We start from the raw sequence: 60948 nt of genomic DNA on the forward strand, positions 1-60948 counted from the left end.
ACATCATTTCCTCACCATGTACACACACGCTCACACACATGTACACACGCACACATTTTCTCACCATCCACACACACATGCTCTTTCTCCACACACACCTACTCACATTCTACACGCACACATTTCCCCTCCATGCACACGCATGCATTCTCTCTCTACACACACAGACACATACCTTCTACACACACATACATTTCCCTGCCGCACACACACATACGTTCTAGCTCTCCACACACACACACACACAATATTTTACAGACATACATCATTTCCCCGCCGTGTACACACATTCACACACACCCCTTCTACACACCCACACATTTCCTCACTGTGCATACATGCGATCTCTCTCTCCACACATGCCCACACATTTCCCTGCTGTCCACACACGTATGCTTCCCGTCCAAACACGCCTGCACACACTCTATCTCCCCACACACCCACACACTTCCATTGCCGTGTGCAGACACAGTCTCTGTCCCCACACACACCTACGTATTTCCTCACCATATGCACACAACCACACACCATCGACACATGCACACACGTTTCCCCGCTGTGCACACACACATTTTCTCTCTCAGCACACACACACACACACACACACACACACACATTCTACAGATGTACATCATTTCTCTGTCATACACACACACATACACACACACATCTCCCTGCAACACACACACACACACACACACACACACACACATACTTTCTCCCTTCAACACACATGTGCCCACACATTCTACAGACATACATCGTTTCCCCACCATACAAACACACACATTCCTTCCACACACACCCACACATTTTCCCGCTGTAAACACACACCTACATATATTCTACACACACACAGACACACACGTGTTTCCCCTTCACACACAGCTATGCACAGTCTACATACGCACACATTTCTCCACCGTATGCACACATGAGCACACACACACACACTTTCTCTCCCTGATACATGCACCCGCACGCACACACATCCTACAGACATGCATCGTTTCCCCGCCACTCACACACATTCTCTCCACACGCCCCCACACATTTCCCCATTGTACACACACACATTTCCTCCCCACACACACACTTTCTCTCCCCCCCAACAGGCACACACACACATTCTACACGCATACATATTTCCCCTCCATACACACCTACACACATTCTACACACACACCCATTTCCCCACCGGACACACACGCACGCACACACACCCCTTCCCCGCCCTGCAAACACACACAATCTCTCTCTCCCCCACAGCACACACGCACACACACACACACACACACACAGAGTCTGCGGTATTTCTGTCAATCTCACGGAGCTCCAATGAGACTGTGAGAAACGTGAAAACCTACGTGATCACATCTGACAGCTCCTGGCAGCTGGGCAGCGGAGGCCTGCAAAGCATCTCTCTCTCCCCCGATCCGAGATTGAATTTGGGCTGAAACACAGGGCTCATTGAAGCAGCAATTAAAGGGCCTTATAGACTGCAGGAGAACGGAATGATTAATGCAAAGAGTCTTGTTTAATGGGGATATTAAGTAAACTGCTGGTTAAAATGCTCATATATCACCCTCGGGCCCCTAGTTGGCTTCCTGTTCCGACGGCATGTGGCATTTTCAGGAGGAATTACGTTCCTTGAGCACGGCCGTTGCAAACGCAATAAATCAACCCCGTGGATTTTAGCTAATTTTGATGGAGACTAAATTGAATCCATAGCACAGGAGAGGGCGCGCAATTAAAGTTCATTACGACTTCCGAGATGCAGGAAGAAGGATTCCGAGGACGGACACCACCCTGCCCCTCCCGGCCAGCAGCCCTCACACGCGGCTCCCGCTCGGGACCCGTGAGAGAAGAGGGGACCTGCTCATGCCGTGGACTCACAGCACGCTGCGGACTCACAGCGCGCCACGGACTCACAGCACGCCAGCCTTCCGTGCGTCTCAACCCCGGGGCGCCTGCGTGCACCACTGCAGAGAGAACTGCGGCTGAAGAGGGCAAGAGAAAGCTGCATGTCCAGTTACGGGCTCCGCTGTGCCACAGGTCGCATCCTGACTCCCAGGACCTCAAAACGTGGCTGTGTTTGGAGACGAGGTGCTTTAAGAGGAGGTCGGGTCAGCGGAAGGGCTTACCCGGAGGCTCAGTGGTACAGACTGCCTGCGATGCGGGCGACATGGAGCCCGATCCCTGGGTGGGGAAGGTCCCCTGGAGGAGACAATGGCAGCCCACTCCAGTGCTCTTGCCTGGAGAATCCCATGGACAGAGGAGTCTGGCGGGCTACAGTCCATGGGGTCGCAAAAGGGCCGGACACAAGTGAGCAGCCAGCACTTTCACTTTTTCAAAATGAGGTCGTTAGGCCGGGTCCTGATCCCTTAGGCCTGGGGTCCGTATAAGAAGAGATCAGGACACAGACACACACTCAGGGATGAGGACTCAGGGAGGAGACGGCCGTCTACACGCCTAGGAGCGAGGCCGCGGGAAGGAACCAGCCCTGCGCACACCTGGAGGTCTCAGGCTGCAGCCTCCAGGACTGAGAGGAATAAATGTGTGCTGTTTAAGCTGTCCCGTCTGTGATATCTGCCCGGGCCAATCAGGAATCCCTCTTACCAATAGTGACAAATTTACATGTTGAATCCCTAATCCTCAGGAGCCCAGAATGCGGCTCTGTTTGGAGATGAGGGTCTTTCAAGAGAGGATGAAGGTGAAATGAGGTCACCGGGGTAGGTCTTCAGCCCACAGGGCTGGGGTCTTTATGAAAAGAGGTGAGACACAGACACATCCAGAGGGACGATGGGCGTCTACACGCCCAGGAGAGAGGCCTTGGGAGCAACCAGTCCTGCCCACACCTGGACCTCAGACTTCAACCTCCAGGACCAGGAGATAAGCAGTGCCTGATGCTTAAGCCACCCTTGTCTATGTTACTCATTATAGCATCTCCAGCTGACTGATACATATGCCTGAGCATGATAACATTTCTAAAGACTTTCAAACTCTTTACAAATCCCGATTCACACTCAAAACATGGATCCACAGACGTTTTACTTCCAAGCGCCCTAGACATTAGCAATGCTCTGCTGCTCTAAGCCCTCTGTCTCTGAGAATGCGTGTGTCTGTGCTAAGTCGCTTCAGTCATGTCTGACTGTTTGTGATCCCATGGACTGCAGCTCACCAGGCTTCCCTGTCCTCTGCCATCTCCCGGAGCTTGCTCAAAGTCATGTCCGTCGCATTGGTGATGCTGTCCAACCATCTTATCCTCTGTCTTCCCCTTCTCCTCCTACCTTCAATCTTTCCCCAAATCAGAGGCTTTTCCAATGAGTCAGTACTTTGCATCAGGTGGCCAGAGTATTGGAGCTTAGGCTTCAGCATCAGTGCTTCCAATGAATGTTCAGGACTGATTTCCTTTATGATTGACCCTTATCAGTCATTAGATTCTCCTAAATATATAACTTCCAAAGCCCCCAAACACCATTTCCTGTATCTTGTCACTTCTCCACAAATTTATCACCGTTTGTTTAAATGGCATGCAAACCCCAAGTTCAGGCTTCCTTGGGGTTAGAAACCTTTTCAAGAAGTCCTTATGTGCATCTAAAACAAACCTTTTCTCTAGTTAATCTTTTTTGTCAGTGTAATTCACAGGCCCCAGGTCAGAACAAAAGAGGGTACAGGAAAGTTTTTTTGCCCGTCCGCTGCAGTTGGTTTGAGTGAATGATGTGTCCATCAGTCCATCTTTTTCTTTTTCTGACCTCACAAAGTGGCATGAGGGAGTCATAGTTCCCTGACCAGGGATCAAGCCCATGCCCAAGGTAGTGGAAGCATGGAGTGCTAACCGCTGGAGCACCAGGCAAGCCCCAGGAGCTTCCTCGGTTACACAGGTGAGAAGAGCATCTTTGGGGGTGATGCAGGTGAGAAGAGCATCTTTGGTTGCTCAGAACAAGCCCAGCCACACCTGGGCTTATGCTAATGAGGCGGCTCTGGGAGATGCAGGCGGGCTGCCGGCAGAACCAACCACGCGGTTAGAGGGTTGGCCATTTTCGTCCACCCCCAGCCTCCACGGAGGGCAGAGGGGCCGCGGATTGAGTTGCTACCGACAGCCAGGGGTTTACTCAGTCTGACCTGACGGAAGCTCCTCGGAAACTGTCAGTGAAGGGGTCCGGAGAGCTTCGAGGGTCGGGAAGCCCGCCCACACCCCCAGACTCCACGGAGACAGAAGCTCCTGCCCCGGGGAGCCTCCCGGGCCTCGCGCTTCCTCTCTTCCTCTGGCTGTTTGCCCCTTGAAGATAAGCAGTCAGTCAAGGGTTCCCTAAGTTCTATGAGGAGCGGGTCGTGGGGACCCTGTGGTTGCTCCCTATTGGAACTTCAGCATCGGCATCAGCATCAGTCCTTCCGATGAATATTTAGGGTTGACTTACTTTAGGAAATGGCAACCCACTCCAGTATTCTTGCCTGGAGAATCCCATGGATGGAGGAGCCTGGTAGGCTACAGTCCACAGGGTCGCAAAGAGTCGGACACGACTGAGCGACTTCACTTTCACTTTAGGAATGACTGGTTTGAACTCCTTGCTGTCCGAGGGACTCTTGAGAGCCGTTTCCACCACCACCGTTCGAAAGAATCATTTCACGGTGGGTCAGTGTTTCACTGGCCTGCGCTGGTGTCACCTGGAGTTGGCTCAGCCTCAAGGCTGCCAGTTTGGGTCTTCTGGTTGGCACGTGAGCTCGGCTTCCTGCAGACAGAGCTGAGCGCCTGCTGTGTGCACGACGCCCTCGTGGTTCCCGGAACAGCAGGAAATAGAGAGAGAGGTTTTCTTCCCCGGGTGAGGAAGCCACTGTGGGGAGATGCTGGGTGCCTCGGTCACCTGCGAGTCACCCCAGACCACAGGCAGAGTCCAGACCCCTTACTGGACTCTCCTCTCCTGGGGACAGGGGGTCTCCAACATCCAGGGTCTGAGGTGCAGCCGCTGTCATAATAACAGTGACCGACTGCACGATAAATGTAATGCGCTTCAGTCATCCTGACACCATCCCCCCACGCCCGCTCCGTGGAGGCATTATCTTCCATGAAGCCAAGCCCTGGTGTCCAAAAGGTTGGGGGCCGCTGCCTTTTAAGGATAGAGTCTCCCTGCATTGCCGTGAGAGCCTGTGAGAACAGGGTGGTCCTGATGCTGTGTGTGTGTGTGTGTGTGTGTGTGTGTGTATAGGTCTGTATCTCCATTTCTCAAGCATCTGTGTGTCTACACTGACATGCCTGGAGCAGATAATTCTTCTCATTTGCTCCTAGAAGAGAACGTATTTACGGTTGTTAATGACTGAACTGTAGCGTTCCACACTGAACGCAGCTGGAGATCCAGCACGTAAGGAACACCACTTTCGAGGCCGACCTCGCCCGTTGCTGACGTCTCTGGCAGGCACCGAGGTTCCACGCGGGGTCCGCTAAACAGGCAGGCCAGGTGCCCTAGGAGCGGCGTGCTTCCCACCCACAGGGGAGGGCGGTGACTGAAATGTAAAGATTCTATTCACTCGCCTCTGCCTCTCAGTCTTTTTACAGCCTCCTGGTTCCAAGGCAACTCCGGGCAGGGTGAGCGTCTGAATGGACAGGAAATGCCTGGAGGATCAGGATGCAGGAATCGGGGACCAGGAGATTCAGGCGACCTCACGGCTCTGTGTTCAGAGCGTGCTAGGAGAGGATTCCCCACTTCAGGTTCCGCCGCGCACCTCCGTTACTGTTATTGCTCAGTCGTGTCCGACTCTGTGCGACCCCGTGGACCGCAGCACGCCAGGCCTCCCTGTCCATCACCGACTCCCGGAGCTTGCTCAAACTCATGTCCATCGAGTCGGTGGTGCCAACCAACCATCTCATCCTCTGTCGTCCCCTTTTCCTCCTGCCTTCAATCTTTCCCAGCACCAGGGTCTTTCCCAATGATCTGTAATTAACACCTCGCACCCTGAGCTCCCTGACCTCAGCATCTTTTCCTGGAGAACCCCAGCCCCCGACACGTACAACCAGCAGCTTTCTGTCTGTCCCATCTTCCCTGCCCTCCTGTTCCCTCTGCCCCAATTTGTTCACCTGTATTTTTAATTATGACTTTTACCGATCTGTTCCATCATATCTCCTGCATGTAGGTCAGCGTAAATTGTTTTTAAAATAATGGGGATGTACATTTTAAAGGAGAAACAGTTTGCCGGGACTGTTGGTACCTCAAAGGATCCCGTGTTTCATCTTCCTGCGGTGGGAATAAGCGCTCCCTGATTAATTTGCTTTAAAAAAAAAATCTGGGACTTGATCGCCAATGCTTTCTCATGATGAGACTCACCTACAGCGCCTACTGGGAAAAGAAGCATTTTTTATTTTATTTTCCCGGAAGCTCTGCTGGAAAGATGAAGGCAGTTCTGAGAATTCCACAACGACGTTTCTTCTCTGATCCTCCGACCGCCTGACAGAAGCCGCCTCCCACTGGTCACAGGTCTGGGTGGCCCCGGAAACGCCTTATTGCTTTGAGAGGTGGGTTTAGAACTCCTGGGTGAGGGACTTCCCTGGCGGTCCAGGGGTCAGGACTTTGCTTTCCAACGCAAGGGGTTGTGGCTTCGATCCACATGCCTCCTGACCAAAATCACCAAAGCATAAAGCAGAAAGGATACTGTAACAAATTCAGTAAAGACTTCATTTCCTTTTTGCTGTTTTTTATTGAATTTATTTATTTTAATTGGAGGATAATTGCATTACAATATGGTGATGCTTTCTGTCATATATCAACATAAATCAGCCAGAGGTGTACGTGTGCCCCCCGCCAATCTTGAATCCCCCTGCCACTCACTCCCCACCCCATCCCTCTAGGCGGTCCCAGAGCAGTGGCTCTGGGTGCCCTGCTTCATGCGTTGAAGTCACACTCATCATCTGTTTTACCTGTGGTCCTGTCTCTGTTCCAAAGCTATTCTCTCAAAGCATCCCAGAGAAGTCCTTGGAAATAGAGCTCAGCATCAGAGCACGGAAACACACTCGTCTTTCAAGCAAACCTTGATCCCGTCTTTCCAGGACCTTTGTTTGGGATGTGGGAGATTCTAAAAACCGAGTCCAGAGAAGAGGCAACGTTTTACGGATTTTTCCCCAATCGCTAGGGAAAAGTTCCCATTTCAGGCAGTCCTAACCAGCTGGGAGGGGCTTCCCTGATAGCTCAGGGGTAAAGAATCTGACTGCCAAGGCAGGGGTTGCGGTTTAGAGGTGGGCGCGATCCCTGGGTCAGGATGGTCCCCTGGAGAAGGGAATGGCGACCAACTCCAGTGTTCTTGCCCGGAGAATCCCATGGCCAGAGGAGCCTGGAGGGGCTATAGTCCATGGGGTTGCGAAAGAGTTGGACACGACTGAAGCGACTTTGCACACACACATGCAACCAGCCCAGAGACCTTCCCCAGGGAGTCTGGCTGTCCGAATTAACATGGACAGGGGCGAAAGCAATGAGCGAGAGGGATCCTGTCCCACCCCTTGTTCCTACAGGGTGGTTCACGCGGGGTGACGACAGGACCCCTGAGATGAGTAAAGAGACTGGCTCCATGGGGTCACACTTGTCACATCTCATAACACTGGTGGTTTGCAGACAGCTGCACTTTATTAAACAGGACGGCAGCGTGGGGGCAGGGGGAGGCAGGCTCGTTGCATCCACGACCTAGGATGCACAGCCTAGGATGCGGGCCCCGGGGTCCGTGTGCAGAGGACGACACAGAGGGTTGCTGACGTGCGTGCCTCTATGTCGCCACTGCCGCCGCTTTTGCTGTGGTCGTGGCGGCGCTGGTTCTCATCGCCGCCCTGCTGCCAACAGTGGTGGTCGTCTCTGCTGCTGCCCTCGTTGCCATGTTCACGGGGGTTTCTGCTCCTTCTGCTGCGGCCACAAGTGAGCAGGGTCCGTCAGAGCTGCAGCGTGTCTGGGCTCGGCAGGGAGCCCAGATGGCTGGGGGCAGGCGGGGCACCCACCGTGGCCGTCTCCCCAGATTTAGGGAGAAACTGACTTTCCGAGAGGCACCGTGTGCTGGGTAAATGGTATCCCCTCCACACACATCCTGACCACCAGAACCTCTGGGTAAGACCTTGTCCAAAATAAGATCCTTGCAGGTGCCATGAAGTGAAGGGTCTGAGATGAAGCCTTCCTGGATGGGGGTGGCCCTACACCCAATGACAGGTCCTTATAAGACGCAGAAGAGGAGAGACAGGGACACAGAGGAGAAGCCCCGCGGAGACAGACGGGAGGGAGGCGGCCACCAGCCCAGGGACGGACGCCTGGAGCCCCCAGAAGCTGGACGAGGCGGGGAGGACCCTCCCCTGGAGCCTGTGCAGGGAGCTCAGCCCTGGGACACCTTGACCTCAGACGTCTGGTCCCCAGGACTTCGGGAGGATGGATTTGCATACTTCAATAACCAAGTTTGCAGTACTTGGTTGACGCAGACACAAGGCACTCTTACTGAGGGGTGCCCAGGAGCCCCTATCCAAGTGGTCACTGTCATGCCCGGCCAAAGGAGTCTTTTCCTTTTGCAAAGTGTGGGCTTTCCACATGGGTTTCCATGACCAGGGTGAAAGCCCACTGCCACTTCTGTCATTGTAGCACAGAAGCAGTCATGCTGATGTTCAGTCGCTCAGTCGTGTCTGACTCTTTGCGATCCCATGGGCTGCAGCATGCCAGGCCTCCCTGTCCATCACCAACTCCCGGAGCTTGTTCAAACTCATGTGCATTGAGTCAGTGATGCCATCCAACCATCTCATCCTCTGTCACCCTCTTCTCCTGTCCTCAGTCTTTCCCAGCATCAGGGTCTTTTCCAATGAGTCAACTCTTTGAATCAGGTGGCCAATGTATTGGAGCTTCAGCTTCAGCATCAGGCCTCCCAGTGAATATTCAGGGTTGATTTCCTTTAGGATTGATTGACTGATCTCCTTGCAGTCCAAGGGACTCTCAACAGCACCACAGTTCAAAAGCATCAATTCTTCAGCACTCGGCCTTCTTCATGGTCCAACTCTCATATCCATACATGACTACTGGGAAAACTATACTTTTGACTAGACAGACCTTTGTTGGCAGAAAAAACCACAGTCATAAAGCATACATTAATGTGCATCCATAAAATTTTACCCTAAATTTTGAATTGTGTTTGATTTTCAGGGGTCAGAAGATGCTTTTATTTAGATTTGTGATCAGCCATTGAAAGATGTGAAACCCACATTATGTGACTGCATGGATATTAAACACTCAGTGTAGTATGATGTAGTAAAGATGGGAAGTAGGTTAGCACTGTTCAGGGCTGTGGTTGTGGAGCGTAGGAGGTGGCAGTTAAAGGGTACAGATTTCTCTTGGAGACGCTGAAGCTGACTGCCATGATGGTTGCACAGCTCTGTAAATGATATCTCAGTAAACCTGCTTCAAAGCACATAGAACCATTCTTAGCCCTCGGGTGGGCCGTACCAAGGCAGGTGATGGGGCATCTTAGCAGCCCTGCTGCAGGATATGGGAGGTGTTCTCAGAGTTGCCGTCATGGCCTGTAGTGGCATTTGTTGCCAACTGTGAACATCCCTGAGCTTGAGCCACAAACAGCAGACCTTGGGTGTTGTCAGAAAGAGGACAGCGGATTCCATCTCACTGGAGAAGGTCCCTCAGAAGAAAATTTGCAGTCGGTGTGATGTTTTGGTCCATCTTTAGCACTTCCACAGCAGTTTTGCATTTTCACCACAGCCCACCACATAACCCTGCAATTTAATATCATTTTATTATATCACTCATTTTCCATTTACTGTTTCTACATATTTCTAATGGCCATTTATACCTCCTGTAGCATCAGGCATCATAAATGAGGAAGTGGGGCTTTTGTAAGGAAAATGCCTGAGATGTAGTTTTGAGATATAGCACTACGAAAATAAAATAAAACAATAATCATGATCAATGAGGCTTCCTAGGTGGCGCTACTGGTAAAGAATCCACCTGCCAAAGTAGGAGACGTGGGTTCAGTCCCTGGGCTGGGAAGATCCCCTGGAGAAGGAAATGGCAACCCACTCCAGTGTTCTTGCCTAGAGAATCCCATGGACAGAGGAGCCTGGTGGGCTGCCGTCCATGGGGTCACAGAGAGTCGGACATGACTGAGCGACATAGCACGCACACACACATGACCGGCGAGGACCAGGAGACCCCCCCTGTCCCCACCCACCTGCCAGCACTCCATGAACCCAGAGGAGAAGCAGACGGTACCCCCAAACAAGTGCTGGCCCTGAAAGCACCTGGCCCACGGCAGAATTGCCAGGCCACTCACGGTGATTAACCTCGGGCATGTTCTCGGGGTGCAGATGGTGTGCGGACCAGCACAGGGGCTGTCTGGGGTGGCCCCGGCACGGGCGTCTGACCTCCACGCTGCTGGGCGGCAGCCTCCAGCGCCGTAAACCATGGGTGACGCTCCCCGTAAGTCATCTCCTCCTCCCGGAAAGGAATTAAAAGCGCAGGTACAAAAATAAACATTTCCTGCCACACAGGCACTCACTTTTGACAGGCACATCCCCTCAAGCTAAGAGGGGGAGAGGGCACCGGGGCCGGGCTGAGCTGGGTGAGGGGAGTTTGTCATCTGTCGGCAGAGGGGCTCTGCAGTGTCCTTCGGGTGGGGTGTCTTGAGGATGGGCAGCTGGCACACACAGGCTCACGTGTGTGCAGACGCCTGCTGTCACACACAGGCACACAGGCACACACAGATACAGTCATACACAAACAGAGACACACAGTCACACACACAGACATACATGCACACAGGCACACACACACGGTCATACACACACAGGCACACGCAGACACACAGTCCTATACAAATAGACACACACAGGCACACAGTCATCCACACGGACAGACATGAAAACACAGGCACATACATACACACAGGCACACACACACGGTCATACACACACAGGCACATGCAAAGTCAAAGTCATATACACACACAGACATACAGTTATATACACGCACAGATATATATACACAGGTATACACAGACACACCATTATATACACACACAGAGATATACAGACAAGTAGGCTCACTGTCATATATACACACAGACATATGGAGACACACAGGCACACACAGGCATATAGACACAGAGACCAACGCAGACACATATGCTCAAAGACACACACAGACATATACAGATCCATAGACACACTGTCATATATACACACAGACATATACAAACACACAGGCATACACAGACATATATACACACAGACATATGGAGACACACAGGCACACACAGACATATATACACACAGGAATATGCAGACACACAGGCACACACAGGCATATAGACACACAGACATATGCAGACACATATGCTCAAAGACACACACAGACATCTACAGATCCATAGACACACTGCCATATATACACACAGACGTATACAAACACACGGGCACACACAGACATATATACACACAGACATATACAGACACATGGGCACACACAGGCATATATACACAGAGACATACACAGACACATATGCTCAAAGACACACACAGACATATGCAGACACATGAGCACACAGTTGTATACAAACACATGGGCACACACAGTCATATACACACACAGACATATGCAGACACATGGGCACACTGTCATATACACACACAGTCATATACACACAGACATATGCAGACTCATGGGCACACACACAGTCATACACACAGACATACCAGCAAAGACAGACACATGCACATACACGCACATGGACAAAGATACATAGACACACATGCGCACAGGCAGAGACAGACACACATATACACACACAGAAAGACCCAGACAGACATGCACAGAGACACACACATTCATACGCACAAACACACACACATACGCACCTACAGATGACACTCATGTACGAGACACAGACACACAGAGGCACACACAGACACAGGTACAGACTCACACACACACATACAGGCACGCACAGACACACGCATGCAGAAACGTACACAGATCACACACGCACACAGAGACGCACACACGGTCGGGCGCACACGGGCACGCAGAAGCACACTTGCAGAGAGCCGCGTACACTCATATACGCAGACACACTCTGCACACACAGGTGCAGGAGCCCAGATACAGAGACACACCCAGATGCACGCACACACTGGGCCCGGCGGGAGCGGTGAGGCCGCCCTGTTCTGCAAACACCTGCCACAAAGTTTGTGGGGAAGGGATATGAGTGACGTGTGGGGGTAGGGGGTGCGGTGAGCACGACACGGAGCCTTCACCATCCGCGGAGCTGCCCGCCAGCCCCACCGCCGTCACTCAAGGGAATGAGGGAGCTCGCAGCCCGACTTCCACCCCCAGGAAATGAGTGTCAGGGGAACGAGGGACGCGCCGGGCCCCGGGCCCCGGGCGGCTGCGGGAGGAGGCACTCAGGGCAGGGAGCAGGGAGGCGGGGGGTGGGGTGCCCACGCCAGGGCCGAGCCCCGAGCCGCCCCCCACCACCGCCTCCCCCAAGCCTGGGCGTGCGGGTCCATCCCCGGCATAATGTGTCAGAACGTGGCCGGCTCTCCTGACAGCCCTGGCTGACTCGGGCATTAAATCATCGCCCTGAGGGGTGCTCACCGTGGCAATTTCTGCTGCTGCTTCTGTCATCTCCTCCCACACAGTACCTATCACTTTTGACATGATTGGATCAAAATTAGTCAGTACATTTAGATGTAAATTAGAGACATCCAAGAATAATGATGCGCGCCGAGGCTCAGCCCCGTGTAATTGACACGGCAACAGCTTCCTTCTCCAGCGCCGCCTCGCCCGGCCTTATTAAACACCCTGATAGCAAAAGTCGCGTATCAAAAAAAGTCAGAAAACTTTTTTGAGGGGCATATTTAACTAAAGCCTTAAATCCCAAATAATTCTGTAATGTTAGCTCACCCTGTACTTAGGACTACCAAACGGCTCATCCCTGCACGCACAGAGACATGACCGGCCCGTCTTGCAGCGGGGGTCCCAGCCCCCAGGCCTGGTGCCCGGCGCAAAGCGGGGCCGGTCGCTCCCTCTCTTGCCCACACGAAAGGTCGCCTGGAAATCTCCTCTCGGGGCGGGCAGGGACACCGGCTCCCCGGGGTCCCCGTGCAGGGGCCAGCGAGGACGGAGCTGACGGGATGTTTGCCACTGGGATGTCATCAGAGCCAGCTGGACGCCTCCACGGGACCCAGCAGCAGCGTGTCCAGCCCCAGGTCCTGCTGGAATTAGCACTCGGCCACGCCAGAAGCACCACGGGCCGGGCGGCAACTTCCCCAAACAGCCTAGGGCTCTCTGCACCATCCATCCCCAACAGGCGTCTGAGAGGAGCGCCAGGGGTGAACTGGGCTCCCCACGGTCCCATCCATGGGAGACAGGCCTGGCGCCAGGCAAGATCCGTGTGAACCCTAGTCCTGGGCCACAAAGGGACCCCGAGAGGCTCCACCTCCAGCAGGCTGTCCAAAGGTCTGGGGTGCCAGAAGCATGTTAATAACAACTCAATGCAAGAACTAAGTGATTGTACTTTGCCTGTAACTGGGCAGCGAGAGAGAAAGATGATGGATAGACAGACAGACATACACACAGACAAGCACAAATGACAGATAAATGATAGACAGATAGATTGGTGTAATATGTGGACAGGCTGATGGATGGTGGGCAGGCGGATGGGTCAATGAATATGATACACAAATAGGTAATAGGTAGATACAGAGACAGAGAGATAGGTGGATGGGTCAATGAATATGACAGATATCTGCGCCTGGGGCTGATTCATGTCGATGTATGGCAAAGACCACCTCAATATCGTAGTCATCCTCTGATTAAAATAAATTAATTTAGAAAATGATAAATACAGAGCTAGAGATAGGCAGTAGACAGATGACATATAAATATAGATAATAGATGATAGATTGATACAGAGATAAATAGATAATAGGTAGATAATAGATGATTGGTAGAGATGAATCACAGGCAGATAGATGACAGATAGATACACAGGTAGATGGGTATAATAGTGGATGGAGGGTGGGCAGGCAGATGGGTCAATGAATATGCTAGGTAGGAGGGAACAGGTAGATACAGAGATAGAGATAGTAGACAGATGACACATAGATAGATGATCAATACATCGATGTTAATAGATACAGAGATAGATGCAGACAGATAGATAATAGAGGACAGAGAGGAAGAAATGAATAGATTGATGGATGGATCGACCTGTGATAGAGAGATGGATAAGAAATAGGTGATTAATAGATAGATATAGATATACATGGGCTTCGCCGGTGGCTCAGCTGGTAACGAATCCGCCTGCAGTGTGGGAGACCTGGTTCGATCCCTGGGTTGGGAAGATCCCCTGGAGAAGGGAAAGGCTACCCACTCCAATATTCTGGCCTGGAGAATCCCATGGACTGTATAGTCCACGGGGTTGCAAAGAGTTGGACATGACTGACCGACTGTCACTCCCTGGGCTTCCCAGGTGGCGCTAGTGGTAAAGAACCCACCTGCCAATGCAGGAGACGTAAGAGATGCTGGTTTGATCCCTGGGTCAGGAAGATCCCCTGGAGGAGGGCATGGCAACCCACTCCAGTACTCTTAACCTGGAGAATCCCATGGACAGAGGAGCCTGACAGGCTACGGTCCACGGGGGTCACAAAAAGCTGGACACGACTGAACAACTTAGCACGCACGCACAGATAAACAGAAGTATGTAGATGGATACATAGGTAGGTAACAAAGATAGGAGATGGATAAACGGCTGACACGTGATTGATAAATTGATGACGCATAGACATATGATAGATGTATGTAGACATACATAGACATTGCATGCATGCCATGTTGCTTCAGTCGTGTCTGATTACCTGCGACCCCATGGACTGTAGCCTGCCAGGCTCCTCTGTCCAGGGGATTCTCCAGGCAAGAATACTGGAGTGGGTTGCCATTTACTTCTCCAGGGGATCTTCCCGACCCAGAAATCAAACCCACTTCTCTTATGTCTCCTGTGTCGGCAGGCGGGTTCTCTACCACTGAACCACCTGGGAAGCCCATACATAGACATCCATGAGGATGAATTATGGGGATCCAAACACACGGGTTTACATATTTCATCAGAAGCTCTTGATAAAACTGGCATGCGGGTCCAGCGGGGAAAGGAGTCCTGGGTTTTGTGGAAGCAGGGAACCGTGCAATCTGAAAAAAGTCACCTGCAGACAGACCACCCTGCCCCCGTGGACACACCAGGGGAAACGAAAGGACACTCACGCCGAGCCTGTTTCAGCCTCACCACGGGGTCGGCCAGGTGGGACTCAGACGGGGTGATCAGTGCTTATTTAGCCTGTCGCCTGTGTTTGCAGCAGCCTCCTGATGTGAGGAATTGTAACCAAACCCTGCACGTCCGGCCGGGTGCCCGGCAGCCCACGTCGTGGGTACCACTTGGGGGAAAAGAAGCCACTGTGAGTGACAGCTGGACCTGTCTCCAGGCCAGGGTCCCTGGGACCAGGTGCAGGCCGCCCCCCACCAATTGCCGGCAACTTGGGCGGCACGGAAAACCCGCGTGTGTCCTGACACCCCCTTCCCAGGAGGCAAGAACATAAGCAAATTAGCAGTGTTTTCAGTGGAGCGATGCCAGGCGTTCTGCAGTAGCAGACGGACCCCGCCGCCGTCCGGCTTGTCAAGCGAAACGAAGGATTCCTGAAATCAAGCAAGGCCTGTCGGGGGTGCGGGGGGTGGGGTGGGGCACCCTTCTAACTTCTGGACCCCGGAACGTCAGTCACCCTGTTTGCTCCTGCCCCACCCCCTTCCGGCTCAAAGCCCCAGCGTATTCCTAATGAATGGGGCGCTTGGCTCTAGCCAGCTGCCACCAACGTCAGAGAGAGAGCTTGCCGTCTCAGGAAGGAACCAGAAAGATGTCCCCATGGGTGGAACCCAGAGAGGCCCCAACGGCACGCATTTCCAGGAAGAGCAGAGCCGCAAATGCGATGGGGGATGCACCCCTGTGTGGCAATAATGCAGTCTTTATGAACTTCGAAATCAGAGTCGCCTAGATTTTTTTTTTTTCCTCAAAATGCAATGAGACGACTTCCCTGGTGGTCCAGTGGTTAAGAATCCACCTGCCGATGCAGGGGACACACGTTTGATCCTAATTAATGATATACTGCACATAATTATGGGCTTCCCTGGTGACTCAGGAGTAAGGAATTTGCCTGCAATGCGTGACACATAGGTTCGATCCCTGGGTTGCGAAGATTCCCTGGAGAAGGGAAGGGCAGCTCACTCCAGTATTCTGGCCTGGAGAATCCCATGGACGGAGGAGCCTGGGCGGGCTACAGTCCATGGGTCGCAGAGAGTCAGACACGACTGAGTGACTAACAGTGCTATACATAAATATACATATTATATAATTTATAATCTATTCAGCTCCAGTCGTGTCCGACTCTGCGACCCCACGGACTGCAGCATGCCAGGCTTCCCCGCAAACCCATCACCACTGAGTCAGTGATGCCATCCAGCCATCTCATCCTCTGTCGTCCCCTTCTCCTCCTGCCCCGAGTCCCTCCCAGCATCAGGGTCTTTTCCAATGAATCAACTCTTCACATTGAGGTGGCCAAAGTATTGGAGTTTCAGCTTCAGCATCAGTCCTTCCAATGAACACCCAGGACTGATCTCCTATAGGATGGACTGGTTGGATCTCCTTGCAGTTCAAGGGACTCTCAAAAGTCTTCTCCAACACCACAGTTCAAAGGCATCAATTCTTCAGCACTCAGCTTTTTTATGGTCCAGCTCTCACATCCATACATGACTACTGGAAAAACCATAGCCTTGACTAGATGGACCTTTGTTGGCAAAGTAATTATTATATTTATCTATTAAAGTTATATAATTATGATAGAGTATTGTAATATACGACATTAATTACATTAATAAAAAGTTGTGATGCGATCCACATTGACAATTAATTCATTGATATTCATACAAAACTTAAAACAACGATTTCTCCACCCTATCTTTCTAAAAGTGTATTTTTCATCTCCTTTCCCCAGCAAACTCCCTCCTTTGAGATATTCTCAAACACATGATCTGGGAGAAGGAGAGGGTGGGAGGAGTTGAGAGAGCATCACTGACATCTATACACGACCATGAGTGGAACAGACAGCTAGCGGGAAGCTGCCGTATAACCCAGGGAGCTCGGCTCAGCGCCCTGTGATGACCTGGGGGTGGATGGGGGTGGGAGGGAGGCTCAAGCCGGGGGAGATGTATGCATGCATATAGCTGATTCCCGTTTCTGTATAGCAGAAACTAACAACACTGCAAAGCAATTATCCTCCAGTTAAAAATAAAGCTTTAAAACAATGAAAAAAACACAGAGTTTGACGGGGTGGGTGGTGTGTGTCTTCACCGCGTCTGAGTGGTTTTCAGCTCCGATTCCTGGTTCCAAGCAGAAATGCTGGTCCCAGGCATCCCCACCACAAACAGCACCATTGGGCCACAGAGGGGGACGGCCAGGGCCTCCTGCGTGGCAGGCGTGACAAAGGAAATAATCTTCTGATGTCTCTCAGCCGAGGAGAAGCGAAGGTAAGCGCCGGACTTGGAGAGACAGACACGCCGTCTCGTTCCCACCCACAGACCCCTCGTCACACATGTCCTCGCTCACCCACCTGGACACGGGGCGGCCTCTTAGAGGTGCTGAGACGAGAGAGACCGGCTGGCTGCTTTGGCCACAGACCAGATCCGTCATGTTTTGGACCCCTGGTGCCTAATCTATAAAATGACCTGGATGGGTAGATGATAGATGGATAGATATGGATGCGTAGATGGATGAAAAGATTGATGGATAGATGGATGGAACTTTGGCCAGATGGGTGGAGGGAGTTGATGGATGGATGGACAGATGGGCAGAGGCATGGATAGATTATAGATAGAAGATAGATGATAGGTAGATATTAGACAGATGGATAGAGAGATAATAGATATGATGGATGGATGGATGGATGGATGGATGGATGGGTGGATTTGATGGATGGATGGATGGATACATAGATAAATAAACAGATACATAGACAGATAGGTAGATGGATAGATAGATGGATGGATGGGTACATACATAGATAGATGGAAAGATAGATTATAGATATGAAGGATAGAAGGATGGATGGATGGATAGATATGATGAATGGATGAATAGATAGATATGATGGGTGGACAGATAGATATGATGGATGGATGATAGATATGATGGATGGATGGATAGATATGATGGATGGATGATAGATATGATGGATGGATGAATAGACAGATATGATGGATGGATGGATGGATGGATGGATGGATAAATGAATGGATAAATAGACAGATATGATGGATGGATGAATAGAGAGATATGATGGATGGACAGATAAATATGATGGATGGACAGATAAATAGATAGATGATAGATATGATGGATGGATGGATGGATATGATGGATGGATGAATAGACAGATATGATGGATGGATGGATGGATGGATGGATAAATCAATGGATAAATAGACAGATATGATGGATGGATGAATAGAGAGATATGATGGATGGACAGATAGATATGATGGATGGACAGATAAATAGATAGATGATAGAGATGATGGATGGATGGATAGATAGATATGATAGATGGAGAGATAGATATGATGGATGGATGAATAGACAGATATGATGGATGGATGGATGGATGGATAATTGAATGGATAAATAGACAGATATGATGGATGGATGAATAGACAGATATGATGGATGGATGGATGGATGGATAATTGAATGGATAAATAGACAGATATGATGGATGGATGAATAGAGAGATATGATGGATGGATGGATAGACAGGTAGATATGATGGATGGACAGGTAAGTAGATAAATGTTAGATAGATATGATGGATGGACGGATGGATAGATATGATGAATGGATGGATGGATGCATAAATGAATGGATAAATAGAATATTATGGATGAATAGAGAGATATGATGGATGGATGGATAGATAGATATGATGGATGAATAGATAGATATGATGGATGGATGAATAGAGAGATATGATGGATGGATGGATAGGTAGATAGATATGATGGATGGACAGATAAATAGATAAATGTTAGATAGATATGATGGATGGATGGATGGATAGATATGATGGATTGATAGATAGATATGATGGATGAATAGATAGATAGATATTATGGATGGACGAATAGAGAGATATGATGGATGGATGGATAGATAGATATGATGGATGGACAGATAAATAGATAAATGTTAGATATGATGGATGGATAGATATGATGGATGGATAGATAGATATGATGAATAGATAGATATGATGGATGGATGGATGGATGGATAGGCAGACAGATAATTAGACAGGCTCTCTCATGCCTGGTCTGGCATGCTTTCTCAGCATCCGGGGCTTGACGTCTCTCTGACGTGGGGCATCCTGGGCCCTGAGGGGTGGGGAGCAGTGGCCCTGCCCCCCCAGCCGGCATGTGCCGGGACCTCCCCCCGCCACCATGAAGACAGCTGAACCTGCGCCCAGACGTGGTCAGACGGGCCGTGTGGGAACAGTGTCTCCCCTGGTTGAGAGCTGCTGTCTGGGACAACCTCGAAGGACTTCCCGTTCCCCACCATCCCGGGAATCTGAAAGGGCTGGTTCTCTGAGAAAACAGTCAGGCCCCGCTCTGTGAACGCGTGTGGAACTTTTCTAAAGTTAAATCTATACCCACAGGGTCCCCTGCTGGCTGAAGCCCTAGACTGAATTCTTCCACAGAAAAAGAATTGGGTTTTTTCTTTTCATGAGTCTTTGCGCCAGAACTGAGTGTGCCTGACCGAAGCTGCAGGAGGCCAGTCTGGCAATTCTGCTGTCTCCCCGCTTTGTGACCTGGGGTGGAAGCCCCAGAGAACCGCCGCGTGGGATCCTGAAGTCAGGGGCCGTAGGAGGTGGGTGGAAACCACAAGGAGGAAGAATCAGAGGCAGGTGCAGAACCTGAGAGGAGCTCAAAGGATGAACCAGAGATGAATGAATATCGGGGAAGGAAATGGCAACCCACTCCAGTGTTCTGGCCTGAAGAATCCCAGGGATGGGGGAGCCTGGCGGGCCACAGTCCATGGGGTCACAGAGTCAGACACGACCGAAGCAACGCAGCAGAGACAAGCCTTCAAAGCACGAGGGACTCGAGACTTAGAGGACTCTCTAAGGAGGAGATGGTCACAAACAGGGCACAAGTCTGTGTGCTCAGTGACGGCAGGCTGGACCACACACACCTGGCATGGATCCCGACTCGCCGTCTTGCACCCATCAGCAACCTTTCCTCGTATGGAAAACAGGGCTGGAAACAGCATCTTCTTCCGTGTCCCACTGAGCTCTGAATGTGATGACTTAAGGGACATGTGCCCAGAGGGACTCAATGGACCAGCGGAAGCTTTCACCTTCACCGAGACAGTCTTGTGTCTACGGGAGTGATTTGAGCTCTGTGGGCCCGCTCGTGGAAGCACAGAGCCAGTCCTGGCTGAACATGTGTCCCGCAGACGTCCTTGGACGGCACATGCCAAGAAGAAAATGCCGTTGATTGTTGTGCATTTGATCTATGTAGGTTGACATCCCAAGTATCAGAATCAGGGCCATCAGTCCGGCAATCCTGCCAAGACGTTCGCAAAAGCGATGGATGGAACAAACGTGAGCGGATGGTGTGCTATTATTCATCATGCTCGAGGCCCATTTAAGTAATCCTTCAAGGACTTTCACGGTGGTCCACGGGTTAAACTTGGCCTTCCAGTGCAAGTGGTGTGGCTTCAATCCATACCACATGCCTCGGGGGCCAGAAGCAATATAATAACAAATTCAATGAAGACCTAAAAATGGTCCACAGTTTAAAATCTTTAATAAAAAAAAAATAATCTCCCAAGGTCCCAAGGACCCACGTCCGCTGATACACTTCACAAAAGCGTGAGGGTGGAGCCAAGTTCCTTCTCACTTAAGTCCCAGCTGAAGTGTCATGAGGTTGAGAATCTTTCCACAACACCCTGTGCAAAGATGGAGCCCTCTTATCATCTACTGCATCTTTGTTGCATGAATCAGAATGATCTGTTATCTGTTTCCTTCAGAACATTCTCTGAAATCGCCAAAGAATTGATGCTTTCGAACTGTGGTCCTGGAGAAGACTCTTGAGAGTCCCTTGGACTGCAAGGAGATCCAACCAGTCCATCCTAGAGGAGATCAGTCCTGGGTGTTCACTGGAAGGACTGATGCTGAAGCTGAAGCTCCAATACTTTGGCCACCTGATGCGAAGAACTGACTCATTGGAAAAGACCCTGATGCTAGGAAAGATTGAGGGCAGAAGGAGAAGGGGATGACAGAGGATGAGACAGCTGGATGGCATCACTGACTCGATGGACATGAGTTTGAGTAAACTCTGGGAGATGGTGATGGACAGGGAGGCCTGGCGTGCTGCAGTCCATGGGGTTGCAAAGAGTCGGACACAACTAAGCGACTGAACAATAAAATTCTCTGAATATCCTGTATAAACGGAAGGGAACCCTCAAGGAGCTGTCCGACCAACCCGCAGGACCTCAGAGGAGGTGACCAGGAACCCACACATGGCCTTGAGTCACTGAAGATGTTTTTCAAAGACTCTGGGTGGGGACGGGTCTATTTTGTTCCAACAGATCATCCAGCTCTCACCATGTGGTCTGGTAGGGATAACCTCATGGTGTGTGTGTGTGTATTTGTGCTCAGTCATGTCCAACTCTTTGTGACCCCATGGACTGTAGCCTGCCAGGTTCCTCTGTCCATGGGATTCTCCAGGCAAGAATACTGGAGTGGGTTGCCATTTCCTTCTCCAGGGGATCTTCCCCACCCAGGGATTAAGCCCGCATCTCTTGCATCTCCTGCATTGGCAGGCAGATTCTTTACTACTGCACCACCTGGGAAGTCCTGTGGCACAAATCACAGAATTTTAAGGAATGCCCGGTACCTGGTAAAGAATTGAGTAGCTTTTCCATTGTGGATGAACTGACTAATCAACCTGTGGTACTTGAGTTGGATGGTTTTCAAGCATTTCAAGGTGGAGGGACTCTTTGATGAAGTGAAATTTACTTGGAAATAGTAAAGGGGATGGAATAAATACAGAATGAAGGAGAGGGGCCGGGACTCAGCCTGCTGCCCCTCTGAGCCTTGAGCCCCCCAGCACTGGTTCTGAAGGACATCCAGGTTACCTCAGCACAGAACTGACCCATGACAGGAGTCCCTGAATTTAGTGACAGCATAGAATGACTGGGCTGGATTTCCAGGTGGCGCTAGCGGTAAAGAACCCTCCTGCCAATGCTGGAGACATAAGAGACAGGGGTTCGGTCCCTGGGTTGGGAAGATTCCCTGGAGGAGGGCATGGCAACCCACTGCACTATTCTTGCCTGGAGAACCCCAAGGACAGAGGAGCCTGGTGGGCTGCAGTCCATGGGGTCGCAGAGAGTCGGACACGACTAAAGTGACTTAGCAGGCTTGCATGCAGAATAACTTCACCCTTCCAAAATAAAAAGTGTCAAAATTTTAAAACCATATTCTTTGAGAGCGAGCCAGCATCTTTGGGGCACAAAGGATTTTCTCCTTAGCCAGAAACATATCCACCCCAATGTTTTTAGCCAACGTAAAATGTCCAAGTTGCATAAAATCAGAGCAGTTCTGTCCACACCATTCAAAGGAAAGTGGAATATAGATGGAGGCTTGATTAATCTATTCAACCCAGCTGGGTACCTCTGAGCCCCACGTGGCCTTTGTCCGCCCTGTTCCTCTTTCCTCACCCAATGTAGACAAATGAGGCAGGTGGCATGAGGTGCCAGGTGTCCTTGGGGCTTTGTTGACTGGCCATGCGTTTGCTTTTGAAAATTCCCAGTACAGTCCTTGGTGGTTGAATGAAACAGACCGTCCATACCATCAACGCAAGGTCTTCACGGTGTGACTAGAAGACAGTGGTCAGCCAACTGGAATGGACCATGTGCTCTGCTTGCTCATTCCCTTCATCTCACTTTTTTAAACTGAGTAATTGAGTTCTCCCTGGGACCCCATGTGTGCATAAGAGGTCTCCCACTGCCCGTCACCATGAGCGGGGAGGGTCCCAGTGGTTCCTGCAGCCTGAACATTCTTAGACCTGAACGTTCAAGCCTCTGAGAGGTCGCTCAACTATGGGAGTTCTCATCAGACCTGTCCAAGTGGGTTGGCCCTGACCTGGAGACAGCTCACGGTCGTAAAGCACCACCATCGTGACCTTCTGACAGAATCCCCGAGAGACACCACCCAGAACATCCCAGCAACAAGCCAGCCAGACAGACCGTGTTGGGTTATCTCCGAGGGACCAGACCTCCTGTTTCACCATGAAAGAAATACCTCGTGAACCCAGAAAACTCCTGGAGAACAACACGGACAATCCGCCTCACGTCTTCACGCGAACGGGGTTGATTTCTGTTAACAGTCATTATGCAAATGGAAACACTTAAAACGTGTCACCGTGCTTACAAACTCGGCGTTTGTCACGTTCCGTTCCCTTAACTGCAAAATGTGACAATTAACAGGCATAAAGCGAGAGTGGATGTGTCAAAACCGTGGCAGGCGTGTGGTAAGCACCGGCTGCGTGTTTATTACCGGCATCCGTTGATTTAAAGCGTCTGCCGTGAACGAGATGAGCTATTGTCACGCTGCTGTCTCCTCTGCACAGGGTCTTTGACAGTCCTTCCAGGCACAGCTGTGAACATCGTTTGCTGGCACATGGGCAACCTTCACGGCAAGAGCGATGCTTCGTGTCACAGGTGGAGGCTGGACGGATTTCGGGTTGGCCTCGCTGGGCCACAGGGCAGGGTGATGTCCGCCTGAGCATGGCGCAGGACCAGAGCCCCTCAGACCTTGGTCTCAGGGCCCCGTGACTCAGCGCCGGGCACTGCCCGCTAAGCAGTCCCATGCCTTTTCCCCAGACTCTCCTCCCATTGAGGGACACCGTGGTCCCTGAAGACTTTCAACAGCCCCCTCTGTGTGGACCCACGGAACAAGGGTCGATGAACTGAACGGACTCAGTAGCCACTCATTTCAAAATTGTGCTCTTCTTTTATTTTCTAAGTTGAGTCTTCTGACTTCACACCATGCAGAAGTGACTGAGAGGAGCCGGGCCAAGAACTGACTTTAGGAGGCGGCGTGTTTGTTTTCTCAGAATCCTAATGAAACAGTGGCAGTGCCCTTGGGGGCAACTCGGAGGTGAAGGAAACGGGGTCTAGGAAAAACGTCGACAACAACAAGGACCTGATGAGTACTGGACTGGCCAGAATAACATCCCCAGCGACGTCCACGTGCTGACCCCTGTGTGGGGGACAGAATAATTTCCCTAAGGATGTTCCGCATCCTGGTCCCCATGTGGTAGACAGAATAATGTCCCACCTTGCTGGGAGTCACTCTCCAGTCTAAGGGGCCAATGACCCTTCTCTCTGGGGCCCCAGAGTGGAGGCTGGGGACCCGTTTTCAGCTCAGGCAAACCAGGAGACCCTGGTAACGTCCATATTTCTCAGGTGGCTGCAGTTATACTTGAGCAACATTTTCATTCTGGCACTTTAAAAAAAATATTTCTTTGGCTGTGCCAAGTGTTAGCTGAGACATGTGGGATCTGGTTCCCTAACCAGGGATCGAACCCAGGTCCTGGGCTTTGGGAGCTCGGAGTCTAGCCACTGGACCACGAGGGATGTCCTGTCACTCTTGCAGTTTTCATCACTGCAAACCCCTTCTCCGGACTCGGCACACTTGAGAGTCTCGCTGAGGTTATAGGAATTGGAAACCCACATCATCCCAAACGATATCACTAGTTTGAGTGATGGGAGTGGGGTTTGGTCCACGTCCACTGGGTCGTTGGCAGCCCCTCCCCGACCAGCCGTGAGGTACCACACCGCCCCAACGATATCACTAGTTTGAGTGATGGGAGTGGGGTTTGGTCCACATCCACTGGGTCGTTGGCAGCCCCTCCCCGGCCAGCCATGAGGTACCACACCGCCCCAACGATATCACTAGTTTGAGTGATGGGAGTGGGGTTTGGTCCACATCCACTGGGTCGTTGGCAGCCCCTCCCCAGCCAGCCATGAGGTACCACACCGCCCCAACGATATCACTAGTTTGAGTGATGGGAGTGGGGTTTGGTCCACGTCCACTGGGTCGTTGGCAGCCCCTCCCCGGCCAGCCATGAGGTACCACACCGCCCCAACGATATCACTAGTTTGAGTGATGGGAGTGGGGTTTGGTCCACGTCCACTGGGTCGTTGGCAGCCCCTCCCCGGCCAGCCGTGAGGTACCACACCGCCCCAACGATATCACTAGTTTGAGTGATGGGAGTGGGGTTTGGTCCACGTCCTCTGGGTCGTTGGCAGCCCCTCCCCGACCAGCCACAACGGGCCTGTCCTGTTTCTTCCTTGGTTGATTGTGTTTTCGGCTGCAGGGGGTCTTTGCTGCTGCTGGCTGGCTTCCTCTAGTTGTGGGCAGTGGGGACCACTCTCTGGTTGGGGTGCACGGGCTTCTCACTGCAGGGGCTTCTCTGCTTGAGGAACTTGGGCTGCAGGGCACACGGGCTTCAGGACTTAAGCTCCCGGGCTTGAGAGCACAGCCTCAGAACTTGTGGTGAACAGGCTTCATTGCTCCGTGACACGTGGGATCTTCCTGGATTGGGCATTGAACCCACGTCTCCTGCATCGGCGGGTGGACTCGTAACCACTGGGCCACCAGGGACGTCCTCACGGTCTGCTCTTCGTCTGAGCTGAGATACAGGGGTGCTCAGGCTCCTCACCGGGGGCAGGGGGGAGAAGTGAGAAACAAAATTCCCTTCAGGTCTAAAGTTAGGAATTGCCTGCTGTGATGTCAATGGTGCCAAAAATAAATTTGCGGTGGGAACAGCGTGCATCTTTTTCTTGAGTCACTCAGTCATGTCCTACTGTTTGTGACCCCGTGGACTATACAGTCCATGGAATTCTCCAGGCCAGAATACTGGAGTGGGTAGCCTTTCCCTTCTCCAGGGGATCTTCCCAACCCAGGAATTGAACCCAGGTCTCCCACATTTGCAGGTGGATTCTTTACCAGCTGAGCCACAAGGGAAGCCCAGCATGCGTACAGCAGGGGATAAAAAAAGCTCACAGAGCTTATCGTTTAGTTCAGTGTATTATTTAGTTCAGTTAGTCATTCAGTCATGTCCAACTCTTTGCAACCCCATGGACTGCAGCACGCCAGGCCTCCCTGTCCATCACCAACTCCCGGAGTTTACTCAAACTCATGTCCATTGAGTCAGTGATGCCATCCAACCATCTCACCCTCTGTCATCCCCTTTTCCTTCCACCTTCAATCTTTCCCAGCATCAGGGTCTTTTCCAATGGGTCTTTCTCATCAGGTGGCCAAAGTATTGCAGCTTCAGCATCAGTCCTTCCAATGAACATTCAGCACTGACTTCCTTTAGGATGGACTGGTTGGATCTCCTCACAGTCCAAGGGACTCTGAAGAGTCTTCTCCAACACCACAGTTCAAAAGCATCAATTCTTCGGCACACACAGCAGGGTATAAAAGAAGCTCAAAGAGCATCTCCAAAGGTGATGGCTGGTTTGGGGCATGAATATTTCTCTAGTCACCTGTCCCCCTGGGATCACAAAGGCAAGGTAATCAGGCCTCCTGGGGGCATTCTCATCCCACCAACCACCCCCCCCCCCAGCATCCTTTGCCCAAAACTAGTTTTAAAATCTGCTCATTTTCACATGTCACCTGAGAATCCCCTTTCCTCCCAGAGACGAGGTTTCATACGAAAAAGCGGACAGGTTTTGGCAAAGATGGGAAAAGCTCCCACATCTCTCACCCCCTCCATCTTCTCCTGGGGAGGCATGAGTGTGGACCACTGCTCCTTAGACGCCCCCTGCCCCGCGTGCATCACAGCTCCATCCACCCGGCCCTGGGGAGAGAATAGCAGCTCATTATAAGGACAGACAGCTGCCTATGTTCCCAGTCCTTGGCACTCAGACCCTCACCCAACCTTCTGACTCTGACGAAGTACCTCCCTTAGCCGGAAACCTTCCGGCTTCATCTCGGGCTGAGATGCGTGAAGCAAATTGGACCAGCCATTTTGGTCTTGTGGGCCTCTGAAAAATTAATACATTTCTGACTTTTGTTAAAAGTGCCTGAAGGTTTTCTGCTCATCACTCAAAAAATGGGTAGCCTTGGAGAGTTGCTGCTAAGTCAGTTCAGTTGTGTCCAACTCTATGTGACCCCTCCTGGGATTCTCCAGGCAAGAACACTGGAGTGGGTTGCCATTTCCTTCTCCAATGCATAAAAGTGAAAAGTGAAAAGTGAAAGTGAAGTCGCTCAGTCATGTCCAACTCTTCGCAACCCCATGGACTGCAGCCTGCCAGGCTCCTCCGTCCATGGGATTTTCCAGGCAAGAGCACTGGAGTGGGGTGCCATTGCCTTCTCCAAGGAGAGTTGCAGCCTTCACTAAACTTGGTATATGAAGGGCTTTGGTTTGGTTTGGGGACGGGTTTGGGGAAGGTCAGTGGGCCAAGTTTTATGAGCGTCACAGGTAGACTTGGAAGGTCTATTTTCCCATGTGATGGTCAGATTAATATCCCCAAGGATGCTGGGCTGGATGAAGCACCAGCTGGAATCAAGATTGCTGGGAGAAATATCAATGACCTCAGATACACAGATGACACCACACTTACATCAGAAAGTGAAGAGGAACTAAAGAGCCTCTTGATGAAAGTGAAAGAGGAGAGTGAAAAAGTTGGCTTAAGGCTCAACATTAAAAAAACTAAGATCGTGGCATCCAGTCCCATCACTTCATGGCAAATAGATGGGGAAACAATGGAAACAGTGAGAGACTTTATTTTCTTGAGCTCCAAAATCCCTGCAGATGGTGACTGAAGCCATGAAATTAAAAGGCGCTTGCTCCTTGGAAGAAAAGCTATGACCAAACTAGACAGCATGTTAAAAAGCAGGCACATATAGGGTTATCGTTACCATCTTTTAAAATTCCATATATATGCATTAGTATACTTATTGGTCTTTATCTTTCTGGCTTGCTTCACTCTGTATAATGGGCTCCAGTTTCATCCATCTCATTAGAACTGATTCAAATGAATTCTTTTTAATGGCTGAGTAATATTCCATTGCGTATATGTACCATAGTTTCCTTATCCTTTCATCTGCTGATGGGCATCTAGGTTGCTTCCATGTCCTGGCTATTATAAACAGTGCTGCGATGAACATTGGGATGCACGTGTCTCTGTGGGAGAAGGCGAGGGTGGGATGTTCTGAGAGAACAGCGTTGAAACAAGTATCTATCAAGTGTCAAACAGATCGCCAGCCCAGGTTGGATGCATGAGACAAGTGCTCAGGGCTGGGGCACTGGGAAGACCCAGGGGGATGGGATGGAGAGGGAGGTGGGAGGGGGGTTCAGGATGAGGAACACATGTAAATCCATGGCTGATTCATGTCAATGTATGGCAAAAACCACTACAATATTGCAAAGTAATTAGCCTCCAACTAATAAAAATAAATGGGGAAAAAAAAAAGCAGACACATTACTTTGCCAACAAAGGTCCGTCTAGTCAAGGCTATGGCTTTTCCAGTAGTCATGTGTGGATGTGAGAGTTGGACTATAAAGAAAGCTGAGTGCCAAAGAATTGATGCTTTTAAACTATGGCATTGTAGAAGACTCTTGAGAGTCCCTTGGACCACAGGGAGATACAACAGTCAATCCTAAAGGAAATCAGTCCTGAATATTCATTGAAAGGACTGATGCTGAAGCTGAAACTCCAATACTTTGGCCACCTGATGCGAAGAGCTGACTCACTGGAAAAGACCCTGATGCTGGGAAAGATTGAAGGCAGGAGGAGAAGGGGACGACAGGATGAGGTGGTTGGATGGCATCACTGACTCAGTGGACATGAGTCTGAGCAAGCTCCAGGAGTTGGTGATGGACAGGGAAGCGTGGCATGCTGCTGTCCATGGGGTTGCAAAGAGTCAGACACGACTGTGGGACTAGATTGAACTGAACTGAAGGATGTCCACCTCCTGGTCCCCATGTGGTGGACAGAATAATGTCCCCAAGGATGTCCATGTCCTAACCTGGAACTTGTGAATGTCTTAACTTATATGGCAAAAGGGACTGTGCAGTTGTGATTAAGTGAAGGATCTTGTGTTTGGGAATTTTCCTGGGTTCTCTGGGTTAGCCCAGGGTCACTTGTAAGAGGAAGGGAGGAGTTCAGAGAAAAGATGAAGCAGTGACCCCTGGAGGCTGGAGAAGAGACCAATTCTGACAACACATTTTAGACTTTTCTCATGCACATAAGGCAAAAACTGTGCGTCGCTTCAGCCACTTAAACTGAGAGATGAGAGAGAAGAGGATAAGACAGCAAATGAGGGGACCCTAGAAAGTATGAACAGAAAGGTAAGGCCCAGAACAAAGACGCACCTTCCTAAATGTCAGAGGGAAAGAATTAACAACAGTGGTGCTGTTTTGCTATTGTTCAGTCGCTTGCGCGTGCCCGACTCTTTGCGACCCCATGAACTGCAGCACACCAGGCTTCCCTGTCCATCACCAACTCCCGGAGCTTGCTCAAACTCACGTCCATTGAGTCGCTGATGCCATCCAACCAGCTCATCCTGTCACCTCGTTTATGAACCAACGCTCACATCCATACATGACTACTGGAAAAACCATAGCCTTGACTAGATGGACCTTTGTTGGTAAAGTGATGTCTCTGCTTCGTTCTATGCTGTCTAGGTCGGTTATAGCTTTTCTTCCAAGAAGCAAGCGTCTTTTAATTTCATGGCTGCAGTCACCATCTGCAGTGATTTTGGAGCCCAAGAAAATAAAGTCTGCCACTGTTTCCACTGTTTCCCCATCTGTTTGCCATGAAGTGATGGGACCAGACACCATGATCTTAGTTTTTTGAATGTTGAGTTTCAAGCCAGGTTTTTCACTCTCCTCTTTCACTTTCATCAAGAGGCTCTTTAGCTCTTCTTCACTTTCTGCCGTAAGGGTGGCGTCATCTGCTTTATCTGAGGTGACTGATATTTCTCCCGGCAATCTTGATCCCAGTTTGCTCTTCACCCAGCCCTGCACTTGGCATGATGTCCTCTGCGAAGAAGGTACACAAGCAGGCTGACAACACACAGCCCAGTTGTACTCCTTTCCCAATTTTGAATCAGTCCGTTGTTCCATGTCTGGTTCTAACTGTCGCTTCCTGACCCGCATACAGTGCGACCTCATTACATATTGAAAGAAATGGTAAATAACAGCATAATATGAGCAGTGGTTATAAAGGAAAATGAACTGAAAGCAAAAGTATCATTTATCTCAGTAACCATGAACCGGCTTCGTTTGCCTGTTGAAACGGAAAGGCTCTTTTCACATCGGGTTATCAGCTAGGCAATATCCAGCTGCAGGTGTTACATGGGAAACACACCTAAAACAAAGAATCTTCAAAGTTTCAGGAAGAAAAGACAAATGACTGGCAAACAAAAACCATCTGACCGCAGGGATTAAAGTGCTAATCAAAGACAAACTACAATGTAGACCAAAAAAACCCTTAAATTAGACAAAGAAGGACATTACCTAAGGCTAAAAGCACGGCACACAATCAAGATGGAACAGCTATGGATATTATATGCCACAAAACTCAGTGCCTACCTGGATATATTTTTTTTAATAGAATTATATCAGTAATAGAAAAAAAAAAAAAAACACTGGTTGAATTCCCCCATGATCTGTGTGTAAGGAAAAGCTATCAGGATGCAATAAAAAGAAAGAGTGGCAGCTTTGACAACAAACTATTTTTGGCCCAACTGATGCCCCCCCAAAACAAAAGAAAACAATAAGCAAAGTCAAAAGACAAAGACACATTGAGAAAAATGTTTGCATCATATATCGCACATAAATGGCTGACATTCCTACTGTAATACCTTTTATTAATAAGGGCAAAGACCAGACATCCTACAGAAAATGGGCATAATGTACAAACAGACAACCAGGAAAACGAAAACAGAAATATAGTCCTTAATACATGAAAAGATATAGATAGATAGATAGAGATGGTGATGGCGGTTTAGTCGCTAAGTCGTGACCCCATGAACCGTAGTGTGCCAGACTCCTCTGTCCAGGGGATTCTCGAGGCAAGAATACTGGGGTGGGCTGCCCTGTCCTTCTCTAGTTATAGCTGATAGATAATAGATGGATAGGTAGATCGTGGATGGATGGGTTGATAATAGATGCAGATAGGTGACAGATAATAGAATAGATAGATGAAAGAGAATAGATGAGTAGCTACATGAAAATAAAGGGAGAGTGTTAGTCACTCAGTCGTGTCTGGCTCTTTGTGACCCCGTGGACTGTAGCCTACCAGGCTCCTCTGTCCATGGGATTCTCGAGGCAAGAATACTGGAGTGGGTTGCCATGCCCTCCTCCAGGGTATCTTGACCCAGAGATCAAACCTGGGTTTCCTCCATTGCAGGAGGATTCTTGAGCACTTAGTAAAGAATTAGAACCACCTTTCTAGTGAGGTAGATAGATAGATAATAGACCTAGATAGGAGATGAACAGAGAGGTGGATAGATGATAGTGCATGTGCTGGATGGATGCATCAGCGGTCAATGATACAAAGTAGGGAGGACAGGAACAAACAGTGATGGATGGGTGGACGGATGGACACACGGACAGATAACAAAACACCAGGACAGAAAAGAGTGCAATCATCAGGCATGTGTTTCTATTGCCCAGAAGTGTGTGCGTGTGTGGGCACTTGTGTGTGTCTCCTGTGTTGTCTGTCCAGAGCCATTAACACCAGCCAAGCTCACCCTCTTTGGGACCAGTGAGGCCTGAGTCAGAACCCACTTGTGCAGCATCGAGAAAGTTGCTCACCCACTCTTGGTTGTCAGAAACAACCCTGCAAGTTTTTAAAAAGTGAAGACCGTGGAAAAAAATGCCAGCAAAATGCACAAAAGTTTTTGTGTTATGGTTTCCTCTCTTTTCAACTCTTTCCTTTATATATTTTTTATTTTTCTCATGAAAAATTAAATAGTAGTTTTTGCCTCATGGGCCGTGCTACAGTAAGCTATGGAAAGACAAGATGTTACAAAAACTCCACACTCATCTCCAACATAAAGCATGGAAGTCTAACAGCATCAGAACTTTTTACACGCAGAAAGATGCCAAAATTAACACTCTGAGCTACAGCGGGGAAAACCAAAGGGAAAACGCCCCGGAGCATTTATCTCTTCATCACCAGGAATAATCGCTTGCTGTTGGAGACATATGTGTGGTTCGCACGTGGCACACAGGTGCCCACGGAGAGACGCCAGTCACCTGCCTCTCCAAGCCTGTTTGAAGCTTGTGACTCTTGTTGCTCCACAAGTAGGGCTGTGGAAACGGGGGACCCGCCGCGGACAGGGCCACCTCCTGAGTGAGCAGGCTGCTCTGAGGTCACCGCCGGCCTGCAGTGAGGGCAGGTGGGGATGCAGGAAGGGAGCACGGGGCCTTCCGGGGAGGAGAGGCGTTTTGGGGAGGAGGGGGCATTCCGGGGAGCAGGGGGCATCCCAGGGAGGCGGGAGCGTTATGGGGAGCAGGGCATCCCCTTCCTGGCCCCTGCCGTCAGCTCCTGCTCGGGAACCCGGCGGACACGCCAGGCACTGTGGAGGGTGTGTGGGAATGGGGGCGTGTGGGGGAATGTGGGTGTGCAGGGTGCAGAAGTGTGTGTACGTGTGTGTGGCCTGTGTGTGGGTGTGTGGACGTTTGTATGTGTGCAGGTGTGGGCTGTGGCCGTGTGTTCTTGTGTGTCTAGACAGGGCTTTGTGTGTGGGCGAGGGTGAGTGTAGGTGCGGGGCTGTGCATGTGTACGTAGAACTGTGGGTATGTGGGTGTGTATATGTGCAGAGGTGAGTGTGTGGGCACAGGCGTGTGTGCACATGTTGGTGTGAGCAGTGTGCAGTCTGCTCATGTGTGGGTGTGTCGCATGCGTGACATAGAGGTGGGTGTGCATGTGCATATTTATTAGCACAGAAGTGGTGTGCATCTGTGTGTTCATGTGTCTGTATGCAGATGTGGGTCGGCATGGGTGAATGATGCGCACCTGTGTAGAGGTGTGTGCATGCTCGTGTGGCTGTGTGTGTGCAGATGTGGGTCGGTATGGGTGAGAGATGCACACCTGTGTATGGGTGTGTACATGCTTGTGTAGCTGTGTGTGTGCAGATGTGGGTCGGCATGGGTGAATGATGTGCACCTGTGTACAGGGGTGTGCATGCTCGTGTGGCTGTGTGTGTGCAGATGTGGGTCGGTAGGTCTGGGTGAATGATGTGCACCTGTGTACGGGTGTGTGCATGCTCGTGTGGCTGTGTGTGTGCAGATGTGGGTCGGCATGGGTGAATGATGAGCACCTGTGTACAGGTGTGTGCATGCTTGTGTGGCTGTGTGTGTGCAGATGTGGGTCGGCATGGGTGAATGATGTGCACCTGTGTACAGGTCTGTGCATGCTTGTGTGGCTGTGTGTGCAGATGTGGGTTGGCATGGGTCAATGATGCGCACCTGTGTACGGGTGTGTGCATGCTTGTGTGGCTGTGTGTGCAGATGTGGGTTGGCATGGGTCAATGATGCGCACCTGTGTACGGGTGTGTGCATGCTCGTGTGGCTGTGTGTGTGCAGATGTGGGTCGGCATGGGTGAATGATGAGCACCTGTGTACAGGTGTGTGCGTGTTTGTGTGGCTGTGTGTGTGCAGATGTGGGTCGGTATGTCTGGGTGAGTGTGCACATGTGTAGAGCTGTGTGTGTTGGAGTGTGTGTGTTCCTGGATTTGTGGGTGGGTACATCGGGGTACATGTGCACATGTTTACAGGAGTGTGTGCTTGTATGGCTGTGTGCAGATGTCGGTCAGTATGTCTGGGTGAATCTGCACGTGTGTACAGGCGCGCGTGTGTGTATTTGTGTGAGTGTGTCTGTGTGTGTGTGCAGATGTGGGTTGGTCTGTCTGGGTGAGTGTGCACATGTATACAGGTGTGTGTGTGTGAGTGTGTGTGTTCCTGGATTTGTGGGTTGGTACATCGGGGTACATGTGCACATGTTTACAGGAGTGTGTGCTTGTATGACTGTGTGCAGATGTCGGTCAGTATGTCTGGGTGAATCTGCACGTGTGTACAGGCGCGCATGTGTGTATTTGTGTGAGTGTCTGCGTGTGTGTGCAGATGTGGGTTGGTCTGTCTGGGTGAGTGTGCACATGTGTAGAGCTGTGTGTGTTTCTGGATTTGTGGGTGGGTACATCAGGGTGCATGTGCACATGTTTACAGGAGTGTGTGCTTGTATGGCTGTGCGCAGATGTCGGTCAGTATGTCTGGGTGAATCTGCACGTGTGTGCAGATGTGTGTGTGCATGCGTGGCAGTGTATGCCATCCCATGTGTCCCCTTCACACTTCTTTGTCCTTGTACAAGTTGCACAAGCTCCCAAGAAACGGGCACTTTCCTCTGACAGACGTTTGTGTCCTGCTGCACTGGACAGAGTGTCTTTAGCCCCATGACACTCAATGCTGAGAGGCCAGGCCTGGAGGCACTGGACACCCTCACCAGCCGACCCTCTTCCTCCACCCCCAGAGGTCCAGGACCAAAGCTGCCCCCTCACCCATAAACACCCCACGTGCATTTGGCGCAGCCCTGGTTCCCACCGCCCTGCCCCAGGAGGTGATCTTCCCAGCCAGGCAGCCTTGGACCTGTTCTCCAAGGAGCCCTGACCCTTCAGCTCTGAGTTACGCATCAGCCTCCTCTGAGAGACCCACCTGCCTCCCCCAGGGCTGTGCTTCACGCTGTAGAGTTTTCACGGAGCTTCGTAAAACCAGAAGCCCCTCACATGCAGTGTGGTATGACCATGGGACTCGGCACCCACACTGGAGAGATCTGGAGGATGGAGTGCGGCGGGCAGTGATGCTGAAGCCACATAACCTTCAGGGGGTTTGGGGCACAGGGGGCTGCACCTGCCTAGACAACCCTACCTTCACACCAGAACACCCTGCCAGGCACATGTACCCCGATCAGGTACGGGCCTCACAAGGCAGAGGCATCACCTGTAGGCACAGGCTTCACCCACCAGATACAGACATCACCTGCCAGACACAGACGTCACCTCCAGACACAGACGTCACCCACCAGATACAGACGTCACCTCCAGACACAGACGTCACCACCAGGTACAGACATCACCCACCAGACACAGACGTCACCTCCAGACACAGACGTCTCCTCCAGACACAGACGTCACCCACCAGATACAGACGTCACCTCCAGACACAGACATCACCACCAGGTACAGACACCACCCACCAGATACAGACGTCACCACCAGATACAGTCATCATTCACCAGATACAGCCGTCCAGATACAGACATCACCCACCAGATACAGACATCACCCACCAGATACAGACGTCACCCACCAGATACAGATGTCACCTCCAGATACAGACATCACTCACCAGGTACAGACGTCCAGATACAGACATCACCCACCAGGTACAGAGGTCACCCACCAGGTACAGAGGTCACCCACCATTTATGTTCATCACCCACTGGATACAGGCACCACCCACTGGATACAGGCATCAACCACTGGGTACAGGCATCCCACCAGATATAGGCATCACCCACCAGGTACAGGCATTGCCCACTGGATACCAGCATCACCCATTGGTAACAGGCACCACTCACCAGATAGAGTCATCACCTACGGGATACAGACATCACCCCCCGGGTACAGTCAACACCCAGCGGATACAGGCATCACCCACCAGATACAGGCATCACCAATTGGATACAGGCACCACTCACCAGATACTGTCATCACCCATGGGATACAGACATCACCCACTGGGTATAGTCATCACCCACCAGATACAGATGTCCAGATACAGATGTCACCCCCCAGGTATAGACATCCAGATATAGACATCATCCATCAGACACAGATGTCCCCACCAGATACAGACATCGCCCACCAGATACAGACATCACCACCATATACAGACATCACCCACCAGACACAGAAATCATCACCAGATATATAGTCATCACTCACCAGATACAGACATCCAGATACAGACATCACCCACCAGATACAGATGTCACCACCAGATACAGACATCTCCCACCAGATACAGATGTCACCACCAGTTACAGTCATCACTCACCAGATACAGACATCACCCACCAGACATAGACATCACCCACCAGGCACAGATGTCACCACTAGGTACAGACATCACCACCAGATATAGACATCTCCCACCAGATACAGAAGTCATCACCAGATATATAGTCATCACTCACCAGATACAGACATCCAGATACAGACATCACCCACCAGATACAGATGTCACCACCAGATACAGACATCTCCCACCAGATACAGATGTCACCACCAGTTACAGACATCTCCCACCAGATACAGATGTCACCACCAGTTACAGTCATCACTCACCAGATACAGACATCACCCACCAGATATAGACATCACCCACCAGGCACAGATGTCACCACTAGGTACAGACATCACCACCAGATACAGACATCACCACCAGATACAGATGTCACCACCAGATACAGACATCTCCCACCAGATACAGATGTCACCACCAGATACAGACATCTCCCACCAGATACAGATGTCACCACCAGTTACAGTCATCACTCACCAGATACAGACATCACCCACCAGACACAGACATCACCCACCAGACACAGATGTCACCACTAGGTACAGACATCACCACCAGATACAGACATCACCACCAGATATAGACATCTCCCACCAGATACAGTCATCATTCACCAGACACAGACGTCCTGATACAGACATCACCCACCAGACATATATGTCATCACCAGATACAGTCATCGTTCACCAGACACAGACGTCTAGATACAGACATCACCCACCAGATACAGATGTCACCACCAGATACAGATGTCACCAGATACAGTCATCATTCACCAGATACAGACATCACCCACCAGGTACAGACATCACCCACCAGATATATATGTCATCACCAGATACAGTCATCATTCACCAGATACAGACGTCTAGATACAGACATCACCCACCAGATACAGATGTCACCACCAGATACAGACGTCACCCACCAGGGACAGATGTCACACACTGGGTACAGACATCACCCACCGTTTACATTCATCACCCACTGGATACAGGTGTCACCCACTGGGTACAGGCATCCCACCAGATACAGGCGTCACCCACTGGATATGAACACCAGTCACCAGATACAGGCGTCACCCACTGAGCACAGGCACCGCCCACCTGATAACAGGCATCATCAGTCAGACACAGGCATCACCCACCAGGTACAGTCATTGCCCACTAGATACAGGTACCACTCACAGATACAGTCATCACCCACAGGACACAGACATCACCTACTGGGTACAGGCATCACCCACCAGGTACAGTCATTGCCCACTGGATTCAAACATCACCCATTGGATGCAGGCACCACTCACCGGATACAGTCATCACCCACAGGATAGTGACATCACCCACTGGGTACAGCCATCACTCACCAGGTACAGTCATCACCCACTGGCTACAGTCATCACCAACTGGATGCAGGCATCATCCACTGGGCACAGGCGGCACCCGACTGGTTCAGGCAGCCCTTGTCCCCTTCCTTCCCATGGCCAATTCCTGGCTCCCCCAAGACTGTCAATATTTGTTTTCCACGCTCTGCAGGACTCCCACTTCTCAATGCAAACAAACAGGCACACCACCACCCAGACACTTCTCCAAACCCATCCCATCTCTGGGATCCTGATGCTAACTGACAGCTGCCCCGCATCCAGATCCAGGACCAACTTTTTTATAACGACAGCCCTCCGCCCGGGACCACGCATGCACGCCAGCGGGCCAGGCGGGCGCCCCCCCTCCTTTCCGCTGCCCACCTCCCCTCCGCCCGCACTCCCCAGCAGTCTCTCTCTCTCCCCGAAACGCCCCCGTCTCTGCCATCAGGAACAAATATGATTTCTGATTGAACATCACTTTATTTGCCAGTTCTGTGGTCTTTTCTTATCTTGTTCCACATTGCTCAGGCTTTGTGGTTAAATTATGTATTAAGGTCAATGTCAAAACAGAGAAGATCTGTAACCTACAGGGAGCTGGCTTTTATTCGTGATTAGGGTGAAGTGCGGGCTGCCTGTCAGGGAGCGGGGAGGCGCGCCCAGCGTGGGGGCCTCCGCGGCGGGGGCTCTACAAAGGCTGCCCGCCCGGCTCCCGGGACGCACCGTCAGAGCTTCCCCCGATCGCCCGCCTCTCTTGAAAGCCCCGCTCGCCCCAGCTTCAATCTGAGAGCTGTCAGACGCACCTATGGAGCCGTGTCATAAATCAAACGCAAAGTCTGCTCGCTGGGGAGCGCCGCGGATGTCATGTACCCGCTTGTAGTTTGAGATCTTCTGAAAGAAAATGGTGTCAGAATAAGGAAGACAGGGAGGGATGTGGGTTTTCTGGGTTGTTTTTTTCTTTCTTTTTCCTTAAAAAAAAAAAAAAAAAACAGACAACACTTGAAAAGACTGACTGTAAACTTTTTCGTAAAAACTTGCATGGTTCTGAGAGCCGGGTTCAGCCTCGCCGTGAATGAATGAGGAGAGTGCAGGCAGGGGCCCCGGAGGAGGGCAGGAGAGTGTCCAGCCGTCTTCTTCTCCCCCACTCCCCCGGAATTTCTTCTTGAGAGCGTATGTCAACAAGCGTTCACATTAGTTCCCGGGCTTGCCTGCTGGAGACAAGTCCTCCTGCCTCCTGGAGACGCCTTCCAAGGCAGGCGGAGCCGACAAGAGGCTGTGTGTCGTAGGCACTGAGCTTGTGTGCCTGGAGGTGGGGCGCCCCCACGGACACCCCTCCGGCCAGCCGGCCGAGCACTCCCTTCTGCAGCGTTCTGCCACGGCCGCCTCGGTTGCGATGATTCCCATGTGCTGAGGAAATGAAGGCACCTGTACGCTTTGGTCCACCCACTGCACCTGCTCTTGAGACATGAGCTTTGGGAAAAGCAAGACCAAGGACGTCCCCGCTGGCCCAGTGGTTCACACTCCGCGTTCCCGGTCTGGGAGGCTCGGATTCGACCCCTGGCCAGGGACTGAGATCCCACATGCCGAAACTGTGAGTTTGCGTGCCTCAGCTAAAATCCCGGGTGCCGCAGCTAAGACCCGGCACCACCAGGTAAATAAAATCAACAGTAAGGAAAGAAAAGCGAGACCTTCCCAGGGAGACCCAGATGCTGCCTCATCCAGAGCCTGTGGGTGATGGTGCTGCCTGCATAGACGGAATCTCTTGGGTTTCGCATCCGGCTCTCAGGGGCTCCACTTCAGGACCCCAAGGGCCTCCTGTTATAAGGAAGAGGGTCCTCTGTGGACCAGTGGGCATTGAGGTGCCTCTCAGGGAGCCTCGGTCTCTTGTCCCTGCCCCCCACTAGGCAAGTCCACAAAAGAAGGTGCATTAACTCCAATCCGTGCAGAACACAGGGTTTGAGAATGGATCTGAGCGATTTAGTGTGGCTTTATACTGACCTCAGGATTCCGCTGGTGATTCAGCAGTAAAGAACAGGCCTGCCAATGCAGGAGATGGGGGTGCAGGAGATGGGGGTTCAATCCCTGTGTCAGGAAGATCCTCTGGAGAAGGGAATGGTTACCCACTTCAGTATGCAATTCAGTAGCCACTTAACCAGTTAAGCCAAGTAGCTAATTAATGATGTGGTGATGGTTTCAGGCGGACAGCAGGGGGACTCAGCCATACATGCACACGTATCCATTCTCCCGCAAACTCCCCTCCCATCCAGGCTGCCTCGTGACATTGAGCAGACTTCCCTGAGCTGTCCAGCAGGTCCTTGCTGGTTCTCCATGGTAAATACAGCCATGTGTCCATGTCCATCCCAGACTCCCTGACTGTCCCTTCCCCCATCCTTCCCCCTGGGGACCATCAGGTTATCACAGAGTCTTGAGCAGAGTTCCCTGTGCTGTCCAGCAGGTCCTTGCTGGTTCTCCATGTTTTTTTTTGAAATTTTTTTTTTTGGAAATGGTTCTCCATGTTAAACACAGCCGTGTGTCCATGTCCATCCCAGACTCCCTGACTATCCCTTCCCCCTATCCTTGAATGGTTCTCCATGTTAAACACAGCCGTGTGTCCATGTCCATCCCAGACTCCCTGACTATCCCTTCCCCCTATCCTTCCACTCTGGGAACCACCATTTGCTAAGTCTAAGAGTCTGTTTCTGCTTTGTAAGTTCATTTGTATCATATCCTTTTAGATTCCACATATCAGGGCTGTCACATGATATTTCTCCTTCTCTGATTTCCCTTACTCAGGATGACACTCTGTAGGTCCACCCATGTTTTGGCAAATGGGATTGTTTCATTCTTTTTCATGGCTGAATAATGTTCCTGTGTGTGTGTGTGTGTGTGCGCGTGTGCGTGCACACGTGCCACATCTTATTTATCCATTCCTCTGTCCACGGACATCTAGGTTGCTTCCACATCTTGGCTGCTGTAAACAGCCCTGCAGTGGACGTTGGGGAGCATGTACCCTTTCAGATCATGTTTTTCTTCAAATATATGCCCAGGATTATCTCTGTGGGAATCATATGATAGCTTTATGTTTAGTTTTTTATGGCGTCTCCATACTGCTCTCCATAGTCGCTGCACCAATTTATATTCCCACCAACACTGTAGGAGGGGTCCCTTCTCTCCACACCCTCTCCGGCATTTATTGTTTACAGATTTTTTTGATGATGGCCATTCTGACTGGTCTGAGGTGATATCTCATTGTAGTTTTGATTTGCCTTTCTCTAATCGGTGATGTTGAACGTCTTTTCATGTGCCTCTTGGCCATACGTATGTCTTCTTTGGAGAAATGTCTAGATAGGTCTTCTGCCCAATTTTTGCCCACTCCAGTATTCTTGCCTGGGAAATCCCATGGAGAGAGGAGCTTGGTGGGTTACAGTCCATGGGATTGCAAAGAGTCGGTCACAACTGAGTGACTAAATGTCAACAGTAGACTGTCGTCTGAAAATCGGCGAAGGGTGGTCTTGTCCAATACCCACCACTCTATGCTTTCCCCCAAGAGTGTAATAGACGTAAGACCAGCTTGCATATATCATAAGGTCTGCGGTTGCTCACTCAGCAAAGAATCTGCCTGCAATGCAGGAGACCCTGGGTCAGCAAGATCCCCTGGAGGAGGGCATGGCAACCCACTCCAGTATTTTTGCCTGGAGAATCTCATGGACAGAGGAGCTTTGAGGGCTGCAGTGCATGGGGTCGCAAGAGTCAGACGTGACTTAGAGATTAAACCACCACCAGTAACAGAGTGCAGTGTATAATGTATTCCATCACATACGTGTGACGTGTGTGTACGTGTGTAGATACACATCCAGTGGACACACACAGTGACTAGGCGAAATGAGAAAGGTGTCAGAATCTCATAGAAACCAGAGCCCCGGAGAGATCAGTTCAGGAGGCGGAGGCCCAGAAGCGGCAGGCGGGACCCTCCCGGCTGTTGGAAGCAGCGCCCGCCTCAACTCGAGCGATGTAACGAGAGGTGGTGTGTAAAGCCGCCAGGCTGTGCGCTGGGATGTCTGCACCTCCGCCCAGTCACTCGGCAGCATCCAACTCTTTGCAGCCCCATGCCATGCCCTCCTCCAAGGGACTTTCACAACCCAGGGATCAAACCCAGAGCAACGCGATTCTACTGGCCCGAAGCCATCTTCATGCTTGGGCCAGGCTGCCTGGACGGAGACAAGAAATGAAATTTCGAGCAGCTGAATAACAAATGTGCCAACAGTGCATTCCTGGACTCTACCCCATCTTTCTCTCCGTTGCAGAATAGAGACGCGGACACAGAAGAGAAACCACGTGGAGACAGAGGCGGAGACGGGAGGGAGGCGGCCACCAGCCCAGGGATGGACGCCTGGAGCCCCCAGAAGCTAGAAGAGGCGGGAAGGACCCTCCCCTGGAGCCTTTGCAGGGAGCCCAGCCCTGAGTCACCTTGACTCAGACTTGTGGTCCCAGGGCAGGGGGAGGACGGATGTCTGTGGTTTCAAGTCTCAGGCTTTGTGGCCCTTTGTTACAGGAAGTGAAGTGTTAGTCAGTCAGTCATGTCCAAGTGTCTGTGAGCCCTTGGACTGCAGCCCAGCAGGCTCTTCTGCCCATGGGATTCTCCAGGCTAGCATACTGGAGTGGGTGGCCATTGCCTTCTCCAGGGGATCTTCCCAGCCCGGGGAGTGAACCCCTGTCTCTTGCATGGGCAGGCAGATTCTTTATCCTCTCAGTCACCAGGGAATCCTGATTACAAATGACCCACCCAGTGCACGCATCCTGCGGGCCCCTCCTGGGGGCCTGCACCCTCCAGCCCTCATCAGCCAGGCACAGATGCAGACAACTCAGGCACGCCCGTACCCCGTGGCCTGCAGAAGTAGCCCGTCCCGCCAGCCCCACCCCGTTCAGCTTCATTACCTGCCTCCCGGCTCCTCCCACGTCCCCACTGCAACGCCTCCTCCCCGCCGCCCAGGGCCTCCCGTCTCCAGGGTCTGTGGGTTCTTCCCAGAACATCATCTCTGCGTCTACCTGTGTGTCTCTCCAGGGACAACGACAACCAAGTCCCGGGTCCCAGGTCAAGGTCCCAGCTGACATCCGTGCAGACTCCTGACCTGCCCTTGGGGGCGACGGGCACGCAGCCAGTCTGCGCCCTGCGTGGTGCGGCTGGGATCTGGGGCACTGCGGAGGCCGTGGGCAAACCAGGGCACCGGCCGGCTCAGGGGCGCCGGCCGTGTGCGTGTGAAGCCAGCCAGCCCAGCGCCTGCGATCGAGACTGACGTCCAGGCCTAATTAGCTGCACCCTGCTCTCCACGTCTCCCCTTATCAAGTGGCCACAGCCTGGCCATCACGCCTGGAGCCCAGACCAGACAGCTCTCGCCGGGGAATACTAATCAGCGGTAATTAGCAGCAGCGAGCCGGGGCCGAGTGCTAATGGGCCTCATGCTGGTGCCCACCCGGGGACCCTCTGGAGCTGCGGTGCCCACCCGGGGACCCTCTGGAGCTGCCCAAGCTCTGAGGCACTGAGCCGGCCCCCCTCAACCAGACACCACGCTGGTCCAGGCGGGAATCAGGCAGCCTGGGGACCCCCACTCCCGACCCCTATGAACACACAGGTGTGCACACGCAGAAGGCCACTCTGCCTGGCTCCAAGAGGGGCTGGGCCCAGGAGGCTCCCTCCCACGGGTAACCTGCCCCCCGTCTCCCCAAGATGCCCTGACCGCCTCCCTCCAGACCTCACAGCTCAAGCCGGGTGGGCGGTACCGTCTCCAGTCTCCCCAGCATCCACGGTCACCTAGGACACATCCCTGTCGGCCGGTCAGATCCCGCGACTCCAGCAGCCCCGTTGGACCAAGGCTGTGATCCCCTTGTACAGAAATGGGGCCTGTGCTCTCCCCCCGAGGGGCTGACACTTTCATTTTAACTCTTGGGTCCTGAGTCAGGGCGTGAAGACTCTATGGCCCTGCTATGGGCTGAAAGTGTTAAGTGTTCATCATTCAGTCGTGTCCAACTCTTTGCAACCCCATGGACTATAGCCCGCCAGGCTCCTCTGTCCATGGGATTCTCCAGGCAAGAACACTGGAGTGGGTTGTCATTTCCTCCTCCAGGGGATCTTCCTGACCCAGGGATCGAACCTGCACTTGTTATCTCTCCTGCTTTAGCAGGAGGGTTCTTTATCACTAGCCTCCAACTTTGGCAAGTCAAGGGAAATCGGGATTTGGATTCCCACACAGGATATGTGTGTGCTGACCTAAGTCCAAAGCAAGACGGCACAGCCAACTGGCAGAGCTGGGCCCGGTTCGTTCAGACCCAATGCAAGTGCTGCGGGGGGCCCTGCAAACTCTGAGAACATCCAGACAGGGAAGAAACGATCTTGTATTCATCACATGGGCATAGAATGGGGGGGGGGGTCTGGGGTCTACAAATGAGGTGAGGGGCACGGATGAGGCAGTGAAGCCCCCCCGAAAGTGCCAGCTCCCTAAGAAGGCAGCCCAGGCCGTGGTGGTGGTGGTGTCTGTCTGAAACTTTTCCTGAGCAAGATTTTCAACATAATCAACTGTTCCTTCTACCGATTGATGCCAAAACCCTCTAAAGACAGGGCTTTTCATGACCCCTTAGAGCTGGTGATTTCTTTTTCGTCACGTTGCTTAAGCACAAATGTAAACTACTCACGTGCAACATTCTCTTTTTTGGTTTTTCTCATCCTTGTGATCAGTGCTCAGTCGTGTCCGACTCTTTGCAACCCCGTGGACTGTAGCCCACCAGGCTCCTCTGTCCGTGGATTCTCCAGGCAAGAATACTGGAGTGGGTTGCCATTTCCTTCTCCAGGGGGTCTTCCCAACCCAGGGATGGAATCCAGGCCTCCTGAATTGCAAGGAGGATCTTAACCATCTGAGCCACTGGGGAAGCCCCTTTTTAATTTGTATTTATTTATTTTTGGGTCTTCGGCGTTGCATGTGGCTCTCTCTAGCTGCAGCAAGTGGAGGCTGCGCGTCTTTGCGATGTCCAGGCTTCCCGTGACCGTGCCCTCTCTTGCTGAGGAGCACGCGCTCTATAGCGCGTGCGGACTTCAGTAGTTGTGGCGTACGGGCTTAGTCGTCCCACGGCATGTGGGATCCTCAAGGGCCAGGGATCGAACCCGTGTCCCCTGCATTAGCAGGCACATTCTTAACCACCAGATCGCCAGGGAGGTCCGTGTGGGGCATCCTGATACAGCAGTAAATGACCACAACAAATTGATCAATTGAATTCCCCAAAAGTGATGAACCCTTGACCTTCAAACCTAACACACCCACTTACTGTGACCAGCGATGCTGACTCAACGTCAGGTTTGGTGGAGAAATATTCTTCAAGCTTTCGTACTGAAGCTGCCTTGGTATTTGTGCATCAGTGGTCCTCACACCGAAAATGCCTTTGGAATCACCCATGTGTCGAGTGCCCACGAGTCAAGATCTGCTTTGCCAGCCCAGGTGAGGGAGATATTGAGTCTGAGAAAGGCTGAGATGCCCCCCTCGACGCCATGGGGAATCAGAAGCCCCAGGAAGGCTTGGCTGGGGCAGGGGGCGTGTATCCTGTGTGGTGACCCATCATGGGAAAGGCTGTTCAATCTGCCCCAAGTCTGAAGAAAGATATATCTGTGTGCATGTGTGTGTGTGTGTGCACTCGGTCATGTCTGACTCTCTGCAACCCGCCTGCCAGGCCCCTCTGTCCATGGGATTCTCCAGGGAAGGATACTGGAGTGGGTTGCCATGCCCTCCTCTAGGGGATCTTCCCAACCCAGGGATCGAACCTGCATGTCCTAAAAAAATGTCTAGTGAAAAGGAAAAGTTGACCATTGACTGCCAATGTTTTTATTTGTGAAAAGCAATGAGTGGGAGGCAAATGCCCATACATGTGTGTCTAGGAATGTGTGTACACAAATGGGAACATGTAGGAACACGTCTGCCCTGCCCTGTCTGAATGCATTTATTCGACAAGAACTGTGCTCAGTGTATGGGTCTCCTCAGGCAGCCATGACAAGATGACCCAAACCGGGAGGCTTAAAACCACAGGCACCCATCTTCCCCCAGTCCTGGAGACCAGATGTCTGAGGTCAAGGTGACCCAGGGCTGAGCTTCCTGCAGTCTCCAGGGGAGGGTCCTTCCCGCCTCTTCCAGCTTCCGGGGGCTCCAGGTGTCCGTCCCTGGGCTGGTGGCCGCCTCCCTCCCGTCCCCGCCTCCGTCTCCACGGGGCTTCTCCTCTGTGTCTGTGTCTCTCCTCTTCTGTGTCTTATGAGGACCCTGTCCTTGGATTTAGGGCCACCCCCATCCAGGAGGAACCTCATCTCAGACCCTTCACTCCATCACCTCTGCAGAGATTCTCTTTCCTCACAAGGTGCCTTTCTGAGGTTCCAGGTGTTGTAAGATGGACATATCTCTTTTCCAAACAAAGTCTCACTCCAGGTTCCAAGTGGACATATCTTTCTGGGGGACACGGTTGCACCCACTGCTCTTATAAGCAGTCTCGGTCGTGTAAGAAGGATGTGGGCTGTTACTGGGTGGGGTGACTTCTCCCATCAGCCCCGGGACAGTCAGACACGCATTTACCAGGTCTAGGTGGGGGTCACCACTTCCATTTTCCCTGGCCCCGGTCATCCCTACCCCCCGAGGCAGTTTTGACGCCACGCTCCCCAGTGAACTGCGCACCTCTTTGGGCTTCCCAGGTGTCGCTAGTGGTAAAGACCCCACTTGCCCACATGGGTTTGATCCCTGGGTCGGGAAGATCCCCTGGAGGAGGGCATGGCAACCCTCTCCAGTATTTTGCCTGGAGAATCCCTTGGACAGAGGAGCCCGGCGGGCTACAGTCCAGGGGGTCGCCAACAGCCGGACTCTGGCATGCAGTCACCAAACCCACAGCCCGCCCGCCCCTCCTGTCCGCGCCCTCCCAGCGTCAGCCATCTGGCTCCCTCGTTTGCGCCCCTGGCAGATGGCACTGTGAGGACTGTGGGGACCCTCTGGCCCCTGACCCAGGGGGGCGGCTCCCTCTGAGCACCCTGGACTCCCACCTCATCTCGAACAGGACCCCAAAGCCCGGCCATGAGCAGACGGCTCCCGCAGTCCAGCACGATGGAGGTGGGGGGGGGGGGTTGTCAGGAAGCACCCCCCACACCCCGACAAAGGCCTCGAGGAAATGATTCCCCAAACCCCGTCCCCACTCACAGCTGGACAGGGTGCCTCTCCCTTCTCCTCCTTCGGCCATAATGTATTTATCTTAAGGCCGGGCGATGCGCCGTGATTCCATCACAAAGGGCTCCCAATCAAAGCCTACCTTATCCGGAGGTAATTAACACAAAGCGTGTTGAATTAAAGATGCCAGCCCTGACACTTGGGCAGGGGGTAAGGGACACGGGTCTCCGGGGCCCCCGCCTCGCGCCCGAGACAGACCAATTAACACCCCGCATCTCCTTTTATGTTAACTCCAATTAAGGCTTCTTAACATTTTTAAAGTTATTTTCCTCCTCGCCGTCTCCGCGTGTCAGGCGCTACATCAAAGGCCTGCTGGTGCAACTCCGCAGGTAATGCTGACTGGCAGGCGGGGCTGGGCAGGGGGCCCACTCACAGGGGCGGCGTGAGGCCCGGCTGGGCTGGAGTCTGGGCCCTCGAGGGGCTTGGGGAAGGGCCGGTCACAACAGGACGCGGGGGCCGGTTACCCCCAGCATCCCTGATTCCCACCAGCAAGGGTCCTGGGGGTGGTGAGACGCCCCGCTCTGGCTCGCCCTGCTGCTAAGGCCAGCGAGGGGGACTTTCATTTCATGCGCGGTTCTCCTACCTGAGAAGTCAGAGCATCCATCATCCGGGAGGACCTAGGGCTGTCGCAACCTGCGTGAGCTTCCAGCGTCTGTGGTAACAGACGAAACCTGGGGCTTCAAACCACAGACATCCACCCCCCCCACACCCTGAGTCCCGGGGACCAGACACCCCGAGTCCCAGGGACCAGACATCTGTGGTCAAGGGCTCCCAGGGCTGAGCTCTGTCCAGAGTCTCCAGGGGAGGGTCCTCCCCGCCTCTTCCAGCTTCTGGGGGCTCCAGGCGTCCGTCCCCTGGTGGCCGCCTCCCTCCCGTCTCCACCTCTGTCTCCACGTGGTTTCTCCTCTGTGTCCCTGTCTCTCCTCTTCTGTGTCTTATGAGGACCCTGTCCCTGGGTTTAGGGCCTCCCCCATCCAGGAGGGCCTCATCTCAGACCTTCACTCCATCACGTCTGCAGAGACCCTGTTCCATGAAACTGTTAGTCACTCAGTCGTGTCCGACTCTTTGTGACCCCATGGACTGTAGCCCGCCAGGCTCTTCTGTCCATAGGATTCTCCAGGCAAGAATACTGGAGTGGCCATTTCCTTTTCCACAGGATCTTCCTGACCCAGGGATCGAACCCATGTCTCTTACATCTCCTGTATTGGTAGGTACGTTCTTTACTACTAGTACCAACTGGGGAGCCCCCTAACCACTGGACCACCAGGGAATTCCTGCTACTGCATTTTTCTGAAAGCTACATCAACTCCAAACATTTTAATGGGGCTCTAAAATTGCTTTCTAAACCGTAAAATGCTCTTCACATTTGCTATCATTAGCACCCCCCACCCCGATAATGAAACATTTCTCTGATCCCAGCTGGGCTTCCCAGGTGGCCCTAGTAAAGAATCCACTTGCAATGCAGAAGGTGCGAGATGGGGGTTTGATCCCTGGGTGGGGAAGATCCCCTGGAGGAGCGCACCCCACTCCAGTATTCTCTTGCTGGAGAATCCCAGGGACAGAGGGGCCTGCTGGGCTGCAGTCCATGGGGTCGCAGAGTTGAACTTAGCAACTGATACAAAGATTCTAAAGCAGTGGGAGAAACACTTTTTGCCAACAAAGAAGTCTCTAAGGCATTTGAAAACACTACATCCAGAGAAAGGTCTTCTCACATCTCACTGTTTCCCTCCCCACCCAAAACGAGATAAATCTAACATCAATCTAAACTTTTGTATCCACGTAGCAGACCCTCAACCTCCCCTTCACCTCGGATCCTGAGAAAGTGGGCCCCCAGGGGAGTCTCGCTCAGAAACTTTATCAAAGATTTCCAGGATCACCTTTGCTCTCTCAGCCTCACGCTTTGTTTTCCTTTAAAAAAAAAAAATCTGAAATCCCACCACTCATCACGGAGGCGTCCAGCTTATTTCAGAAAACAGCATGATCAAACCTGACCTCTGATTTACAGTGCGGCACTTTGACCTCAGACCATCAGCCTGGCGCTAAGGAGGGTCGGGGGTGGGGGGCAGGGAACCACAGGGGGTCTGGGGGCCTCCCAGGTGCCTCAGTGGTAAAGAGCCCGCTTGCAACGCAGGAGACCTGGGTTTGATCCCTGGGTCAGGAAGGTCCCCTGGAGGAGCGAATGGCAACGCACTGCAGCGTTCCCGCCTGGAGAATCCCATGGACAAAGGAGCCTGGCGGGCTGCCGTCCACGGGGTCGCAGACACAGACACGCCTGCGTCACTGAGCACGCACCATGCACACGGCCCTGCCTCCCCCCGTTTTCAAAGCCTCACCTTCTCTGTCTGATGAAGCAAATGCCCCAAAACACGGCGGGCCAGCCCGTTCCCAAAGAGTGTCCCCCCAGGACCTCAAGACGGCCGCCGGACACGCGCTCAGTCTCTCCGTCCGCCTGTCTTCTCGCGTCTGAGAAAATCCAGGCTCTCCACCTGGGTTTGATCGGGCGTGAAGATGGGACACAGCCCCCTGGAGAACATTCTGCAGGTTTTCACACAGGCGATTGAAGGGGAGACCACACCGGTCTCCCCTGGAATGGCACCCACACTTTCTATCTCGTGTTGCTTGGGGTCCACTCGGCCATCATCACAAAGATTCCCCCTACACTTCCGAGGCTGAAGAGATGCACGGGGACCCACAGGAGCCGGAGGCTGCGGCCCAGCTTTGTGGACGGTGGGGTTGTGGTCTGGATATGCTGACTGCCCGAGCTGGGCTGCCTTCCCTGGTTGAGTCCGTTTGAGCTGGAGCAGGAACAGGCCAGACCAGGTTCAGACCTGCCTTGGAAGCAGGTGACATGGTAGATGTTCAAGCGCACCCACTGCGGTGTAGACCCTCCCAGCTGCAAGACTGTAGGGGGTCTGGGGAACAAAGCCTTAAGTCTTGATACTGGAGTCTGAAAACACGGCCAGCACCGCGGGAGGAGGGAGCAAGGACTCCTGTGGGCAGCCAACCACTCCGTGGCCCTGTACCAAGTTCCAACCCGGGTTTCTGCTTCCATTTGACCCCTGCCCTCGTTTCCACTGCTCCATGTGTCAGACTGACTCAAAAGGATGCTCGTGTACAAGGATAATCATCCAAGTGCTTCCAGAGGAATTGTTTCCAGTAGCAATAAATAAGACTGCAGAAGGATACACAGAATGGGGGAGGCGGGGTCCTGCACACAGTGGAATATTACGCAGCCATGAAGAGGAGAGCAACTCTGACACGGGCAACAAGGTGGATGGATGCTGAACCAGGAAGCTCAGGGAGAGATGCAGACACAGGAGGACAGACAGTGTGTGAGCCCATTTATAGGAAACGGCCTCAACAGGCAAATCCGTGGAGACAGGAAGGGAGTTAGTGGGACCGAGGATGGGAGGAAGAGGATGGACAGTGACTTTTAACGGGGACAGGGTCTCCTTGGGAGAGTGAGAATGTTCTGGACGACAGAAGTGGTGGTCTCGCAGCACTGTGAGTGTGCTAAATGTCCCCCGAGTTGCTTCCCTTAAAAATGATATACAAGTGAACCTATTTAGAAAATTGAAATCAAATCACAGGCACATAAAACAAAGCCATGGTTACCGGGGGTTAAGGTGGGGGAAGGGATCAACTGTCAGTTTCTCGTCTAGTCCCTGAATTGTGTCTGCCTCTCTGCTGCCCTGTGGCAGATTCCTCACCACTGAGCCACCAGGGAAGCCCCAAGCTTTAAAAATCACACGTCTGCCGGCGTTCAGGTCCTGCAAGTGGAACCACACACTGTGTCTCCTCCTGTGTGTGCTGCTCTCACTGAACATCCTGTGTTCAAGGTCCATCCTCACTGCAGCCTCTGTCGGAGCTGCCCTCCTTTTCATGAATGCATCATATTCTACCGTGTGGCTGGGCCACATGCTGTTTATCCATCCATCCATACATACATATATCCATCCAACCACCCATCCATCATCTTTTTATCCACTCATCCATCCATCAGCCCAATCATCCATTCATCATCCATCCATCAATCATTTATTCATCCATCCATCCATGCACCCATCCACCCATCCGTCCATCCATCAATCATTCATCCATCCATCATCCTTCCATCCACCCATCTATCCTTCCATCAATCACCCATCCATCAATCACCCATCCATCAATCCATCCATCCATCCATGCATCTATCCATCCAACCACCTATCCACCATCCTTCCATCTATTCATCCATCCACCCATCCATCCATCCATCCATCATCCATCCATCCGTCATTAATTCATCCATCCATCTATCCACCCATCCATCCATGAATCTATCCATCCAACCACCCATTGATCATCCTTCCATTCTTTCATCCATCCATGAACCCAACCATCCATTCATCATCCATCCATCAATCATTTATTCATCCATCCATCCATGCACCCATCCACCCATCCGTCCATCCATCAATCATTCATCCATCCATCATCCTTCCATCCACCCATCTATCCTTCCATCAATCACCCATCCATTAATCACCCATCCATCAATCCATCCATCCATCCATGCATCTATCCATCCAACCACCTATCCACCATCCTTCCATCTATCCATCCATCCACCCATCCATCCATCCATCCATCATCCATCCATCCGTCATTAATTCATCCATCCATCTATCCACCCATCCATCCATGAATCTATCCATCCAACCACCCATTGATCATCCTTCCATTCTTTCATCCATCCATGAACCCAACCATCCATTCATCATCTATCCATCAAGCATCCATCCATCCATCCATGAACCCATCCACCCATCAATCCATCTTTCCATCCATCCATCCATCAGTATCCATCCATCAATCATCCATCCATCCAACCACCTATCATCTTTCCACCCAGCCATTCGTCCATCCACCCATCCATCCATCATCCCTCTACCCACTCTCCCCCCCCAGCCTCTGGGACCACAAATCTCCTTCTTCTGTGTCTGGATTTCCCTGTTCAGGACGTTTCCTGTCAGTGGAGGCACACGCTGTGTGTCCTTGTGTGTCTGCTTCTCTCTGAGCATCGTGTGTTCAGGGTCCACCCACGCTGCAGCCTGTGTCCAGGCTTCCCTCCAGTGACCATTCACCTGGACGTCAGGAGACCCCTACATCACTCAGAATGTGAGTCTCCACAGAGGATGACAGCAGGCCATTTCACTCACTTGTTGGCTCTTTAGAGATTTCTGCAGAAAAAAAAAGTCTTCAAGGCAACCCTCAAAGGCTGACCGTGCAGTCCCCGGTGAATCTGCAGGGAAAGTGGTGTTACCGGCTGACGCTGAGCTGGACTGTCTTTGTGCCGGGAAGTGCTGGGACCCCCACACACCTGCCCGACCCTGTCCGAAGCCTGCATGTGGCCGAGTAGATGTGAGGGTCACGCCGGCCACCCTGCACGTGCCTGAAAGCAGCTGAAACTTGACTAAACGCCTTCTGGATGGCTCCACACTTTGGTGTGTGATGTTTTCTCTGCTGGGATCACTGGCTGGCTGGGAAGGATGTGGGATATTACTGGAAGCTGTCTCCTAATTAGATTTCATCGGGTCTGTGTGGTGACCCTTCAATCCAGAGAGTCAGGCAGAAGTCGGAGAGACGGCTGAGGGGGTGGGTTTGTTAGGAGTACCCTGCAAACTTGCCAGCATCCCTCCTGGCTTAGTTGATTTGTGATGTAACCTGGACCAAGCTGGGATCCAGGGTCAGGCTGGAAGACCGTTCATGCTAGTTTATAAGTGCTCGTCGATAGGTCCCCTTCCAACTGTTTGCAACCCTTTGGACTGTGGCCCGCCAGCTCCTCTGTCCATGGGATTCTCCAGGCAAGAATACTGGAGTGGGTGGCCATTTCCTTCTCTGGTGGATTTTTCCGATCCAGGGATCAAACCCAGGTCTCTTGCATCGGCAGGCGGGTTCTTTACCGTTGAGCCAGGAGGGAAGCCTAGTTTAAAATGAACTTCAAAGAAAGAAAGAAAGAAATGCCAGCCACTTAAACACAGAAAGGTGGGGATGGCTCCAGTTGGCCAGCAGAGAAACATTTTACGTACTTTGGTAAAGGGGTACCATCCCAAAACTGTGCCGAAGCTTAGGCACATCTCCGCTTTTCTGTGGGTGACGGCGCCATCGTGTGGCTACATGGGGAATGGGCACCCAGATCCCGGATTTTCTGGTTCATCTGCTCAGCCTGACTCTGCAACCATCCCTGTCCATCACCAACTCCCGCAGCTTGCTCACACTTGCAGGAGACCCGGGCTCGATCCCTGGGTCGGGAAGATCCCCTGGAGAAGGGAATGGCTACTCACTTCAGTATTCTGGCCTGGAGAACTCCATGGACTGTATAGTCCACGGGGTCGCAAAGAGTTGGACACGACTGAGCGACTTTCACTTTCATGACCACTGAGTCAGTGATGCTACCCAATCATCTCATCCTCTGTCGTCCCCTTCTCCTCCCGCCTTCAATCTTTCCCAGCATCAGGGTCTTTTCCAATGAGTCAGCTCTTCGCATCAAGTGGTCAAAGTACTGGAGTTTCAGCTTCAGCATCAGCCCTTCCACTGAATATTCACGGTTGATTTCCTTTAGGATGGACTGGTTGGCTCTCCTTGCAGTCCAAGGGACTCTCAGGAGTCTTCCTGGGTTTAGCCTCTCAACACCTTCTACCCACCAGGACTACTTCACCTGGACTCTGGCCCACCCTGACTGCCTTCAGCTCTGAGAACTTGCCTTGCTCCTTCCCAGGAGCTCAGAGTCTTCGCAGAGGCTGACCCTGGGATTGCTGTTCCTCGTCCGTGGCTGGCTTCTCCTGGGTGCTCACGGTGTCAGCTCTGCGACCAGCCCCCCACCGTGCCCGTCTCCGCACGCTACAAGGCCACTTCCTCCCAGGAACGCCCCACGAGCAGCAGTTATATCTTATTTTGTTTGTCTATGCACTTTCAGGGCTTCCCTGGCGGCTCAGACGTAAAGAACCCACCTGCCAATACAGGAGACCCAGTTTCGATCCCTGGGTCGGGAAGATCCCCTGGAGGAGGAAGTGGCAACCCACTCCAGTGTTCTGGCCTGGAGAATCCCATGGACAGACAAGCCTGGCGGGCCACAGTCCATGGGGTCGCAAAGAGTCAAACATGAATGAAGTGATTTAGCATGCATGCATGCACTTTGAGTCTCCACAGTGGATGGTCAACCGGCGTCTCCTAAGCTAAACTCCGCAGGGCAGGGCTGAGAGGTGTAGCACAGAGAAGAGGAGAATTCTGTGGGCCCGTTCCAAGCGCTAGAACTACTTGCAGCCTCTTGCTTCTGTGGTTCTGAGGCCACACAGGTGATAAATCCCCGTCGTCACCGGGGCTGCCAGCAGCTGCCTACATCCTGTGGCCCCAGCGCTGCCTCAGGTGCCCCCAAGCCCCGAGATGTTTCTGTGGAAAATGAAAGCATTACTCACTGGGTCGTGTCTGACCACTTGCAGCCCCCTGGAGCGTAGCCTGCCAGGATCTTCTGTCCATGGGATTCTCCAGGCAGGAGTACTGGAGCGGGCTGCCATGCCCTCCTCCAAGGGATCTTTCCAATCCAGGGCTCAAACCTGCATCTCTTGTGTGTCTGCACTGCAGACGGCTTCTTTATCACGGAGCCCCCAGGGAACCCCTTACAGGCTAATCGTGTCCTGAACAGAAGACACTTCCACATCCTGACCCCTCAAGAGCTTCAAACGGGGTTTGTCTAGAAACAGGGTCTCTGCAGAAGTGATGGACTGAAGGGTCTGAGACGAGGGCCTCCCGGATGGGAGGTGGCCCTCAACCCAGGCTCAGGGTCCTCATAGGACACAGAAGAGACACGGACACAGAGGAGAAGCCACGTGGAGACGGAGGCGGAGACGGGAGGGAGGGGATCACCAGCCCAGGGACGGACGCCTGGAGCCCCCGGAAGCTGGAAGAGGCGGGGAGGACCCTCCCCTGGAGCCTCTGGACGGAGCTCAGCCCTGGGACCCCTTGACCTCAGACGTCCGGTCTCCAGGACTGGGGGAGGATGAATGTCTGTGCTTCGAAGCCCCCAGTCTGGTCCTTCGTGACAGCGGCCGCTGGAAACCCCTGCAAAGCCGTTTTCCTCGGTGGGGCTGGCGGGCAGCCAGGGGATGATAGCCCGGCAGAGGCTGGCGCTGCAATGAGGCCGGCGGCGCAGCCTTCAGCGTCTCGGTGTGGAAGACTGGACGGAGCTCCTCCCTGCCTTCCAGGCTCCGCTCCAGAGCCATAAATCAGAGCCGCGCCCGAGGGCCCGTGCGTGGGCACCGGCCTCCCCCGGCAGCGCCTCCTGTTGAATCTGGAAACACGCGAAACGCCTGCACAGCAGGGAAACGGCTGAATCAACCGCGAAGGAGCCACACCGCGAAACGGCTGCGTCACTGGAAGAAGAAAAGAACGTTCTCTGAGGTTGTTTTTGTGGCACGGAGACTGCTCATCACACAGTTTAACTGGAAAAAAAAAATTCTGGCTGTAAAAGCGTCTGCTGTCGCCCTGGTGAGATCCCAGCTTATAAGAAGAGCTGTTTGTTCAGTTGCTGAGTCGTGTCTGACTCTGTGACCCTATGGCCTGCAGCCCGCCAGGTTCCTGTGTCCATGTGAGTCTCCAGGCCAGAATACTGGAGTGGGTAGCCCTGCCCTTCTCCAGGGGGTCTTCCCGACCCAGGGATCGATCCCAGGTCTCCCACTGTAGAGGCGGATTCTCCACCAGCGGAGCCGCGAGGGAAGCCCTATATATAAACATGTCTGTACATATGCTGGAGTGAGCTGCTATTCCCTTCTCCAGGGGGCCTTCCCGACCCAGGGATCGAACCCAGGTCTCCCACTGTAGAGGCGGATTCTCCACCAGCGGAGCCGAGAGGGAAGCCCTATATATAAACATGTCTGTACATATGCTGGAGTGAGCTGCTATTCCCTTCTCCAGGGGGCCTTCCCGACCCAGGGACCGATCCCAGGTCTCCCACTGTAGAGGCGGATTCTCCACCAGCAGAGCCGAGAGGGAAGCCCTATATATAAACATGTCTGTACATATGCTGGAGTGAGCTGCTATTCCCTTCTCCAGGGGGCCTTCCCGACCCAGGGATCGAACCCAGGTCTCCCACTGTAGAGGCGGATTCTCCACCAGCGGAGCCGAGAGGGAAGCCCTATATATAAACATGTCTGTACATATGCTGGAGTGAGCTGCTATTCCCTTCTCCAGGGGGCCTTCCCGACCCAGGGATCGAACCCAGGTCTCCCACTGTAGAGGCGGATTCTCCACCAGCAGAGCCGCTAGGGAAGCCCTATATATAAACATGTGTGTACATGTCTGCCCTTTCTTTTTTTTTACTGTCTCAATTCTTTTTTTCTTTACTGTTCTCTGGAATTTTCTGCCGGGAGCCTGTGCCGACTGCTCTTGCCATCAGGGACAAGCATCTCATGGCGTGTAAAAGGCAAGAGAAACCGTCCTTCCGTCTTGGTCTGGAGGATGGTAGGGCTCGCCCCCGACCCCGAGCCTCTGAAGGAAGCAGGGACCCCCTCCGCTCGTCTTCCACAGTGCCCCCAGCACCCCGCGGGTCAGGGAGACGATGTGCCCAGCCTGAGGGCCCTCAGCGGACGCAGGACCCGAGTTCTGCTGCCCACACAGCAGACCCCGCAGGGGCGCGGGCCGAGCGCACGACCCAGGCCGCCCACCTGCCCCGGCCCTGGGGCCCGCGCCCGTGAGCCCCGGGCAGGGCTCCCCGCCCCCCTGCACTTGTCTCCCCCGGGGCAGGGCCCCCAGCCCAGCCCCGCGGCCGCAGACGCCTGTCCCGGCTTCTGGGAAGCCCTGGGCGTCCGTCCTGGGTGTGGAGGTCGGCGGGAGGCGGCCGTGGGACCAGCGCCGGCAGACGCCGGCGGACGCGCGCCCAGGGTGCCGGACCCCGCGGGGCAGACGGCGGCGTCCGTCAACGCGGCCTCTGTGCCGGGCGGCGGCGATGTTTGTCCGCCAGGGGAGAGCGCGCGTCCGCCCGGCGCTCCGAGGCCACTAGAGAGAGACCACGGCATCCGGCCACCGGGAACGCGGCCACGGGCAGCACTGCCGTGTTTGCTCAGCTCCGCTGCGGGCGGGGCCTCACGGGGGCCAGCTGCAGGCCCCACCTCTGCGGGCTCCTGGGCGGTGGGGTGTCCCTGGTCTCCCCCGGGGGCCCGTCAGCTACGGGGACCACCAGGAGCCCTGGATCCCCTGCTGGGGGGGCGTTCGGGGGCCTTCTGCGTCTTCATCCTGTGCGTCTCCTCCCTGCCGGCCATAGGATTGGACGCTCAGATGTGGCAGGAAGTGGTTCTGAATTCGGTCTTGGAACTCACCCATGGACATAAATCTGAGCAAGCCCCAGGAGATGGCGAAGGACAGGGAGGCCTGGCGTGCTGCAGCCCACGGGGTCGCAGAGAGTCCGACACGACTGAGCGAGTCAACAACCACAGCCCCTCACAACGCCTCCAGCTTTCGGGATTAAAGCAGCCACTGGGCTCTGGGATCAGGTTCACGAAGGTTCCCCTGGAAGCAGAGTCTGTTCAAACCTCACTGAACCCGCTCTGGGTTGGGGGGTGGGGGGCGGCTTCTTCTCCACATCTGGCAAAGTGCTTCTTGCAGTGGGTGGGTTTGCTCACTCGTGTCCGACTCTCTGCGACCCCATGGGCTGTAGCCCCAGGCTCCTCTGTCCATGGGATTCTCCAGTAATTGAAAAAATGGCCCCTAATGATCGACACGGAGATCTCGCTTGTGCAGGTCCCTGGAATCCTCAGATTCACAGAGACAGAGGGTAGATGGTGAGTCCGGGGGCTGGGAGTCCACGTTTCAGGGGCATGGAGTCTGCATCTGGGAAGGTGAGAAGTCCCAGAGACGACGGTGGGGAGGGTCGTACATCAGAGTGAACATAGTCGATGCTGCTGGGCTGTGCTCTTGAAACAGTGAAAACAGAAAGTGTTACATTCCGTATATTTTAACAACACATGATAAACTGCGCCCATTAAACAGGCACATGTCAAGAGCTGGCCTGCGTCACGAACCTCAGTTCCTTTGTGTAATCACTTTCCATCAAATGCTTCCGATGCCTCAAAAACTAAGTGCTTGGCATTCAGTCTGCATGAATTAGTGCTGCCTAGGGGCTTCGCTGGGGGCTCAGATGGTAAAGAATCCCTCTGCAGCGCGGGAGACCTGGGTTCGATCCCTGGGGCGGGAAGATCCCCTGGAGGAGGGCATGGCCACCCACTCCAGTGTTCTTGCCTGGATGATGCCATGCACAGAGGAGCTTGGCGGGCTGCAGTCCACGGGGTCGCAGAGTCTGACACGACTGAGTGACGAAGCAGGGCTACCTGGGGTGCCCAGGTCCTGAACTGCCAAATAATTAGAGATAATTGCTGTCTTCCTTTCATCTCCATCTTCCTTCCCCCACCTTTTTTTTTTTTTTTTTTTGGTTTATGTTTTTAACACCAAAAACATTTCATATTGGGGTATAGCCGATTAGCAATGTTGTGGTAGTTTCTGGTAGACAGCAAAGGGACTCAGCCGCACATATACACATATCCATTCTCCCACAAACTCCCCTCCCATCCGTCTCATCTCAGTGAAAGCCTGTCACTCTCAGGCTCAAAGTTCACATCCACAGAGTCTGGGTCAGATTCAAAGATGTGCGGATGTTCACTAAGACCGCTAAGGGTCAGAAAGTAAAGCAGGCGAAAATGCTTTGTAACACTGGGTTTTTTTTTACTTTAGTAAGGCGAGTTTAATTTCTTTCAATTAGATGCTTGTAAAAAGCCCACCTTTTCCCTAATGGGCAAGGTTATAGGAAATAAGTACCAATGTTATTTGCTGTTGTTGCTTAGTCCCTCAGTCCTGGCCGACTCTCTGCGACCCCATGGACTGCAGCCCGCCAGGTTCCTCTGTCCATACGATTCTCCAGGCAAGAATACTGGAGTGGGCTGCCATGCCCTCCTCCAGGGGATCTTCCTGACCCAAGGACTGAACCTGGGTCTCCTGCATTGCAGGTGGATTCTTTACCAGTCAGCCACCAGCGAAGTCCAATGCTATTTCTACCTATAATAAGCTCAAAAAAGTGTCAATAAGTAGATATTAGTCATTCAGTCACGTCTGACTCTTTGCAGCCCTATGGACAGGCTTCTCTGTCCATGGGATTCTCCAGGCCAGAATACTGGAGTGGGTTGCCATTATCCTTCTCCAGGGTATCCTCCCGGCCCAGGGATCGAACCCCGGGTCTCCTGTATCAAAAGAGTAAACAAAACCTCAAAACTGGCATGCTTGTACAAAATTAGGCACGTACGATAAAAAAGAATCATATCCGATCACATCTCGCAACACAGATGGGGAAAACAGAACGTAAGACCAGCAAAACGTAATTTTCCGTTTGAATGATGCGTCAGTTGATGCCCTCGCGCAGCTGCCGTTAATCACCTAACATCTGCTAATGGAAGCTTCAAGAAACTGCGGGATACCCTTAAGCAGGCGCCCAGACGGCTAGCCCTCCCGGGAAAGCGTTTTCCTTCTCTGACTTGGCCCCTCCTCGTCTGGGGTCTTCAGGGTTGCCGGCGCTGCGTGTGGGCACATCGCAGCCCCCCGGGAAGGCTATTTTGAGGCGCCGTCTCCCCCACAAGCGCGCGTGCCCACCGAGATGCCAGCCCCGGCTGTCACTGTTTACAGCGCCGGGCCCTGGCCGGCCGCGGCACGCCCAGCTCCAGCCCCTGCTGACCTCCTATTTCTAGCCCGTGTCTCCCGGCAACCGCACAAACACGGCTCCCGCGACAGCTGCGGGCCGGGGACGCGGCCCCGAGGTCTCAGATGCAGAGATCCTGTTTCCTTACCGCCACTCAGAGGGAGAGCCGGGCCCAGGGCGCCCGGGGCGCCCGCTCCGGGGTCACACCCGCCCCCTGCCCCGGGCCCGGCCCAGGGGCGCCTGCATGTTCCGACTGAGCCAGACCCGGACGACGAGGGAGGCTATGTTACCGCCACCCCGGGTGTGGATCCATTTCCTCCGTCCCGCGGAGGGCTCCGCAGTCCTCGGGGGTGAGGTCAGCGCTGGCCCGCCGCCCCGGGCTCGGGGCCGGAGGGTGTGCGGTGCTGCGGGGTCACGGCGGAGGGTGATGAGCCCGCGCTCAGCCGCTCTGCGTCCCTTTAAAAGCCGAGTGACACACGGATGGGCCGCGCCGCCGAGTGAGATAAGTCAGATAGATGCTGCACATTACCACTTACGTGTGGAATTAAAAAAATAAAAGAAACGAACAAATATATCAAAACAGAAGGAGAGGAAAGGAAGAAACACAACAGAAACGGATATAAGGGAGAAACTGGTGGTCCCCAGTGCGGAGAGGAGACTGGAGAGGCGTCCGTTTAGGGAACAGGGCGCAGCAAATACACACGACTGTGTGCAAAGCAAGTAAGCAACAGAGGGAGGCTGAGGAGCGCGGAGGACAGAGGCAATGTTTCACACGTGGGGTGGAGAAGTGAAAGTCACTCGGCCGTGTCCAGCCCTTTGCCACCCCGTGGACTGTAGCCCACCAGGCTCCTCTGTCCATGGGGTTCTCCAGGCAAGGAATACTGGGGTGGGTTGCCATGCCCTCCTCCGGGGGATCTTCACGACCCAGGGATCGAACAAGAGTCTCCTTTGTCTCCTGCACTGACAGGCGGGTTCTTTACTACTGGTGCCACCTGGGAAGCCCAAATCAACCACACTTCAATAAAAAAGAATCAAAATATACATAAATTAATCAATTTATTCTTTTTAATGCGGTGTGCCCCGCCACCCACAGAGGCATGGAAAGCAGGGATTCTCAGTCCTGCTGGGGGTTCAGGCCCAGTTGCTCTGGCCCTGTCCCTCCCGGCTACTGTCCTGGCTCTTGGCAACGCCGGGCGGGAGGTTTTCACCAGGTGGGCATCTTGGCTCACAGCCCGGCCCCTATTAATAGGCACCGGCTTTCAGCATGTGCCCTGGCCTCGTGAAAGCAAGAGCTTTGGAATTCCAGGCGGGGCCCCGGGGCTGGCCTCAGAGGCAAGCAGGCCGCCACAGCTGTTC

The 60948-nt window shown here is 52.7% G+C and overlaps 1 protein-coding gene across 1 annotated transcript; it reads left to right on the forward strand.

Annotated features, from left to right (window-relative positions):
* Positions 1-32542: 32542 nt before the first annotated feature.
* LOC139033873 (collagen, type I, alpha 1a-like) lies at positions 32543-59946 on the forward strand. Its single transcript, XM_070463773.1, has 8 exons — positions 32543-32778; positions 42701-42888; positions 43364-43412; positions 46618-46763; positions 54904-54997; positions 55121-55403; positions 56442-57148; positions 59460-59946. Exons 1-8 carry the CDS (start codon positions 32543-32545, stop codon positions 59944-59946), a joined length of 2190 nt encoding a protein of 729 aa, XP_070319874.1.
* Positions 59947-60948: the final 1002 nt, after the last annotated feature.

The sequence above is a fragment of the Odocoileus virginianus genome, unplaced genomic scaffold (genome assembly GCF_023699985.2).
Source record: "Odocoileus virginianus isolate 20LAN1187 ecotype Illinois unplaced genomic scaffold, Ovbor_1.2 Unplaced_Contig_6, whole genome shotgun sequence".
Taxonomy (NCBI): domain Eukaryota; kingdom Metazoa; phylum Chordata; class Mammalia; order Artiodactyla; family Cervidae; genus Odocoileus; species Odocoileus virginianus.

What these genes read in the sequence shown, in the direction of transcription:
- LOC139033873 (XM_070463773.1), top strand. Translation starts at nt 32,543, where the DNA reads ATGCAGGAAGGGAGCACGGGGCCTTCCGGGGAGGAGAGGCGTTTTGGG. An exon ending in GGTGTGCAGGGTGCAGAAGT is followed by an intron (nt 32,779 to 42,700) that starts GTGTGTACGTGT and finishes GTGTCTCTCCAG; the next exon opens with GGACAACGACAACCAAGTCC. An exon ending in GCCTTCTGCGTCTTCATCCT is followed by an intron (nt 57,149 to 59,459) that starts GTGCGTCTCCTC and finishes TGGGGTCTTCAG; the next exon opens with GGTTGCCGGCGCTGCGTGTG.